The 65940-nt window shown below is 45.1% G+C and overlaps 2 protein-coding genes across 4 annotated transcripts; both read right to left on the bottom strand.

Moving 5' to 3' along the window:
• Nucleotides 1–7571: 7571 nt before the first annotated feature.
• On the bottom strand, nt 7572–22587 carry LOC118081234 (zinc finger protein 420-like). The gene is made up of 9 exons (XM_060272217.1): nt 22527–22587; nt 21101–21278; nt 20842–20968; nt 19777–19860; nt 17810–19169; nt 13717–13894; nt 13488–13614; nt 12413–12496; nt 7572–11633 (listed from the first exon to the last, which is right to left on the bottom strand). The coding sequence occupies exons 2-9, from the start codon at nt 21173–21175 to the stop codon at nt 10180–10182; spliced, it is 3489 nt and encodes a 1162-aa protein (XP_060128200.1). The 5' UTR covers nt 21176–21278; nt 22527–22587; the 3' UTR covers nt 7572–10179.
• A 7052-nt stretch (nt 22588–29639) lies between these two features.
• LOC118080162 (zinc finger protein 862) lies at nt 29640–41609 on the bottom strand. Of its 3 annotated transcripts, none has more exons than XM_060268954.1 (12): nt 39352–41609; nt 38847–38973; nt 37600–37683; nt 36052–36104; nt 33257–33728; nt 32920–33145; nt 32591–32821; nt 32358–32502; nt 32138–32284; nt 31435–31658; nt 31193–31320; nt 29640–30803 (listed from the first exon to the last, which is right to left on the bottom strand). In XM_060268954.1, exons 1-12 carry the CDS (start codon nt 39460–39462, stop codon nt 30160–30162), a joined length of 2592 nt encoding a protein of 863 aa, XP_060124937.1. In that variant the 5' UTR covers nt 39463–41609; the 3' UTR covers nt 29640–30159. The 3 variants fall into 3 exon arrangements, with proteins under 3 accessions (XP_060124937.1, XP_060124946.1, XP_060124948.1); XM_060268963.1 differs by having other exon boundaries at nt 37600–37680; XM_060268965.1 differs by lacking the exon at nt 37600–37683.
• Nucleotides 41610–65940: the final 24331 nt, after the last annotated feature.

Below are 65940 nucleotides of genomic sequence, written 5' to 3'. Positions count from 1 at the left end.
AGTGCGTACCTTTTGTAAAACAAAAAAGCTGGTGCTGATGGATAAAGTTAGGCTTTGTTATGAGGGAGGTGCAGCTCAGTTTCAAAGACCCTCTGGAGTTCCCAGACCCTCCGAATGCCGCCAAGCGTCCTTGTTTTTCAGGGACACTCCTGGGTTTACAGAAGCCATCCTGGTTTCTCATTTAATCCCAGATCATCCATGTTTTCCATAGGACGTCCCTATATCCAGGGGTGGCCAACTCCCAAGAGACTGGTTACAGGTAGGTAGCCGTGTTGGTCTGGATCGAAGTAAAATAAAAAAATTCCTTCAGTAGCACCTTAAAGACCAACTAAGTTTTTATTTTGGTATGAGCTTTCGTGTGCATGCACACTTCTTCAGATACTCAGAGTTAAAAACTGGCAGTGATCTACCCCCTTTTGGGGGGTTCAGGTCAAAGTTGTGGAGCTTTTTGGGGGAAGGAAAGCCCTGGTTTTTGGGTTCAGGGCTAAGTTATTGAGCTTTTTAGGGAGGAAGAAGGCCTGATTGGGGGGAGCCAGTGATCTGCCAGTGATCTACCACAATTGTCCAGTGATCTACCGGTAGATCATGATCTACCTGTTGGACATGCCTGCCTATATCCATTGGATAAATGTTGCAGGGAGTTATGGGACCCCTGAACCAAAGAGATAAGTAACATCTGAAAGCCAGCCCTGTATAGCGAAGCTGTTTAATGTTTTATTATTTTTTTATATATGTTGGAAGGAGAAGATGATAATTAGGTGGCCATATTTCAAAAAGTGAAAATCTGGACACAAAAGCACAGGCTTTTGGACAAAAAAGCACCTTGGGTCTGGGGCCCACGACAGGCAAAAGCTTTCCAAGGGGTCAAAGAACTTCAAATAAAAGGAAAAAAGGATATTACAAGCAAAAACCTGTGAACTACAAGATATATAAAAATGTATAATAAGAGGGACGGGAAGTATCTGTGTTTATATGTAATAACTGTGTTTATTCTGTATCTTTTTCGATGATAGGTATGGCTAAAATTAAACCTGTGTGTTTTTAGATGTTGCATTTTTTCTTTGGTATTTGTATTATGTTGTATTTTTGTATTCTTTTGTATATCTGTGTTTTTATTCTTTGTGTTTTTAAGCAATAAAATTTAAAATTATTCTCTAAGAAAGACCACACAATTGGTGATGCGACACTTCTGGTGGCCAGGGGTGTGGGAAGACGTGAGAGAGTACGTCAGGGGGTGCAACACTTGCCAAAGGGCATAGGGGGAATGGGCAGTGCCAGCAGGACTTTTGGAACCCCTGCCCACACCCAGTAGGCCTTGGGAGGTGGTGTCAGTGGATTTCATCACAGACCTGGCTCCGTCTCGCGGCAAGACCACAGTTCTAATTGTAGTGGACCTCCTGACCAAAATGCATCACTTTGTAACATGTGCACATGCGGTGTCAGCCGAGGAGACAGCGAAGCTGTTCGGGGACCACGTTTTTAGGCTGCATGGTTTGCCCTTGAGGGTGATCTCAGACCGTGGCAGGCAATTTACCTCCCGGTTCTGGCGCAAGCTCATGAGCCTCCTACATGTGGAAGTGAGTCTCTCCACTGCACCCCCAAACCAACTGCCAAGCAGAAAGGGTCAACGCGATCCTCCAGCAATATCTAAGGACATCAGAAATGAGGCGCGTGCCCACCCGTAGGGCCAGGGGGTGGCGCTTTGGGGGTGCCCAGACTTTTATGCTGGGAGAAAACCCGCAGGAAGCCATTGCGGGGTTCTGACACGGACTGAGCAGTCATGTTTGCTGATGTTCTTGCACTGTAAATAGCATGCACAATAAAACTCTGAAAGACAAGACGGAGTGGAGCGTCTTTACTCAAGAGTAGCTGCAGCCATTTCTGACAATATGTATAATTTTATAACATGCAGAAACCAATATGTACAAACCAGAGAGGGGACCTAAGGGAAGTCTTTAGAGGATGGGAGGGGGAAAGGGGGGGAATTTGTAATTGGATATGTAACTTGTATTATTTAAATATTCTTTTTCTTCAATGAAAATATTTTTTAAAAACAAAACATTGACAATGCCCACATTCCTCTGTGTTGTAGCTGAGTAAGATTAAGCAATGTATGAAAGTCTAAAGATTACTTTCTGCACGACGATGGTTTCAGCCTTCCTGTGTTTTCATTGTTCCTTTATTGCAATTAGAAAAATGGGTTTTATGCTAATGTTCTTATAACAGGAAATTGGACTAGAAGACCCTTGCCTTTCAACTTTACAGTTCTAGGACTCTAGAACCAATCCTTCTTCCTAAAATCTCTATAAATCTGAATGGGTTCCTCCCTGTGAGAGTCCGTAGGTGTTAATTAAGAACTCCATTATAACTGAAACGCTTTCCACACTCCTAATATTTAAACTGTTGCTTCTCTGTGAGATCATTGATGTTTTCTAAGAGTTACACCATTACAGAAGCACTCCCCACAATCCATACATTCATATGGTTTCTCCCCCGTGTGAGTTAGTTTATGTTCGGTAAGGTTGGCACCCTGACTGAAGCTCTTTCCACATTCCATACATTTAAATGGTTTCTCCCCCATGTGAGTTTGTTTATGTCTAGTAAGGTTTGCACTATGCCTGAAGCTCTTTCCACACTCCGTACATCTAAAGGGTTTCTCCTCTGTGTGAATTCGTAGATGTACAGTAAGTTTTCCATTTTCTCTGAAGCCCTTTCCACACACAATGCATTTAAATGGTTTCTCCTCTGTGTGAGTTCGGTGATGTCTTGTAAGTGACCCACTTTCAGTGTAGCTCTTTCCACACTCCAAACATTTATATGGTTTCTCCCCTGTATGAGTTCGTTGATGCATTGTAAGCTTTCCCCTCTCACTGAAGCTCTTTCCACACTCCATACACCTGAATGGTTTTTCGCCTGTGTGAGTTCGTTGATGTAGTCTAAGTGTTGAACTAACAGTGAAGCTCTTTCCACATTCCATACATTTAAATGGTTTCTCCCCTGTATGAGTTCGTTTATGTTCGGTAAGGTTTGCACTCTGCCTGAAGTTCTTTCCACACTCCATACATCTAAAGGGTTTCTCCCCCGTGTGAATTCGTAGATGTACAGTAAGTTTTCCATTTTCTCTGAATCCCTTTCCACACACAATGCATTTAAATGGTTTCTCCTCTGTGTGGGTTCGTTGATGTTTTATAAGTGACCCACTTTCAGTGTAGCCCTTTCCACACTCCATACATCTAAAGGGTTTCTCCCCTGTGTGAATTCGTAGATGTACAGTAAGTTTTCCATTTTCTCTGAAGCCCTTCCCACACACAATGCATTTAAATGGTTTCTCCTCTGTGTGGGTTCGTTGATGTCTTGCAAGTTTTCCACCTTCACTGAAACCCTTCCCACACTCCATACATCTATATGGTTTCTCCTCTGTGTGGGTTCGTTGATGTTTTATAAGTGACCCACTTTCAGTGTAGCTCTTTCCACAATCCAAACATTTAAATGGTTTCTCCCCTGTATGAGTTCGTTGATGTACGGTAAGATTTCCTTTGTGACGAAAGCTCTTTCCACACTCTGTACATCTAAAGCAGGCATGTCAAACCTGCGGCCCTCCAGATGTTTTGGACTACAATTCCCATCCTCCCCAACCACTGGTCCTGCTAGCTAGGGATCATGGGAGTTGTAGGCCAAAACATCTGGAGGGCCGCAAGTTTGACATGCCTGATCTAAAGGGTTTCTCCCCTGTGTGAATTCGTAGATGTATTATAAAATGTCCACTTCGATTGAAACTCTTTCCGCACTCCAAACATTCATATGGTTTCTCCCCTTTGTGATTTTGTTGATGTCTTGTAATCTTTCCCCTATGATAATTCTGATTGCCTTCTCCATCACCTGGTTGAAAGTTGGGGAAAAGAAAATATTGTTATGTGTTCAAGGAATAGAACAAGAGAACTTAACACGCAGCAAGATTAATCAACACTTTCTCTTATTTTAACACCTCCAGCATTCCTCCCTCTTCCATGTACCACATTTTTAGGAAAGGAAAGGAAATCTGAAAATAATATCAAGAACCCTTAGTATCCAGTTCTACCTTAAAATCCCATGAAACACTGAGCACCAATAGAAACCTTCTATGCTGAGGTGAGGCATCTACGGCCCTCCAGATGTGGTTGGACTCTAAGTAGCATCAACCCAAGTAAAGAGGGCCAATGATCAGGGATGGTGCAAGTTGTAGTGCAGCCAAATCTGGAGGGAACACTTTCTAGATCTTCCTTCTCCTCTGAAATTGCTATGCCTCTGCATTCAGTTTTCTCCTTCCTCCCTCATCTGTAATATCTCACTGATACATTCCACATCACCTAAACCTGCACCAGGATGCTGGAAAAGATGGGCCCTTGTTCTGATCCATAAGGGCTCTTTTAATATTCCTACACACTGAAAGGAAACATACAAAGGTACAGTCTCACAGCAAAGTGGAAGTATGTACCTCTCAATTGGTCCAGGACAACATCCCTGTATTTTTCTGTTCCACGCGAGGAGATGAGCTCAGACTTGAGTATTAGAGTCTCTGCTATGAGGAATAAGTAAAATAGAAGTGCTGTTTATGTCATATGTGACAGTAAAAATATTCAAAAATATTAATCTTGTGAAGTAAACAGCAAAGTATTTGGTGGCCCATTAAAAGCTAATAAATGACATGGACCAGGAAACCTCATGCCACCATTTTTACCTTGTGAGTCTCTCTGTATATTATACATAGGTTTGTACAATGTTGCTATAAACTACAATCTTCAACATCAACTTCGTTGGACTGGTCATGTTATTCGGATGCCTGATCATCGTATTTGAAAGCAACTACTCTATTCCCAACTTAAGAATGGAAATTGATGTAGCAGTGGACAACCAAAGAGGTTTAAAGGCCCTCTCAAGGCAAATCTGCATATAAGCACACAAAATTGGGAAACACTGGCCTGCGAGCGCTCCCTCACTTCGAGATGTGAGGTTACAGGGAACAAAACAGGGCCTACTTGGTAGCGACGCCCACCCTGTTGAACGCCCTCCCATCAGATATCAAGGAAAAAAACAACTATCTCACTTTTAGAACACATCTGAAGGCAGCCCTGTTTAGGGAATTTATTAATGTTTGATTCTATTTTTAATATTTTGCTGGGAGCCGCCCAGAGTGCCTGGGGAATCCCAGTCAGATGGGTGGGTATAAATAAATAAATAAATATCCAATTGAATAACAATCCCTTAGCAAAGGCGTCATGGACTTTGAAGAAGCACAAACTCCAGACGAAAGGGACAAACAAGCTATGAGGAAAGGACGTTTGGTAAACTCTCATTGTGATTAACTCCGACCCAGAAACCTATGTCCCCACTGTGGAAAGATGTGTGGATCCAGAATTGGACTCTACTGTCACTTATGGACACACTGTTAAGATCATGTTCATGGAAGACAATCTTACTCGGCTACGAGGATTCGCAAAAGAAGAAGACCCAACATGAATAAATGGTTCAAACAGCAGTTTCACACCTCCAACGTCTAGCAGCCAAGAGGGATAAAAATCTGCCCTTACCTAAATAGGCCACCATCTCATAATTCTCCTCCATGACTTCCTTATGCAGAGCTCTTTGGCCTGGATCCAGCAGAGCCCACTCCTCCTCCGTGAAAAACACAGCCACCTCCTCAAAGGTCAAGAGGGCCTGGAAGAAGATGAGGAAGAAGAAGAAAACAGCTTCTCTTAGATCCCCCTCATCCTCACTCAACACAGAGGGAAGCTGGATTGTCCCACCTGCCTCTCTTCTCTCCTACCCAATTCCCTGATGCTCTTTCGCTACCTGAGGAAGCTGCCTGGCTCCTCTTTCCACTCCACCTTTAAGAAGAGACGGTCCAAACGATGGTGCCTCTGAGGCCATTGCACTGCCTGTAGGTGATTTGGAGGAGGTGTAAAATGGGCCACTTCTGGGACTCTCAGCTGTTGCCACAATGCATTTCAATGCAGGGAGCAGCTCTTTAAGAAGAACAATGAAAAAATTATTATTATTATTAACTTAATTTATATACCGCCCTATACCCAGAGCCTGGGGGGAGCCATGGGGGGGGGCAGCAGTGAGAAGGGAGATGGAAACTGTTAAACAGAGAGTAGGTGGAATGGGGCTGCCACCCCTTTGAACGGACAAGGACTGGCTTCTGAGTCAACATGCACAGGGTGGGGCTGCAAATCCCTTTTTGGGGGGAGCAGCCTTTTCTGGTTCGTCTCAAGTGTCTTCGCCCCCTCCCCCCACCATGGTGATCTCTGCGCTTCAAAAAGGATCTTGCAATGCAAACCCTGTTGGGGGAGGGCAACCCCACTTTGCAACAGGGTCGGCTGCATCCAGCCTCCCCCCCCCATGATTACCACAGGGGAAAGGCGGAGCCCCTCCCTGCTTTCCTTTCCTCACCCCCCCCCCCAAAAAAAATCCTCTCGCCTCCTTTCCCAGCTGCCCTGTTTGTAGATTCCGGGAGAGGGAAAGCAAATCCTTCTCCCACCCCCATCCCCAAATATGCGGCACCTCTTTCTCCTCTTCTCCAAGTCCGCTTCTCTTCCGGGAATATTGTCTCTCCCGTCACTACGCAATAAAAACCCCTTCCTGCCTCTCTAGGAAGCGGAGCTTATTGACCCAGAGGGAGGGGGAGGGGGAAGAGATTCCCCTCCCCCTCCCCCTCCCTGCAAACAGAAATGCCCTTCCTAGCCTACAAGCTCTATATTCCCAGTTATTTAGTGAGAAATTCATGGGTTCGATTCTTGCAAGCCGCAATTATAGACGACACCCCCCCCCCCATGTCTGAAAAGCCTCCTCCTGGGAAGGGGTTCAGAGCAGTAACTTAAGACAAGCCTAAGCTGATGGAGAAAGTTAGGCTTTGTTATGGGGCGCGGGGGGGGGGGTGCAGCTCAGGGTCAGAGCAGTATAGAATAGATACTTTATTGTCATTGTACATAGTACAACGCAATTGCATGCCATCCCATTAAAAAACAACAACCCCACAATTACAGACACAGACACACACACAGACACAGACACACACCCATCACAACTCCCCGGGATCATATTATTTAGTTACAGCATTTATGGTAACTTATAGCTCTTGGATAGAAACTGTTTTTAAATCTATTTGTTCTTGATTTAATTGTTCTGCATCTCTTGCCCGAAGGCAACGGTGCAAAAAGACTATATCCTGGATGAGATGAATCCTGTAAAATATTATTTGCTTTTTTATATAAAGATATCTTATTGGTTTTATAACAAATACAAAAATATTGAAACACATAGATAAAAGAAAAAGAAAAGGGCAAAAAACAAAAAATAAGAAAAAGAAAAGAAAAAACATAGAAAAACAATTACTTATTCACATTAGAGCTGACGTATCATCAATCTTTGGTTTCCTTAACAATATAAAGCTCCAATGTACTTTCTTACTCTATTGACTTCCTCCTCCCCCCTTCCACGTTTCTATTTATAACTAATATAATATTATTTGCTTTTTTTAAGGCAACGGGAGTTGTATAGTTATTCCAGAGATGGGAGAGGATGGCTTTAATCTTTTGGGCTGTGGTTATGACCTTCTGGAGCACTTTCCTATCCATGACTGTGCAGCTGGAAAACCAAGCAGAGATACAGTATGTAAGAACGCTCTCTATGGAGCCTCGGTAGGAGGACACCAGCAGCCTCTCACTCAGCTTGTTCTTTTTAAAAAAAAGTCTAAGGAAATATATTCTCTGCTGGGCCTTCTTCACCAGAGCAGTGGTAATCGCACTCCAGGTCATACTCTGCTCGATGGTAACACCCAAAAACTTAAATACAGCCACCCTCTTCGCCAATATACAGGGGCTGAATGTCCGCTGAATGGTTATTATAACCATATTTGACCCCATATTCTACGCTTCAATCTAAAGAATAAATGTCCTTTCTGTTCACAGCAGCTAGACTACAGTCATTGCCCATGATGGAAGGCAATCTCTAAAATAACAATAGAGGCTTGGATTAATAACATCTGGACCATCAAGTCCAGCTGGGGAGGGGGCAGTTTAAGGATTAAGTTTAGGACGGTTTAAGGATTACTTTTCAGTCTTTCTGTGTTTTCATTGTTCCTTTATTGCAATTACAAAAATGGGCTTTCTGCTGTTGTTCTTATAACAGGGGGGTGGACTAGAATAATCCTTGGAGTCCCTTTCAACTCTACAGTTACAGGATTCCAGAGCCTATCCAGCTTCCTAAACACCACTGTTGTGTTCTACTTTTCACAACTCTCCATTCACAATTCTCTTTGCAAAGACCAAATATCAACGGACACTCCTTGACAGTACATGGTATCTTTCATTTAACTTACTATTATGAGACATTGCCCTTGTTGCTTTAATACATGTACAACATTCCATACAAACACCAAAACATAAAACAAACTCCATGCATTTACAATGCATTTTCCATATAAGAGTTTGTTGGTATGAGAGACAAGTGAATTCTATTGGGGAAACCTGGCACTCTCTATAAAACTGATTGGGTTCTTCACTGTGGGAGTCCATAGGTGTTAATTAAGAACTCCATTATAACTGAAATGCTTTCCACACTCTTAATATTTTTTAAAAAATAATATCTTTATTGATTAAAAATTTAAGACAAGAACAAAAACACACAACATACAATTACATACACACATATAAGCCTTACATATGACCAACAAACATATAAAACATAAACACTGCCAGATTCTCCAATCTGCTAACAATTCCTATTAAACAATAACCAATAACCTTATTTCATTTTAAGCTTCTAATCTATGATTCAAACTTTCAGCTGACCTCCAATTAAACTCGCTGTAATTTATCTGCTGTCTAAGTATTTTCACACGTTTCGTAAGTTTATTACCCTTTATTTTTCCCTTTATCTCTAAATCTTTATCTCTAAATCTGATATTCATTTGTAATAAAAATTGATGTTATACCAGGTTCAGTATAGTTCTGCCAGAGGAGTTTCTTTTATATTATTATTATTTAAATATTCTTTAAATACTCCCCATTCCTAATTGACTTCTTGTTTCATCTGCCCTCTCACTCTGCCTGTTGTTTTTGCAAGCTGCATATATTCTACCATTAATACTTGCCAGTCCATTATCGTGGGTACTATTTTGTTTTTCCAGTTTCTTGCTATTATGATTCTCCCTGCCACTACTCCATACATGAACAATGTTTTCTTTGATCTTCCTATTTCCTTTGGCAAGAGACTGAGCAAGAATACCTCTGGGGTTTTTTTTTTTTTTTTGAAGTTGTATTTCAGTAGTTTCTTTAGTTCTTCATATATATATCATTCCAGAGTTTACTGCACAACGATGGTTTCAGCCTTCATGTGTTTTCATTGTTCCATTATTGCAATTAGAAAAATGGGTTTTATGCTAACGTTCTTATAACAGGTAATTGGACTAGAAGACCCTTGCCTTTCAACTTTACAGTTCAAGGACTCTAGAACCAATCCTTCGTCCTAAAATCTCTATAAAACCGATTGGGTTCTTCCCTGTGGGAGTCCGTAGGTGTTAAGAACTCAATTATAACTGAAACGCTTTCCACACTCCTGATATTTAAACTGTTGCTTCTCTGTGAGATCGTTGGTGTTTTCTAAAAGTTACACCTTAGAAACATCACCTTGCCGACAAAGGTCCGTATAGTTAAAGCTATGGTTTTCCCAGTAGTGATGTATGGAAGTGAGAGCTGGACCATAAAGGCTGATCGCCGAAGAATTGATGCTTTTGAATTGTGGTGCTGGAGGAGACTCTTGAGAGTCCCATGGACTGCAAGAAGATCAAACCTATCCATTCTTAAGGAAATCAGCCCTGAGTGCTCCCTGGAAGGACAGATCGTGAAGCTGAGGCTCCAATACTTTGGCCACCTCATGAGAAGAGAAGAATCCTTGGAAAAGACCCTGATGTTGGGAAAGATTGAGGGCACTAGGAGAAGGGGACGACAGAGGACAAGATGGTTGGACAGTGTTCTCGAAGCTACGAACATGAGTTTGACCAAACTGCAGGAGGCAGTGCAAGACAGGAGTGCCTGGCGTGCTATGGTCCATGGGGTCACGAAGAGTCGGACATGACTAAACAACTAAACAACAACAAGAGTTACACCATTACAGAAGTACTTCCCACAATCCAAACATTTAAATGGTTTCCCCCCCTGTATGGGTTCGTTGATGTACGATAAGATTTCCTTTGTGACTAAAGCTCTTTCCACACTCTGTACATCTAAAGGGTTTCTCCCCTGTGTGAATTCGTAGATGTACAGTAAGTTTCCCATTTCCTCTGAAACCCTTCCCACACTCCATACATCTATATGGTTTCTCCTCTGTGTGGGTTCGTTGATGTACAGTAAGGCTTGCACTCTGACTGAATCCCTTTCCACACTCCAAACATTTATATGGTTTCTCCCCTGTATGAGTTCGTTGATGCATTGTAAGCTTTCCCCTATCACTGAAGTTCTTTCCGCACTCCATACATCTGAATGGTTTTTCCCCTGTGTGAGTTCGTTGATGTAGTCTAAGTGCTGAACGAGCAGCGAAGCTCTTTCCACATTCCATACATTTAAATGGTTTCTCCCCTGTATGAGTTCGTTTATGTTGGGTAAGGTTTGCACTCTGCCTGAAGCTCTTTCCACACTCCATACATCTAAAGGGTTTCTCCCCTGTGTGGGTTCGCAGATGTTCAGTAAGCTTCCTATTTTCTCTGAAACCCTTCCCACACTCCATACATCTATATGGTTTCTCCTCTGTGTGGGTTCGCAGATGTACAGTAAGTTTTCCATTTTCTCTGAAGCACTTCCCACAATTCATACATCTAACGGGTTTTTCCCCTGTGTGAGTTCGTTGATGTCTTCTAAGTGCTGAAACTTCACTGAAACCTTTCCCACACTCTGTACATCTATATGGTTTCTCTCCTGTGTGAATTCGTTGATGACCTCTAAGAACTCTACTCTCAAAGAAGCTCTTTCCACAATCCTTACATGTAAATGGTTTCTCCCCTGTGTGAATCAGTTGATGCCTAGTAAGTTTTCTACCTTCATTGAAACCCATCCCACAATCCATACATTTAAATGGTTTCTCCCCTGTGTGAATCCGTCGATGTCTAGTAAGGGTTCCACTGTGACTGAAGCCCTTCCCACAATCCATACACCAAAATGGTTTCTCCCCTGTGTGAGTCCGTTGATGTCGAGTAAGGGTTCCACTGTCACTGAAGCCCTTCCCACAATCCATACACCAAAATGGTTTCTCCCCTGTGTGAATCAGTTGATGCCTAGTAAGTTTTGTACCTTCATTGAAACCCATCCCACAATCCATACATTTAAATGGTTTCTCCCCTGTGTGAATCCGTCGATGTCTAGTAAGGGTTCCACTGTCACTGAAGCCCTTCCCACAATCCATACACCAAAATGGTTTCTCCCCTGTGTGAGTCCGTTGATGTCGAGTATAATTTCCACTCTGACTGAAACTCTTTCCACACTCCATACATTTAAAGGGTTTCTCTCCTGTGTTAGTTTGTAGATGTGTGCTAAGGTGTTCACTCGCATGGAAGTACTTCACAGATGGCCCCTCAAAATTCTGATAATCTTCTCCATCATCTGGTTGAAAGTTGGGGAAAAGAAAATATTGTTACTGTATATTCCTGCGTATAAGACTACCGTACTTTTTAACCCAGGAAAATCTTCTCAAAAGTCGGGGGTCATCTTATACACCGGGTCTTATTTCTTATACGGCGAGTATATCCCAAACTCTATATTTTAACTGGAAAAGTTGGGGGTCGTCTTATACGCCAGTCGTCTTATACGCCGTAATATACGGTACTTGTTAAGGAAGAAAACAAGAGAAATTAAGACGCAGCAAGACCAATCAGCCCTTTCTATCCTTTTAACACATCCAGCATTCCTCCCTCTCCCATGTACCACATTTTTAGGAAAGGAAAGGAAATCTGAAAATAATATCAAGAACTCTTAGTATCCAGTTCTACCATAAAAGCCCATGAAACATGAGCACCAATAGAAACCTTCTATGCTGAGGTGAGGCATCTACAGCCCTCCAGATGTGGTTGGACTCTAAGTAGCATCAACCCAAGTAAAGATGGCCAACGATCAGGGATGGTGCGAGTTGCAGTGCAGCAACATCTGGAGGGAACACTTTCTCCATCTTCCTCCTCCTCTGAAATTGCTACGCCTCTGCATTCAGTTTTCTCCGTCCTCCCTCATCTGTAATATCTCACTGATACATTCCACATCACCTAAACCTGCACAGGATGCTGGAAAAGATGGGCCCTTGTTCTGATCCAAAAGGGCTCTCTTTATATTCCTTCACACTGAAAGGAAACACACAAGGTACAGCCTCACAGCAAAGTGGAAGTATGTACCTCTCAATTGGTCCAGGACAACATCCCTGTATTTTTCTGTTCCATGCGAGGAGATGAGCTCAGACTTGAGTATCAGAGTCTCTGCTATGAGGAATAAGTAAAACAGAAGTGTTGTTTATGTCATATGTGACTGTAAAACTACTCAAAAATATTAATCTTGTGAAGTAAACAGCAAAGTATCTGGTGGCCCATTAAAAGCTAATAAATGACGTGGACCAGGAAACCTCATGCCACCATTTTTACCTTGTGAGTCTCTCTGTATATTATACATAGGTTTGTACAATGTTGCTATAAACTACAATCCTCAACATCAACTTCGTTGGACTTGTCATGTTGTTCGGATGCCTGATCATCATATTTGAAAGCAACTACTCTATTCCCAACTTAAGAATGGAAATTGATGTACCGGTGGATGTACCTCTCAAGGCAAATCTAAAAAATGCATAGAAGCGCATAAAATTGGGAAATATTGGCCTGCGAGCGCTCCCTCACTGTGAGATGAGGTTACAGGGAACCAGGAAGAGGAACTTCTCAGTAGCGGCACCCACCTTGTTGAACGCCCTCTCATCAGATGTCAAGGAAATAAACAACTATCTGACATTTAGAAGACATCTGAAGGCAGCCCTGTTTAGGGAAGTTATTAATGCTTGATTCTATTTTTAATATTTTGCTGGAAGCCACCCAGAGTGGCTGGGGAAATAAATAAATAAATAAACAAATAAATAAATATCCAATTGAAGAACAATCCTTTAGCAAAGGCATCATGGACTTTGAAGAAGCACAAACTCCAGACGAAAGGGAGAAACAAGCTATGAGGAAAGCACATTTGGTAAACTCTCATTGTGATTAACTCCGACCCAGAAACCTATGTCCCCACTGCGGAAAGATGTGTGGATCCAGAAATGGACTCTACTGTAACTTACGGACACACTGTTAAGACCATGTTCATGGAAGACAATCTTACTCGGCTATGAGGATTCGCCAAAGAAGAAGACACAGCATGAATAAATGGCTCAAACAGCAGATTCACTCTTTCAATGTTTAGCAGCCAAGAGGGATAACATTCTTCTCTTACCTAAAGAGGCCACCATCTCATAATTCTCCTCCATGACTTCCTTGTGCAAAGCTCTTTGGCCTGGATCCAGCAGAGCCCACTCCTTCTCCGTGAAAAATACAGCCACCTCCTCAAAGGTCAAGAGGGCCTGGAAGAAGAGGAAGAAAACAGAGCTTCTCTTAGATCCCCCTCATCCCCACTCAACACAGAGGGAAGCTGGGTTGTCCCATCTGTGCCTCTTCCCTCCTACCTGCTCCCGTTGCTCTTTCGCTACCTGAGGAAGCTGTCTGGCTCCTCTTTCTCCTCCATCTTTAAGAAGAGACCGTTCAGAGGGTGTCTCAGAGGCCATTGCGTTGCCAGTGGAAAGGACAGAGGAGGAAGTGTAACTGGGCCACTTCTGGGACTCCCTTAGCTGTTGCCACGATGCACTTCAATGCAGGGAGCACCTCTTTAAGAAGAACAATGAAAAAATTATTATTATTATTATTATTATTAACTGAATTTATATACCTATAAATTCCTATACCCGGAGGTCTCGGGGGGGTTCACAGAAAGATGGATTTCATTAGGGTGGGAGACATTTACACAGATAGCATGCCTGTTACAAATTAAAGATACCAATACTAATACTAATACTCATAAATTCTAATTACAAAGGCAGAGAAGTGGAAGGATGTACAGTGGTACTTCAGGTTAAGAACTGAATTCGTTCTGGAGGTCTGTTCTTAACCTGAAACTCTTCTTAACCTGAGGTACCACTTTACCTAATGGGGGGCTCCCACTCCAGCTGCGCCGCCGCCACACGATTTCTGTTCTCATCCTGAAGCAAAGTTCTTAACCTGAGGTACAATTTCTGGGGTAGCGGAGTCTGTAACCTGAAGCGTCTGTAACCTGAGGTACATCTGTAATCCTTTCTATAGGAACGTTATAATAGTATAAGCTGTCTGTCTTTAGAAGACATTCAGCTTCAAATCCCAAACTCTTAATGAGGCTTCCCAAACTCTTAACGAGGGGCTTTTTCATGCTTCAGGGAATGGAAAATGTGCCTCTTCCCTCCAGTTTTGGAGCACAAAAGCAGCACAGCAAACCCTCCCCAACTGCACCCCCCAACATGGGAAACCCAACAAGGTTCTTTCCTTTGTGCCAAAGCAACCTCAGCCTGCCAGACTAGGATTTCTTAAAAGGGAGCTGAGGGGCTTCCCCATTCCCAAGAAGCAAATTATTGTTTCCTTTTGCTTCCTTCTCACATCAGCCTCTTTCTTACTAAGGAAGCTCCGGAGGCCGATGTCCCTTGACACCCCCCATCTCTCCCCCCCTAATTCGAAATCTCCTCCCTCTCTCCCAATCCAGAGGCGACTCTGTTCTCCAGCTGCTTCCACTTCCTCTCCCCCTGCTTGACCTCCCAATCTCCGCCCCACTGTGGAAGGGGCTTCAGCAGCAGATTTCGGAGGGGGGTAGATCAGGGTCCTGAAAGAGCTCACCCCCTCCCCTGCCGCAGGAGGCAGACCCTGGGGGGAGCGGTGGGCGGCAGGAGGGGGAAGCGGTGAGAAGGGAGATGGAAGCTATTAAAGAGAGAGGAGCATCACTAGGTGGAATGGGGCTGCCACCCCTTTGAACGAGCTAGGACCTACTTCTGAGTTAACATGCACAGGGTGGGGCTGCAAATCCCTGTTGGGTGGCACCCTTTTGTGGTTCGTGTCAAGTTTCGCCCCCTCCCATCCCCCTCCCCCCACCATGGGAGGCTGGCTTGATCTCTGAGTTTCAAAAAGTTGGGAGGGCAAGGACCCCACTTTGCAACAGGGTGGGCTGCATCCAGTCTTCCCCCACCCCCATGATTCCCACAGGGACAATGCGGAGCCCCTCCCTACTTTCCTTTCTCTCTCCCCCCCCCGCCTCCAATCCTCCCGCCTCCTTTCCCAGCTGCCCTGTTTGTAGATTCAGGGAGAGGGAAAGCGAATCCTTCTCTCACCCCCACCCCAAATAACCCCAAATATGCGGCACCTCTTTCTCCTCTTCTCCAAGTCCGCTTCTCTTCCGGGAATGAGGATGGAGACCCCGCCCCTCCAGATTCCCTCCCCTCCCAATAAAAACTTCCTGCCTCTCTAGGAAGCGGAGCTCATTGACCCAGAGTAAGGGGGAGGGGTAGGAGACCCGCCTCCCGCTCCCTGCAAACAGGAATTCCCTTCCAGGCCTGGAAGCTCTGTATCCCCGTTGATTTAGGGAGAAATTCATGGGTTCGATTTTTGCAAACGGCAATGAAAGACGAACCCCCCCCCCCATGTCTGAAAAGCCTCCTCCTGGGAAGGGGTTCAGAGCAGTAACTTAAGACAAGCCTAAGCTGATGGAGAAAGTTAGGCTTTGTTATGGGGCGGGGGTGTGTGCAGCTCAGGGTCAGAGCAGTTGCTTTGCATGCAGAAGGTCTCATTCTTACTTTCACGTTTGGTGGGAGTGTAGCACTGTAGCATGGTCCATATCTTCTGGGGAAGAGCTTTTTATCTGACCTCCAAAATCTCTAAACAATCGATCCGTCCTTATTTAGTATGCCTTATAGAATAGAATAGAAACAAAACTTTATTGTCATTGTACATAGTACAACGAAATTGCATGCCGTCCCATAAAAAAACAAAATAAAAACAATTACAGACACACACACACCCGTCACAACTCCCCAGGATCATACGGTATTATTTAGTTACAGCATTTAAGATGGTTATAGCTCTTGGATAGAAACTTTTTAAATCTATTCGTTCTTGATTAAATTGTTCTGCATCTCTTGCCCGAAGGTAACGGTGCAAAAAGACTATATCCTGGATGAGATGAATCCTGTAAAATATTATTTGCTTTTTTAAGGCAACGGGAGTTGTATAGTTATTCCAGAGATGGGAGAGGATGGCTTTTAATCTTTTGGGCTGTGGTTATGACCTTCTGGAGCACTTTCCTATCCATGACTGTGCAGCTGGAAAACCAAGGAGAGATACAGTATGTAAGAACGCTCTCTATGGAGCCTCGGTAGGAGGACACCAGCAGCCTCTCACTCAGCTTGTTCTTTTTTTAAAAAAAAGTCTGAGGAAATATATTCTCTGCTGGGCCTTCTTCACCAGAGCAGTGGTAATCGCGCTCCAGGTCATACTCTGCTCGATGGTAACACCCAAGTACGTAAATACAGTCACCCTCTCCACCAATATACAGGGGCTGAATGTCCACTGAATGGTTATAATAAGCATATTTGACCCTATATTCTACGCTTCGATCTAAATAATAAATGTCCTTTCGGTTTACAGCAGCTAAACTACAGTCATTGACCATGATGGAAGACATCCTCTAAAACAGGAGTCCCCAAACTAAGGCCCGGGGGCCGGATGCGGCCGAATCGCCTTCTCAATCCGGCCCACGGACGGTCCAGGAACCAGCATGTTTTTACATGAGTAGAATGTGTTCTTTTATTTAAAATGCCTCTCTGTGGGGCATAGGAATTCATTCATTTTTCTCTCTTTTTTCCAAAATATAGTCCGGCCCCCCATGAGGTCTGAGGGACGGTGGACCGCCCCCCTGCTGAAAAAGTTTGCTGACCCCTGCTCTAAAATAACAATAGAGGCTTGGATTAATAACATCTGGACCATCAAGTCCAGCTGGGTAGGGGGCAGTTTAAGGATTAAGTTTAGGACGGTTTAAGGATTACTTTTCAGTCTTTCTGTGTTTTCATTGTTCCTTTATTGCAATTACAAAAATGGGCTTTCTGCTGCTGTTCTTATAACAGGGAGGTGGACTAGAATAATCATTGGAGTCCCTTTCAACTCTACAGTTACAGGATTCCAGAGCCTATCCTGCTTCCTAAACACCACTGTTGTGTTCTGCTTTTCACAACTCTCCATTCCTAACTCTGTCTGGCAAAGATCAAATATCAACGGACTCTCAGTACATGTTCACTGACAATGAGAACTCCAGGGTCACATTCTGCACATCCCTAACAGTGCATTGTATCTTTCATTTAACTTACTACCGTATTATGAGACATTGCCCTCGTTGCTTTAATACATGTATGTACAACATTCCATACAAACACCAAAACATAAAACACACTCCATGCATTTACAATGCGTTTTCCATATAAGAGTTTGTTGGTATGAGAGACAAGTGAACTCTATTGGGGAAACCTGGCACTCTCTATAAAACTGAATGGGTTCTTCCCTGTGAGTCCGTAGGTGTTAATCAAGAACTCCATTGTAACTGAAATGCTTTCCACACTCCTAATATTTAAACTGTTGCTTCTCTGTGAGATCGTTGATGTTTTCTAAGAGTTACACCATTACAGAAGCACTCCCCACAATCCGTACATTCATATGTTTTCTCCCCTGTGAGTTTGTTGATGTACAGTAAGATTTCCTTTGTGACGAAAGCTCTTTCCACACTCTGTACATCTAAAGGGTTTCTCCCCTGTGTGAATTCGTAGATGTATTCTAAAATGTCCACTACGACTGAAACTCTTTCCACACTCCATACATTTAAATGGTTTCTCCCCTGTGTGAATTCGTAGATGTACAGTAAGTTTCCCATTTTCTCTGAAACCCTTCCCACACTCCACACATCTATATGGTTTCTCCTCTGTGTGGGTTCGTAGATGTACAGCAAGTTGTCTATTTTCTCTGAAGCCCTTTCCACACACAATGCATTTAAATGGTTTCTCCCCTGTGTGGATTCGTTGATGTATAGTAAGGCTTGCACTCTGATTGAATATCTTTCCACACTCCAAACATTTATATGGTTTCTCCCCGGTATGAGTTCGTTGATGCATTGTAAGCTTTCCCCTATCACTGAAGCTCTTTCCACACTCCATACATCTGAATGGTTTTTCCCCTGTGTGAGTTCGTTGATGTAGTCTAAGTGCTGAACTAACAGCGAAGCTCTTTCCACATTCCATACATTTAAATGGTTTCTCCCCCGTATGAGTTCGTTTATGTTCAGTAAGGTTTGCACTCTGCCTGAAGCTCTTTCCACACTCCATACATCTAAAGGGTTTCTCCCCTGTGTGAATTCGTAGATGTACATTAAGCTTCCCATTTTCTCTGAAACCCTTCCCACACTCCATACATCTATATGGTTTCTCCTCTGTGTGGGTTCGTAGATGTACAGTAAGTTTCCCATTTTCTCTGAAGCACTTCCCACAATTCATACATCTAAATGGTTTCTCCCCTGTGTGAGTTCTTTGATGTCTTCTAAATGCTGCAACTTCACTGAAACCCTTCCAACATTCCATACATCTATATGGTTTCTCCCCTGTGTGAATTCGTTGATGTGCTCTAAGAACTCTACTCTCAAAGAAGCTCTTTCCACAATCCTTACATGTAAATGGTTTTTCCCCTGTGTGAATCAGTTGATGCCTAGTAAGTTTTCTACCTTCATTGAAACCCATCCCACAATCCATACATTTAAATGGTTTCTCCCCTGTGTGAATCCGTCGATGTCTAGTAAGGGTTCCACTGTCACTGAAGCCCTTCCCACAATCCATACACCAAAATGGTTTCTCCCCTGTGTGAGTCCGTTGATGTCGAGTAAGGGTTCCACCCTGACTGAAACTCTTTCCACACTCCATACATTTAAAGGGTTTCTCTCCTGTGTTAGTTTGTAGATGTTGGCTAAGGTCTTCACTCACACTGAAGTACTTCACAGATGGCCCCTCATAATTCTGATTGTCTTCTTCATCACCTGGTTGAAAGTTGGGGAAAAGAAAATATTGTTATCTATTCAAGGAATAGAACAAGAGAAATTAACACGCAGCAAGACCAATCAGCCCTTTCTATTCTTTTAACACCTCCAGCATTCCTCCCTCTTCCATGTACCACATTTTTAGGAAAGGAAAGGAAATCTGAAAATAATATCAAGAACCCTTAGTATCCAGTTCTACCTTAAAATCCCATGTAACACTGAGCACCAAGAGAAACCTTATATGCTGAGGTGAGGCATCCACGGCCCTCCAGATGTGGTTGGACTCTAAGTAGCATCAACCCAAGTAAAGATAGCCAATGATCAGGGATAGTGAGAGTTGTAGTGCAGCAACATCTGGAGGGAACACTTTCTCAATCTTCTTCCTCCTCTGAAATTGCTACGCCTCTGTATTCAGTTTTCTCCATCCTCCCTCATCTGTAATATCTCACTGATACATTTCAACCAGCTGTACACATCACCTAAACCTGCACCAGGATGCTAGAAAAGATGGGCCCTTGTTCTGATCCAAAAGGGCTCTTTTTATATTCCTACACACTGAAAGGAGACATAAAAAGGTACAGTCTCACAGCAAAGTGGAAGTATGTACCTCTCAATTGGTCCAGGACAACATCCCTGTATTTTTCTGTTCCAAGTGAGGAGATAAGCTCAGACTTGAGTATTAGAGTCTCTGCTATGAGGAATAAGTAAAACAGAAATGGTTTATGTCATATGTGACTGTAAAAATATTCAAAAATATTAATCTTGTGAAACAAACAGCAAAGTATCTGGTGGCCCATTAAAAGCTAATAAATGACGTGGACCAGGAAATTTCATGCCACCATTATTACCCTGTGAGTCTCTTTATAGATTATACACAGGTTATTTTTGGGATTTCCTACCCCAATATCAGCTTATGAAGAGTTACCTATTGACAAAAGTACATTATTGCTATAAACTACAATCCTCAACATCAACTTCGTTGGGCTGGTCATGTTGTTCGGATGCCTGATTATCATATTCGGAAGCAGCTACTCTATTCCCAACTTAAGAATGGAAATTGATGTACCAGTGGATGTACCTCTTAAGGCAAATCTAAAAAAATGCATATAAGCACACAAAATCGGCAAACACTGGCCTGCAAGCACTCCCTCACTGCAAGATGTGAGGTTACAGGGAAACAGGAAGAGGGCCTTCTCAGTAGCGGCACCCACCCTGTTGAACGCCCTCTCATCAGATGTCAAGGAAATAAACAACTATCTGACTTTTCTAAGACATCTGAAGGCAGCCCTGTTTAGGGAATTTATTAATGTTTGATTCTATGTTTAATATTTTCCTGGAAGCTGCCCATAGTGGCTGGGGAAACCCACCCAGATGGGCGGGGTATAAATTAATTAATTAATAAATATTATTATTATTATTTATATTTGGCAAACTCTCATTGTGATTAACCCCCGCCCGGAAACCTATGTCCCCACTGCGGAAAAATGTGTGGATCCAGAATTGGACTCTACAGTCACTTACGGACACACCATTAAGACCATGTTCATGGAAGACAATCTTACTCAGCTACAAGGATTCGCAAAAGAAGAAGACACAGCATGAATAAATGGCTCAAACAGCAGATTCACACCTCCAATGTCTAACAGCCAGGAGGAAAAGAATGTGCCCTTACCTAGAGAGGCCACCAACTCATAATTCTCCCCCATGACTTCCTTGTGCAGAGCTCTTTGGCCTGGATCCAGCAGAGCCCACTCTTCCTCTGTGAAAAACACAGCCACCTCCTCAAAGGTCAAGAGGGCCTGGAAGAAGACGAGGAAGAAGAAAACAGAGCTTCTCTTAGATCTCCATCATCCCCGCTCAACACAGAGGGAAGCTGGGTTGTCCCATCTGTGCCTCTTCCCTCCTCCCTGCTCCCATTGCTCTTTCGCTACCTGAGGAAGCTGCCTGGCTCCTCTTTCCACTCCATCTTTAAGAAGAGACGGTTCAGAGGGTTTACCAGAGGCCATTGCGTTGCCAGTGAAAAGGACGGAGGAGGAGGAGGCGTAAACTGGGCCACTTCTGGGACTCTCTCAGCTGTTGCCACAATGCATTTCGGTGCAGGGAACACCTCTTTAAGAAGAACAATGAAGAAATAATAATAATAATAATAATAATAATAATAATAATAATAATGATTTATATACCGCCCTATACCCAGAGGTCTAAGGGCGGTTCACAGAAGGATGGATTTAATTAAGGTGGGAGACATTTACACAGATAGCATAACTGTAACAAATTACAAATATCATTACTAATAAACCCCAAACTTGTAATGAAGTGCCACATAAAGCATTACGGTTGTCGTAGTATGTTTGTTTGTGGGTCGTAAATTCCTTGACCCAGAGTCTGCTGCCCGGCACTGATTAGCCCGATTTACGATAATAATAATAATAATAATAATAATAATAATAATAATTTATTATTTATACCCCGCCCATCTGGCCGAGTTCCCCCAGCCACTCTGGGCAGCTTATAACAAAATATTAAAATACAGAAATCCATCAAACATTAAAAGCTTCCCTAAACAGGGCTGTCTTGAGATGCCTTCTAAAGGTCTGGTAATTGTTGTTCTATTTGACCTCTAGTGGGAGGGCATTCCACAGGGTGGGTGCCACTACCGAGAAGGCCCTCTGCCTGGTTCCCTGTAACTTGGCTTCTCGTAGCGAGGGAACCGCCAGAAGGCCCTCGCGCTGGACCTCGATCCTGACTGATTTTATGGCTGCCCAACATGTTTCCTCAGCGGCTCTGCTGGTCCTGTAGGAGCTCACCCCTCCCCTGCCATCCAGACTGCCTCCCTGACATAGGAGGCAGAGCCTGGGGGGAGCCATGGGGGGACAGGAGGGGGGCAGCAGTGAGAAGGGAGATGGAGGCTGTTAAACAGAGAGTAGCATCACTAGGTGGAATGGGGCTGCCACCCCCTTTGAATGGAGGACTGACTTCTGAGTCTACATGCACAGAGTGGGGCTGCAAATCCTTTTTGGGGGGGCACCCTTTTCTGGTTAAGCTCAAGTGTCTTCGCTCCCCTCCCCTCCCCCCACCATGGGAGGCTGGCTTGATCTCTGCGCTTCAAAAAGGATCTTGCAATGCAAACCCCGTTGGGAGAGGGGGACCCCACTTTGCAACAGGGTGGGCTCCATGCAGCCTCCCCCCCCCCACTGATTCCCACAGGGGAAAGGCGGAGCCCCTCCCTGCTTTCCTTTCTTCTCTCCCCCCCCCCCAATCCTCCCGCCTCCTTTCCCAGCTGCCCTGTTTGTAGATTCAGGGAGAGGGAAAGCAAATCCTCCCCCCCCAAAAAAATAACCCCCAAATATGCGGCACCTCTTTCTCCTCTTCCTCAAGTCCGCCTCTCTTCTGGGAATGAGGATGGAGACCCCGCCCCTCCAGATTCCCCCCCCCCCAAACGCAATAAAATCCCCTTCCTGCCTCTCTAGGAAGCGGAGCTCATTGACCCTGAGGGAGGGGGAGTGGCAGGTGATCCGCCTCCCCCTCCCTGCAAACAGGAATTCCCTTCAAAGCCTGTAATTCCCGTTTATGTAGGGAGAAATTCATGGGTTCAATTTCTGCAAGCGGCAGCGAAAACACACAGACACACCAATTTCTAAATAGCCTCCTCCAGGGAAGGGGTTTAGAGCAGTAACTTAAGACAACCATAAAAGCTGGTCCAGTGTCATTACGTGTACCTTTAAAAAAAAAATCTGGTGCTGATGGCGAAAGTTAGGCTTTGTTATTGGGGGGGGGGGGTGCAGCTCAGTGGTAGAGCAGTTGCTTGGCATGCAGAAGGTCTCGGGTTCCTATTTTCACATTTGGTGGGAGTGTACCGTGGTCCACACTTTCTGGGGAGAAGTTTTTTTAATGTGACCTCCAAAATCACGGGACAATCTATCCGTCCTAATTCCGGGGAAGACCTGTATTCCTGGGGTGGCAGAGCAGCTCTATATTGCCATTTATTTGGTGAGACGGTTGTGAGTTCCCAGACCCTCCGAATGCCGCCAAGCGTCCTTGTTTTCCAGGGACACTCCTGGGTTTACAGAAGCCACCCTGGTTTCTCATTCAATCCCAGAACGTCCATGTTTTCCATAGGACGTCCCTATTTGTTGTTGTTTAGTCGTTTAGTTGTGTCCGACTCTTCGTGACCCCATGGACCATAGCACGCCAGGCACTCCTGTCTTGCACTGCCTCCCGCAGTTTGGTCAAACTCATGTTCGTAGCTTCGAGAACACTGTCCAACCATCTCGTCCTCTGTCGTCCCCTTCTCCTAGTGCCCTCAATCTTTCCCAACATCAGGGTCTTTTCCAAGGATTCTTCTCTTCTCATGAGGTGGCCAAAGTATTGGAGCCTCAGCTTCACGATCTGTCCTTCCAGGGAGCACTCAGGGCTGATTTCCTTAAGAACGGATAGGTTTGATCTTCTTGCAGTCCATGGGACTCTCAAGCAAGGGCGTAGCCAGGATCAAAACTAGGGGGGGGCAAGCCATGATCATTCAGGGGCGGGGCCACAAAGTGGGAACGTGGGCAGGGCTACAGGGCCAGCTGGCCTGACGACATCGTGGTGGCGGCAGCGGCAGCAGCGGCCACCTTGTGCTTCTGGGGCTGGCAACGGCGGCGGCTACCCTGCTTGGCTGGAGAGGACGGGAGGGTCGGGCAGGCAAGAGGGGGTGACAGGGTGGGCGAGGGCAAGGCAAGGCACGGCCGCAGTCACGACGGCTCCGAGGCGTTGCTGCATATCAGCATAATATTTCAACCATGTTGTGGGTTCAAGCCCCACCTTAGGAAAAAATTCCTGCATTGCAGGGGGTTGGACTAGATGACCCTTGTGGTCCCTTCCGACTACAATTCTATGATTCTATTGATATATTGCCATAGCATATGCATCATTCTGCTTTCTTGAATTGTCCTACTTCTAGGCATAGCAGCCAACTCCTAGAGGCCTAGGTGCCTCCCCCCCCCCCAATTACTAGTAAATACCATATGTGAAAGAGTCATCCCCCCCATGTTGATGGGCTTTCTATGTGGGGCTTATCTGCCCCCCCCCATATTTTATTAATAATGGAAGAGGGAGGGAAGGAAGGAAGAAATAGAGAGAGGGATAACTCACATTTGTGGGTGCCTCTGGGTGACGCTGTGATGCTAGAACTCTGCAGCAAGAGGAAGATACCGGTACACCTGTACAGGAGCCTTGTAAGCAGCTTTCTCTCTGCTTGATTTACAGCAGGCACGTCCAACAGGTAGATTGTGATCTACCAGTAGATCACTGGATGTCTGTGGTAGATCACTGCTAGATCACTGGCACCCCTAAAAAAAGCTCACCCAAATTTTTCCTCCTCCCTAAAGAAAGCTGAACTATGACCTGAAGCCCTAAACAAAAATGGGCCTCCCTCCCTCCTAAAAGAAGCTCAACAAGTTTGACCTAAACCCCCCAAAACAGGGCTTCCCTTCCTTAAAAAAACTCAACAGCTTTGACCTGAACCCCCCCAAAAGGGGGTAGATCACTCCCAGTTTTTAACTCTGTGAGTAGATCAGAGTCTCTTGGGAGGTGGCCACCCCTGATTTACAGTATACAGATGCAGGAGGAGGGGCAGACTGGAACACCAATGCTTTTTATAAACATCACTGTGTCTATCAAAGCTACAGCCCCCCCCTTCTTATTCACTTCCTTTTAGCCTTGCAGGGCCACCTTAGTCAAATTGAATCCTCTGCACCCTCATTAAATCGCCAATAGAACTGTTAATGCGATCCCTGAATGCCCATTAACAACTCCCACTGAATAACAATAGGGTGAATAGGGTGGACCTTGCCTGAAGGGATATTCTGCTCCATTGTCTTAACTGCTTAAGTACTGGTAGCCACTTTGCTTTATTTATTTGATGTGTTTTTGTTACAGCTGTGTTCCCGCCCCCAGCAAGTGGAGAGCTGCTCTTGCTAAAGCAAAGCCCTTTCCACTTCAGTTTTTGGAGGGGCAAAGTATTGGTTATGGTCTGTAAAATACAATAATTGTTTGCTTCTGGGGGGGGCAGCTGCCCCCTCCTGCCCCCCCTGTCTACACCCATGCTCTCAAGAGTCTCCTCCAGCACCATAATTCAAAAGCATCAATTCTTCGGCGATCAGCCTTCTTTATGGTCCAGCTCTCACTTCCATACATCACTACTGGGAAAACCATAGCTTTAACTATACGGACCTTTGTCGGCAAGGTGATGTCTCTGCTTTTTAAGATGCTGTCTAGGTTTGTCATTGCTTTTCTTCCAAGAAGCAGGCGTCTTTTAATTTCGTGACTGCTGTCACCATCTGCAGTGATCAAGGAGCTCAAGAAAGTAAAATCTCTCACTGCCTCCATTTCTTCCCCTTCTATTTGCCAGGAGGTGATGGGACCAGTGGCCATGATCTTGGTTTTTTTGATGTTGAGCTTCAGACCATATTTTGCGCTCTCCTCTTTCACCCTCATTAAAAGGTTCTTTAATTCCTCCTCGCTTTCTGCCATCAAGGTTGTGTCATCTGCATATCTGAGGTTGTTGATATTTCTTCCAGCAACTTAATTCCGGCTTGGGATTCATCTAGTCCAGTCCCTATATCCATTGGATAAATGTTGCAGGGTGTTATGGGACCATAGCTGCCAAGCTATCCCTTTTTTTAAGGGATTTTCTCTTATGCTGAATAGGCTTCCTCGTGAGAAAAGGGAAAACTTGGCAGCTATGTATGGGACCCCTGAACCAAAGATGTAAGTAACTTCTGAAAGCCAGCCCTGTATAGCGAAGCTGTTTAATGTTTTATTATGTTTTTATATATGTTGGAAGGAGGAGAAGAAGATGATGATTAGGTGGCCATATTTCAAAAAGTGAAAACCCGGACACAAAAGCAGTTCAGCTTTTGCTTTAGTTTTGCCCAAAGTTTTAAAAATTATTTTGCAAAAAAATAATAATGAAGTTTTTGAACTATCTTTTAACAAAATCAGCAAAAATGGCAGTGCCGACATGGGACATTTTGCCAATTTTCACCCAGACACTGCTTCCAACTACAGTATTCTGGGCATGTCTGAGAAATTCCAAACCTATGGAAACCCTACTGTTGAATAGGACATCCCTATTCAGAGAAATGCCGGTGGGTATGGGGTGGTCTGGTGTCATTACAATGCGTACCTTTTTTCAAAAACTGGGGGCCAATGGATAAAGTTAGGCTTTGTTATGGGGGGGGGCAGCTCAGTGGCAGAGCAGTTGCTTCACATGCAGAAGGCCTCAGATGCAAAGCTTTGCGTGCAGAAGGAAGACCCAGGTGCAGTCTTAATGTCTTTTTTCTTCTTCAAATAATATTTATTCATTTTATAAGAATGAAAAAATACAAAAACCAAAAAGGAAAAAAAGAGTAACAATAACAACAAAATTTCTTGTTATCTAACTTACTTAACACTATTATATGGACTTCCTCGATTCCCCCCTCACTGGGTCCATTTTTAATCCATCTTTAGCAAATTGCATATTATTTTCCAAATTATTTCATATTATTTTCCAAATTATTTCATATTATTTTCATCTTCCTCTGTTTCATTAACATTTTCCTCTTCATTGTCCCTCAGCATTTCATCAATTATTCCTAACCTACAATTAATTTCCCAACCATCTATCTTCTATTTCACTCCTTACCCTAAAACTAATTCCCAAAAATATCCAATAAATTCAAACATTACTTCTTCTATCCTACCGGTAATAACATTCAAGCACTTACATCTAATTCTAAACACACCCACTCCTGGACTCGGAATCTCCCAGTCGGTTCAGCAAGTTCCATAAAGCAATCCAGTTTCGGTCCATCTTTACCAATCAGAAAACAATATCCATTATTTATTTATTATTTATTATCTATTATCTACCACAGCTTAAGAGGCTTCTGAGAGGCCTCCGGGACACTGCTGCTGCTGCTGCTTCGGTGAGTGCTGGGAAGACCGCTCCCTCCTCCAGCCAACTCCATCAGGCCTAGGGCAGGGTGGGGCCTGCACTCACACATACTCTGAGCAGCTCTCTGCAGCAAGCGGCGAAAAAGATTTTAAATGCTTAGGGGTTGTGACGAAAGTCCTCTACTTTCCGTCTTTATTGTACAACCTACTTCTCAAGTTGTGCAAGGCTTTAATGGGGATATCCTGAGGTAAAGTTCACCTCCCACTATCCCAGTTATTCTCCTTATAAACCCCCTCACAACGCTTGGAGTTTAAAGGTAAAATGTAAGTGCTTCGTGGGGTCACGAAGAGTCGGACACGACTAAACGACTAAACAAACAAACAAACAAGTGCTCTTCCAGCCCAAAACGTGGCACGGTTTCTTTTAAGCTCTGAGGGGAAATATGAGACTATTTTTAATGTACACACCAGTAAGGGGTTCTCCTCACTCGAGCTTTTCCCCCATTTGAAGCTTTCCTCCCACCTGAGGAAACTTTGTGTCACCCTCGAACCAGTCTCCCTCTTCCTCCTCCTCTCGGTGCACTCAAGGGACAACAACCTATCCTTTCTGCCTTAGATAGGGGTTTTGTCCTTTTAATAAGTATCCCCACCAGATGAGCCATAGATACCTCTGCTGGAAAGATCACACAGACGATAGTACGGATGGAACTTTAATTTAACATTTAATGTCTTATGAACTTAACGGTTGCATTCAAGGTTCATGTGTACAAGCATGTGGTTTCAATGGAACTGTTCTTGTTAAACATATCACTTCAAACCTCCCTAATTCCTCACCTAACACTACTCTATAAACCTATTCTACCATCACCCACGCTCACACTCTCCTGCTTCATCTGCCTCTCTCTCCCAACTCTCAACTGTCACTGTCGCGGTCACTCTGACCTGCACATCACCCCCGGACGTTTGACGGTCTATTGGTGATGTGCCTACGACAAACAAATACGTTCAGTCACTCACACACCTCAGACCAGGATATCGTAAAAATAAAACAAGATAGTTTATTTGAATGTTCTTATGCGTATTGGTTACTGTACAAAGCTTAAACGGTTTCAAATAACAGATGGTTCCTATACCGGCCTAATACCTCTAAATCTGAATTACCGGCCTATTACCTCTAAATATAACTACTAATATTTATCACTAATCTCATCTCACTGTATCCTGTCTGTCTATCTCCCTGTTTAACATCCACCTCAATATTAACCAGCTCTTATCTTCACACCAACTCTAACCTGACTGACTTCAACCAACAACTCCCTTCAACAACCCCTACTGACTCCAGGGTTGGGGTTTTTATACTCCCCCAGAGCCCTCCCCCCTGGGTTCTTAGGGTTCTAACAGGGTTAACCCTCTACAGCCTGGCTAATTTTTAAACTGATCGCTACAGTCACTAACTGCCATTTTCTCCTCATAGAATGTTCGTAACCCCGCCCCCCACAAGCATGTGATGTAACTCAGGGTAGGAGATGCATTAACCCTTATACATCCAGGCTGTGACCAAATATATCATCCTAGGGTTATCCTAGGGTGTTCTTAATTTGCTGCACCTTGAATGGTTTTTTAATGATATTGTTTTGTTTTGTTTTGTTTGGGGTGGGGTGGGGTAGTTTAATTTTAGTATAATTGTTTCTTGCTTTGTTTCTATTTTTATTATTTTGGTAAGTTGTTGTATAGTTTGTATTTGCTTTTTAAGGGAAAAGGGTCAGGGCTGCCTGGGAGGGGGGCCTCAGCCAACAGAATGGCTGGGGCAGGTTCCACGGGGGGGGGGATGTACACCCGATCTCACAGGCAGGTCTCCTCACAGGCAGGAGGAGTTCCACTAAGACCAGACCATGTCATTACCGAGGAGGCAGGCTTAGTCGTTGTCTGAGGACTATCCCTGCCTCCGGGTCTGGTCCTGGCCGAAAGGATACTGGAATCACCTAGGGATACCTGCATGACCTGAAAGTGTTGCTGTGTAATGCCAGGTCAATGATGAATAAAACCACTGCCATCCACGACCTGATGGTGGATGGTGGATTTGACCTGGCATGTGCGAGAGACACCTGGTTGGATGAAGCAGATGGGCCTGTCCTTGCCTCTGCTTGTCTACCAGGTTTCTCTTACGCACAGCAACCCAGGCCATCTGGGCGGGAAGGGGGGGTTGCAGTGGTTTTTAGGAAGTCATTAGTTTGCACAAGGCGTCCTATTGGGAAGACCCAGTAAAAAAAAACAGAAGCATTTTTGTTTGGGATTTTAGGACAAGACATGCCAAAGAAATAAAGAACTTATTCATGTATGCTACAACAGCAGCAAGAGTCTTGTTAGCACAAAGATGGAAGACAGAGGAAATCCCAACGAAAGAACAGTGGCAAGAATAACTGATGAGCTATGCAGAGTTGGCAAAGTTGACATATAAACTACGTGAGAAGGGCAACAGTGACTCTAAAGAAGAACGGGAATTTTTCACAAATTACTTAAAAAGACAACAAAAGGATTAGGACTCCTTGGTAGGTTTTGAATAAACACCCACAATTTATTACTAGAACATATGATAGATAAAGTAATGATATGAATAGTTTTATAACATGCAGAAAACAATATGTAAAAACAAATCAGAGAGGGGAGCTGTGGGAAGTCTTTAGAGGGTGGGAGAGGGAGTGGGAAAGGGGGGGAAATTGTAATCGGATATGTAACTTGTATTGTTTACAAATTCTTTTTCTTCAATAAAAATATTTTAAAAAACAACAACATTGACAATGCCCACATTCCCCTGTGTTGTAGCTGAGTAAGATTAAGCAATGTATGAAGGTTTAAAGATTACTTTCTGCATGACGATGGTTTCAGCCTTCCTGTGTTTTCATTGTTCCTTTATTGCAATTACAAAAATGGGTTTTATGCTGCTGTTCTTATAACCATAGCTGTCAACTTTCAGATTTGAAAATAAGGGATCAGCAGCTTCACCTGTCCTGGGGACAGTCTACGGTTCTCGGGGACAGCCCACACTGCGGTAATCCCCCCAGGCTACAAATTAATTTATACCAAGGCTACACACCATCATCTTTCCCCAATTCAGGGTCTCTTTTCCAGGGAGTCTTCTCTTCTCATGCGATGCTTCAGGATCTGTCCTTCCGGTGAGCAGCCAGGGCCGATGTCCTTCAGAATGGATTGGTTTGATCTTCTTGCAGTCCATGGGACTCTCTCCTCCAGCACCATAATTCAAAAGCATCAGTTCTTCATGGGTAGATTGGTCAGGTTCACTCTTTTGGCTCTCTGGCATCCACTTATTATACAAACGTGTTGCAGACTTTGCATCCTTTAACACTCTTTTGGAAGGAGTGTATTTGTGGGCTGGGCCAGAGTGGTTGATTTTACATGAAAGCAAAGCACAAACAGTGCTGTTGTCTAATGACATCCTATTCTCTGTAACTATCTTTCTCACCATACTAAACACCCTTTCAGAACTGGCATTGCTGTGGGGAATACAGAGTAAAGCCTTCATTAATCTTGGCAGCTCCCTGAACCTCACATCCTTCCCTAGCAGGCCCCAGAATCTGTCAATTTTTTCTTCTTGGGGGAGTTGCTTGCTGTCTGTCAGCTGGTAGTCAATGAGTTCCTCTCTCAGCCTATCTTCATTCAAGTTCAACTGAGGGAGCAGGGCCACTAGCCTTTCCACTGTAAAACAAAACAAGTGTTTGACTGAACATTGCTGATCTAAACTATGCACTAACTCAGTCATTCAATCATCAAACTCAGTCATCAATGGGGAAACTGTCCCAAACATCTACCTTTCCCACCCCAACCTGGCCACAGTGATCCATGCAACGGCCACCTCCAGGCTGGACTACTGTAATTCGCTCTACGCGGGGCTGCCCTTGAAGCTGTCCCAGAAACTCCAGCGGGTGCAGAATGCTGCAGCGAGGCTCCTCACAGGGTCCCTACCACGGGAGCATATTCACTCAGTGCTTTTCCAGCTGCACTGGCTCCCGGTGGAGTACAACCTTTAAAGCCCTTTACGACCTAGGACCCTCGTACTTACGGGACCGTCTCTCCCAGTATATTACCTGCCTCTGGAGTAACATCAAGGCGAGCAGCTGGGTCCAGCACTTTCAAGTCCCTCAGGAGGGGATTGTCGAGGGGAAAGGAGGAGAACATCTGCTGAAGCACTGCTTCGTAGAATCTTCTCACAGTTCTGCAACAGCATAAGAGTGAAAAAACTGATTAGTGGCAACATTTTAGGCACACAGCCTATACTCTCATACTGAGATGATATCATGATTACATAACTGCTGGGTAATATACTCACTGAAAGATTTTATTCTCGGCAGACACAGGAAGCTCTGTGCTTCTCATGAACGCCCTTGTGTCTTCTCCGATAAAGAGGTCTTCATCAGCCAACTGATGTCCTCCATACTTCACCTCCCTGAGAGGTACACCCACCATGGTCCTGGCTGGTACGAGGAAGCCCAGGATCTTCTTGATCAGCTTGCACATCTCCTCTTCAAGCCTGTGAATCTGCACTTCCTCTGACTGCAGAAAATGTCAAAAAAACAGAGAATTAGGAATGCTACAATCAGCACAATCCTATTTATTTTTAGTAGGGACCCAGGTGGTGCTGTGGGTTAAACCACTGAGCCTAGGGCTTGCTGATCAGAAGGTCAGCGGTTCGAATCCCTGTGACGGGGTGAGCTCCCGTTGCTCGGTCCCAGCTCCTGCCAACCTAGCAGTTCGAAAGCATGTCAAAATGCAAGTAGATAAATAGGAACCGCTACAGTGGGAAGGTAAACGGCGTTTCCGTGTGCTGCTCTGGTTCGCCAGAAGTGGCTTTGTCATGCTGGCCACATGACCTGGAAGCTATACGCCGGCTCCCTCGGCCAATAATGCGAGATGAGCGCGCAACCCCAGAGTCGGTCACGACTGGACCTAATGGTCAGGGGTCCCTTTACCTTTACCTATTTATTTATTTATAACTATTATTCACACATACATACAATGTCACTGGTACCCACCTGGAAGGCAATATTAAATTCAGATAAAGGCTTAAGGGCAGCAGCCAGGAACAAGAAGTAGATCTTCACGACCGGATCACCCAGATGGCTGGCTAGATCACGTAGATTGGCGCTCTTCTCCACCTCCTCAAGGCTATTAAAGTAGGCCTGCAGAACATAATTCAGATGAAAACAAAGCATAGTAAAGCGTGTATATATCTGCTGCACTTAACATCCTTACCGTTAGTGCGGCCCATTGGTTCAACACTCTCTGGATGCAGGTTAACAGACTCAGCCATCGGGTGTTGCAGTAGTACCTGAGCAGTTTCAGGTGGTCTGAATCAGTAAAATCTACAAACTCCTTGTCGACTTCACATCTTTTTGCACTGTAATATAGAAAATAATTTTGTTAGTGGCTGGATAGGTATGTGTATGTTTGCAAGGCCTATCTAATAATAATGTCCATGAATTCACCTTTTATCAAAGTGGGTGTATATTCTGACCAGGATGTCTTCAACAGGTACCTGCGCTTCTCTGATGGCACAGCCAGTGGCCAGCTGTACTAGGTGGCAGATGCAGCCAAGATCCTGAATGTGGGGCTGTGTGGTCCTCAGTCTGCTGATAACAGAGTCGTGTTTGTCTTTCATGACACTCGCATTATCAGAGTTAAAGGCTATCAGGTTCTCCCACGGAATTCCTCTTTTTCTATAGGAAAAATGGGAAAAAATGCAACAAAATGTCAGACAAAATATAGTTAAGAGCAAACTACTGCAAACATCAACAACACAGTGTGGCGTCCCTACCTTAATGCTTCACTCAGCTTTTCGTAAAGATTTTCTGCATTTCCAACCTTGCATATGGGCATCTCAAAAAATCTGGTAACAACCTGCAGATTGGCCTCATCGTAGAGTCTAGCCATGATGACAAATTCTTTGACTGCTTTTCTGTTCAATTCGTCACACATCAATGAAAAGGGCTGAGATCGGCATGTTTTGGCCAACTCGTCATCTAGCTCTGCTGCTATGGCACCTGTTGAGTAAGAGCACAGTAACGTTAGCTAACAATAAGCCGACAATATTACAGTGGTACCTCCGTTCTTAACCCGAGGCACCATTGCTTTCTTAATTTGAATAAACTTACCTTTTATTATTTGCGTAGTTTTGGTTTTCCCCGCAGAATATTTTCGTGCAATGGCAGAGTCCGGGAATATGTCAGCTACACACTTGTTGAAGTCGTCGCAGAAGGTGAAAGAAATGTTGTTTTTGGCACACAACATGGCCATTTTAACCTCTGCCTTTATGACCTGGTCAGCCTCTGTGGTATTACTAGTCGCAAATCTGGACATCGTCGGGGCATGACGGGGCATCATCGGGGCATGTTTCTGTGCCTCTACCCCGCGCTTGTGCTTGGCCGATTTTTCATGCTGAGTGATATCAGTCCTTCCCCCGTGGGCGACACTAAAATCGCAACTGCAAATTGCGCAGAATGCGTAACTGTGGCCCACTCTGCTCTTATTCACGAAGCTAAATTCGCTTTCCCATTTCTCAAGATACTTGCACAACTTCTTTGCTTTCTTCGAAGGAATGTCTTCTCCACCTCCATCCATCTCTTTCTTTGTTTGAAAAAGATGAAAAGCAACGCATCAGAGTAGCTACACATGCAATTTGCAAAGAGAATGCTCCCCTGTAGCAAGCCTACCTTCCTCCACATTCATACGTGGGATTTGACTGGAGTAACACATGACTGGAAAGGTTTGCAGTTCCACAAACATAAGTGTGCACTGCCTCTAAATAAAAAGAAGGCTCACTGGTGGGGCATTGCTGAAAAAATGTGAACTTTGTAACCAGAGGTTCAACTGAATAGAATCTGAATCACATGAACCACAACATACCTACCAAGTTCCTGTGGGAGAAATAAGGGACTGGACCGTAAGTAGCGGACCAGAAGTAGCGCTGTCGCCATTTTGGAACTGGGCGGAGCATGCTCAGAAGCGACTTTTGATGCTGCTTTGCCCAGTTCCAAAATGGCTGCCACGCCAGAATAAACCGGGGGGAAAACAAAAAAATCCGTTTTTTCAGCTCAGAACAGCTAGAAAAACGGGGGTTTCCTGGGGAATACGGGAGACTTGGCAGCTATGGAACCACAAGGCCTATGCAGCCTCAACGTAAGGTGGCTCTCCGGCCTGGCTTTGCAGCAGCACGTGCAACAAAGCAGCATCCAGCATTCAAAAAAAACCCTCAGCTTGCATTAACTAGCCACACACACACACACACACACACACACACACACACACACACACACACGAGGCAGTGACAACCCCTTATCCCCAGCAAGGGTGAGTGGGCCGTCGATGTTAGTATCCATCCGATTCCGAGCACAGGTACGTTCCGAGCCCCTCCAAGCCAAAGGCCCAAAGGCAGAAAGCGCAGCCAGCAGCCAAACGAAGCCTCAAGTGGCGGTTCCCACAGCGCAGCGACCTGGAAAAGGGGCACAGCAGCAAGGAAACCACACCGCTGGGAAACGCTGAAGGAAAGGCGAGTCCCCAGGCAACGCGGCTGATTTTATCGGCACAACCCATGCAAGCTCCGCCCCCCAGTCATTCTCAGAGTCCTTATTGGTGAGTAACGTAGCTGAGCAACGCAGCTGAGGAGCCTCCCTGGCTGGCAGGGAGGGAGAGGAGCTGCTTCCTTTGAAATCCAAGAAAATGATGAGTTAGCTAACAATCCAGGATAGCAGCGGGAAATGGCGTGGAATAAGGGAATTTCCCGCAAAAAAAGGAAAGGTTGACAGCTCTGCTTATAAAAGGAATTAGACTAGAAGACCCTTGGAGTCCCTTTCAACTCTACAGTTCTAGGACTCCAGAACCAATCCTTCTTCCTTAACACCACTGTTATGTTCTACTTTTCACAACTCTGCATTCCCAATTCTCTCTGCCGGAGACCAGATATCAATGGACTCTCAGCCCATGTTCACTCACAATGAGCCCTCGAGAGTCACATTCTGCACATCCCTAACAGTACATTGTATCTTTCATTATACTTACTGTTATGAGACATTACCTTCGTTGCTTTAATACATATATGTACAACACTCCATACAAACACCAGAACATCAAATATTCTCCATGCATTTACAATTGATATTTCCCTATATGAGTTTGTTGATATGAGGGACAAAGTGAATTCTGTGGGGTAAACTTGAAATCTCCATCTACATGGCTTCTTCCCTATGTGAGCCTGTAAGTGCTTATTAAGAATGCCATTATAATTGAAATGCTTTCCACACTCCAAACATTTAAACCGTTGCTTCTCTGTGAGATCGTTGATGTTTTTTAAGATTTACACTCTTACTGAAGCACTTCTCACAATCCATATATTCATATGGTTTCTCCCCTGTGAGTTTGTTGATGTTTGGTAAGGTTTGCACTCTGCCTGAAGCTCTTTCCACACTCCATACATTTAAATGGTTTCTCGTGTGAGTTCGTTGATGTACGGTAAAATTTCTGCTTTCACTGAAGCACTTCCCACAATTCATACATCTACGGTATATGGTTTCTCCCCTGTGTGAGTTCATTGATGTGTTGTAAGCTTTCCATCTTCACTGAAACCCTTCCCACACTCTGTACATCTATATGGTTTCTCTCCTGTGTGAATTTGTTGATATACAGTAAGCCTTCCTTTCTGACTAGAACTCTTTCCACACTCCATATTTATAAATCACTTCTCCCTTGTGTGAATTCATTGATGTGTTCTAAGAACTCTCCTCTCAAAGAAGCTCTTTCTACAATCCTTACATGTAAATGGTTTCTCCCCTGTGTGAATCAGTTGATGCCTAGTAAGGGTTCCACTGTCACTGAAGCCCTTCCCACAATCCATACATTTAAAATGTTTATCCCCTGTGTTAGTTTGTAGATGTGTGCTAAGGTCTTCACTCACACTGAAGTACTTGACAGGTGGCCCCTCATAATTCTGATTGCCTTCTCCATCACCTGGTTGGAAGTTGGGGAAAAGAAAATATTGTTATGTATTCAAGGAAGAAAACAAGAGAAATTAACACGCAGCAAGACCAAGCAGCCCTTTCTCTTATTTTAACACCTCTAGCATTCCTCCCTCTCCCATGTTCCACATTTTTAGGAAAGGAAAGGAAAGGAAATCTGAAAATAAGAACCCTTAGTATCCAGTTCTACCTTTAAATCCCATTTAACACTGGGCACCAAGAGAAACCTTCTATGCTGAGATGAGGCATCTATGGCCCTCCAGATGTGGTTGGACTCTAAGTAGCATCAACCCAAGTAAAGATGGCCAACAATCAGGGATGGTGCGAGTTGTAGTGCAGCAACATCTGGAGGGACACGCTTTCATTTCATTTAAAATAATTTTTATTCAAATTTTTAAAAAGCCAAGAAAATTGCACAACTTACATACCATGGGGGAAATGGAAAAAAGGATCAGAAAAAAGAGAAGAAAAGACAGAAAAAGAATGAAATAGGGGGAAAAAACCATACATAAAAGAAATTCATTTTAAAAATTCACTTCCAATCATTTATATATCACTTCCATTTTTTTAAAGCCTCTTTAACTTGCTGTTCCTCTTTTAACGTTATCTATACTCACACAAATCTCTATATACATTTATTTCACCTCCTGTATAACTTAATCTAAACATATCACTAAATCTGTTTTAATATTCTGTTTCAAAAAATTCTTCCACAAATCTCCACTCAGCCTTTACTTTTTCCATCGGTATATTTCTGATTGCTGCCGTTAATTTTGCCAAATTCATAAATTCTACCAATTTAACTTGCCATTCCTGGATTGTCGGGAGCTGTACCCCTTTCCACTTTTGTGCCAACAGTGTCCTAGCTGCCGCACATGCATTAAAAAAAAAAAAATTCTCTCTATCCTTCGCAATATTTTCTGGGGTCATACTTAGCAGGAAAGCTTCTGGTTTTTTTCTCAAAAGTGATCTTCCAACATTTTTTTCATTTTTTCATAAATTTTGTTCCAAAATTCAGCCACTTTAGTACATTTCCACCAACAATGGTAAAAATTCCCAATTTTGTCTTGACATTTCCAACACTTATACAAATTGGTCTTATAAATTTTTGCAATTTTTTCTGGCATCAGATGCCATCTATATACCATTTTAAAAAAATATTTTCTCTTATTCCCGTACATGCTGTGAACCTCATATTTGTTTTCCATAACTTTCCCCATTGAACCATTCATATTGGCCTGCCAATGTCTTGGGCCCACTTTATCATCTTCCTCCTCCTTCGAAATTGCTACGCCTCTGTAGTCATTCTTCTCCTTCCTCCCTGATTTGTGATACATTCCAACCAGCTGTGCACATCACCTAAACCTCCACCAGGATGCTGGAAAAGATGGGCCCTCATTCTGACCCAAAAGGGCTCTTTTTATATTCCTACACACTGAAAGGAGACATAAAAAGGTACAGTCTCACAGCAAAGTGGAAGTATGTACCTCTCAATTGGTCCAGGACAGCATCCCTGTATTTTTCTGTTCCAAGCGAGGAGATGAGCTCAGAACTGAGTACCAGAGTCTCTGCTATGAGGAATAAGTAAAACAGAAGTGTGTTTATGTCATATGTGGCTTTAAATATATTCAAAGATATTAATCTTGATCAGCAGACAGCACAGTATCAGGTGGCCCATTAAAAGCTAATAAATGACGTGGACCAGGAAACTTCATGCCATCATTATTACCCTGTGAGTCTCTTTATAGATTATACACAGGTTATTTTTCTGAATTCATACCACAATATCAGCTTATGAAGAGTTGCCTACTGACAAAAGTACATTATTGCTATAAAGTACAATCTTCAACATCAACTTCATTGGACTGGTCATGTTGTTCGGATGCCTGATTATTGTACTTGAAAGCAACTACTCTATTCCCAACTTAAGAATGGAAATTGATGGACCAGTGGACAGCAAAAGAGCTTTAAAGACACTCTCAAGGCAAATCTAAAAAATGCATATCAGCACAGAAAATTGGGCTGCGAGCGCTCCCTCACTGCGAGTAGAGGTTGCAGGGAACCAGGAAGAGGGCCTTCTCAGTAGAGGCACCCACGCTGTTGAACGCCCTCTCATCAGATGTCAAGGAAATAAACAACTATCTGACTTTTAGAAGACATCTGAAGGCAGCCCTGTTTAGGGAATTTATTGATGTTTGATTCTATTTTTAATAATTTGCTGGAAGCCGCCCAGAGTGGCTGGGGAAACCCAGCCAGGTGGGTTGTTGTTGTTTAGTCGTTTAGTCGTGTCCGACTCTTCATGACCCCATGGACCATAGCACGCCAGGCACTCCTGTCTTCCACTGCCTCCCGCAGTTGGGTCAAACTCATGTTCGTAGCTTCGAGAACATTGCCAGATGAGTGGGGTATGTATGTATGTATGTATGTATGTATGAATGAATAAATAAATAAATAAATAATTACCCTATTATTATTATCCAATTGGAGAATAGCTTTTAGCAAAGACGTCATGGACTTTGAAGAAGCACAAACTCCAGACGAAAGGGAGAAACAAGCTATGAGGACAGCACATTTGGCAAACCCTCACTGTGATCAACTCCCACCCGGATGGAAGACAATCTAACTCGGCTACGAGGGATCGGCAAAGAAGAAGACACGGCATGAATAAATGCCTCAAACAGCAGATTCACACCTCCAACGTCTAACAGCCAGGAGGAAAAGAATGTGCCCTTACCTAGAGAGGCCACCATCTCATAATTCTCCTCCATGACTTCCTTGTGCGGAGCTCTTTGGCCTGGATCCAGCAGAGCCCACTCCTCCTCCGTGAAAAACACAGCCACCTGCACAAAGGTCAAGAGGGCCTGGAAGAAGAAGAAGAAAACAGAGCTTCTCTTAGATCCCCTCATCCTCACTCAACACAGAGGGAAGCTGGGTTGTCCCATCTGTGCCTCTTCCCTCCTCCCTGCTCCCGTTACTCTTTCCCTACCTGAGGAAGCTGCCTGGCTCTTCTTTCCACTCTACCTTTAATAAGAGACTGAACTTATATACCGCCCTATACCCGGAGGTCTCAGGGCGGTTCACAGAAAGATGGATTTAATTAGGGTGGGAGAAATTTGCAGAGATAGCATACCTGTTACAAATTACAAATATTAACACTAAAAAACTAATACTCATAAATTCTAAGTACAAAAGCAGGGAAGTGGAAGGATGTACAGTGGTACTTCAGCTTAAGCACTTACCGGTAACTCGTTCTGGAGGTCCATTCTTATCCTGAAACTGTTCTTAACCTGAGGTATCACTTCACCTAATGGGGCCTCTTGCTGCTGCCAGCGTACAATTTCTGTTCTCATGCTGAAGCAAAGTTCTTAACCCAAGGTACTATTTCTGGGTTAGCGGAGTTTGTAACCTGAAGCGTCTGTAACCCGAGGTATATCTGTAATCCTTTCTACAGGAACTTTGTAATACTATAAGCTGCCTGTCTTTAGAGGACATTCAGCTTCAAATCCCAAACTTTTAATGTTTTGCAGAAAGCATTACGGTCGATACCTCTAGAGACCTCACTTTTACTTTCCTCCAAACAGACATCCAGGAAACCAGTTTCCAACGTTTTGATACATTTAGAATTGGGAAAATAAGGCAAACTCTAAATTATGGGCAGAATTTGCAATTGGAAGACAACCAACATCTGGAGGGCACCAGGTTGCAGAAGCTCCATCCAAGCGGAGAAGATGGAAATATTTAGAGCACTCTATGTGCTAACATTGATTGTAGTTTAGGGGACAGAGATATGAAGTTCAGTGGCTCATGGCCCCCTATTCCTTCGTCTTCGAAACCTGTATGTGTGTTTGTGTGTGTACCCTTTTATCTTCCCTACACTGTGAGGAAGGACGGGGAGAAATAATCAGGGGGTCCAAACTGGCTACATGGCATCCCTCCTGAGCATGGGGATGTGAGACTGGGTCTCCCTGCACCCAGCACCCAAACTGCAGAATGGGGAACCGCAGATCCAGGGGCTAAATTGGCTCTCAAGTCCTCTTTCTCTCTGTCTCTCTCTCTGGCCCTCAGGAATTTCCCCAGCGCCACATCCTCTTTCCAACGCTTCCCAGCTGCTTCCTGGGTGACTTTTGTGTGGCTGGAAAAAAACCCCGGAAGGCAGGCAGCTCCTGGACAAAGCTCAGAGTCAGCTCCATAGCTGCACCAACTCTGTCCTCTGGCCCTGCCCATCAAACTGGCTGTCATCCGGGCGCACCTTGCAGGGTTCTTGTGTGAGCATTGCCCAGGTGGTGGGCTTTAGATCACCTATAGTGTTATAAGACTCTCCTGGCTACCTGGATGGGGACAAGGCCAGGCAGGAGTGAGGCTGCCAGAACCAGCAGATAAAGTCCCTCAGCACCTCTGCGCTGGGCCAATCCTGCAAGGCAGGCCAGATCTCCCACCCCTGGGTCCTTTAATTCTCCTTTTTTACAAAGTCCCAAGAGGATACCTGGAGAAGCCTCTTTTTGGAAGGAAACAGCATCAAAAATCCACCCACCCCTCTTTCCCCCAAGTCCAGCTGGGGAGGGGGCATTTCTTTAATTCCTCCAGTCTTTGCTTTGAAGCTTTTTAAAGTTTCAAATCCTGCTATCCATGGGCCCATTTCCCTTACCAAGCAGGAGGGAAATTGATGAGGTGCTTTTTCAAGCTTCAGAAAATGGAAAATGTGCCTCTTCCCTCCAGTTTTGGGGCACAAAAGCAGTACAAAAACCCTTCCCAACTGCACCCCCCAACATGGGAAACCCACAAAAGGCTCTTTCCTTTGTTCCAAATCAAACTGAGCCTGCCAGACTAGGATTTCTGAAAGGGTAGCTGAGGGGGCCTCCCCTATTCCGAGAAGCAAATTATTGTTTCTTTTTGCTTCCTTCTCTCACATCAGCCTCTTTCTTACTAAGGACGTGCCTGAGGCCGATTTCCCTTGACATTGTCCATCTCTCACCCCCCCACCCAACTCAAAATCTCCTCCCTCTCTCCCAATCCAGAGGTGACTCTGTCCTCCTTGCCCTCCCGATCTCTGCCCCACTGAGGCAGGGGCTTCAGCAGCCGATTTCGGAGGGGGGCAGATCAGGGTCCTGGAGGAGCTCACCCCTCCCCTGCCGAAGGAGGCAGAGCCTGGGGGGGGTGCGGTGGGGGGCAGGAGGGGGCAGCAGTGAGAAGGGAGATAGAAGCTGTTAAAGAGAGAGGAGCATCACTAGGTGAAATGGGGCTGCCACCCCTTTGAAGGGAGAAGGACTGACTTCTGAGTCAACATGCACAGGGTGGGGCTGAAAATCCCTTTGTACAGTACTTAGGGTGCACTGGGGGGAGGACCCTTTTCTGGTTCATCTCAAGTGTCTTCGCCCCCCTCCCCTCCCCCCCACCATGGGAGGCTGGCTTGATCTCTGCGCTTCAAAAAGGATCTTGCAATGCAAACCCTGTTGGGGGGGAGGACCCCACTTTGCAAAAGGATGGGCTGCATCCAGCAACCCCCCCCACGAAGCCCCTCCCTGCTTTCCTTTCTCTCCCCCCCCCATCCTCCCGCCTCCTTTCCCAGCTGCCCTGTTTGTAGATTCAGGGAGAGGGAAAGCAAATCCTTCTCCCACCCACCCCATCCCCAAATAACCCCAAAATATGCGGCACCTCTTTCTCCTCTTCTCCAAGTCCGCTTCTCTTCCGGGAATGAGGATGGAGACCCCGCCCCTCCAGATTCCCTCCCCCCCACGCAATAAAAACCCCTTCCTGCCTCTCTAGGAAGCGGAGCTCATTGACCCTGAGGGAGGGGGAGTGGCAGGAGATTCGCTTCCACCTACCTGCAAACAGAAATTCCCTTCACAACCGGCTAGCTCTATATTCCCGTTTATTTAGTCAGAAATTCATGCGTTCAATTCCTGCCAGCGGCAGCGAAAGGCGACCCCCCCCCCCCCATTTCTGAAAAGCCTCCTCCTGGGAAGGGGTTTAGAGCAGTAACTTCAGACAACCCTAAAGGCTGGTCCAGTGTCATTTCAGTGCGTACCTTTTTTTAAAAAAAGCTGGAGCTGATGGACAATGTTGTTGTTGTTGTTTAGTCGTGTCCGACTCTTCGTGACCCCCTGGACCAGAGCATGCCAGGCACTCCTGTCTTCCACTGCCTCCTGCAGTTTGGTCAGACTCATGTTCGTAGCTTCAAGAACACTGTCCAACCATCTCGTCCTCTGTCGTCCCCTTCTCCTTGTGCCCTCCATCTTTCCCAACATCAGGGTCTTTTCCAGGGAGTCTTCTCTTCTCATGAGGTGGCCAAAGTATTGGAGCCTCAGCTTCAGGATCTGTCCTTCCAGTGAGCACTCAGGGCTGATTTCCTTAAGAATGGATAGGTTTGATCTTCTTGCAGTCCTTTCCTCCCCCCCCCCCCAATCCTCCTGCCTCCTATGGGGCTTTGCTATTGGGAGCATGCAGTTCAGTGGTAGAGCAGTTGCTTTGCATGCAGAAGGTCTCGGATTCCTATTTTCACATTTGGTGGGTGTTGAACTGTCTCCAGCATATTATGTCAAGAGAGCTGAAATCACGAACCCCACGTCCAGGGCCGGCGCATCCATATAGGTGAGCTAGGCAGCTGCCTAGGGCGCCGTCATGGAGGGGCGTTGCCAGCCTGCCCCCTGCCTGCCCACCCACCGCCCGCCGCTTTCCCTCCTGCTGCTGTTGGCTGCTGGCTGCAGAGGCTCTTCCCTGCAATGCCCTGCATGGGGCGCAGGGCCGCGCAGGCGGGGAGGCAGTGGAACCTGAGCGCGCGCGCCCAGCTCCTTCCCCTTCCTCACACACTTTCTCCGGCCGCGCTCGCTTCCTCCAAGTCCAAGGCAACGAGCAGCAGCAGCAGCAACGGCACCACCCAGCCAGCCGAGCGCCATGAGCCCAGGTGGGTTAGGTGTCCGGCTCCCCGACGCACGAGCCAGACATCACCACCACGAGACGGAGCGCCAAGCGTGGGCCTCGCTTGCGCCCGGGATGGGCCTCGCTTGCGCCTCCACCCCTCCGCCTGTGCCACCCCTGCTGCTCGTGCCGCCGCCGGGGACCTCAGGGCCGCTGCCCGCCACGCAGCCCCGCATCGCGTGCCTCTTCCCTTGGCCGCGGCGACTGGGATGGCAGGGAGCGGCACTGCCCTCGCCCCTCGCTGGCTGCCTGGCATGCCCAGGCACGGCGCGCGCTCCCGAGGGAAGCGGAGGCTGTAGGTTCCTCACATGCTTTCATGGTAATAAGTCCTATGAAACTTAATGACTATGCATGTATAGGATTAAACTGTTAACCCCTTGATTAGATCTCTCAGAATTGAAATCATTGGGACTTCAAAATGCTGGATGTTGATTGGATTGTCCCTTAGTATGAATTGTTCCATTCACACCTTCTGGAAGAAGCTCTTGCTGCTTCCAGATGACCTGTATATTGAGCATTCATCTTACTCAGGGGTCCCCAGACTTACCGGCATTTGGGCCGGTTCCCACCGCGCCGATCGCGCGGCGGGCCGGCGGGTGGGAGAGTGCGCACCCATGCGTAGCGCACGGGCGCTTACTGGCGCGGCGGCGCGCTTCCAGGGTGGAAAAAGCGCCGAAAATCCGTTGTGTGCATGCGTATGGGCCTCCCCCGACCCGGAAGTGCACCAGAAATGACCTCTTCCGGGTCGGGAGAGGCCCATACGCATGCGCACAAAGGATTTTCGGCGCTTTTTTCCCGACCCGGAAGAGCGCTGCCGTAGTCTAGGGACCCCTGATCTTACTTATTGTACAAAGTTTGTGCATAGGCTGGATAATGTTGCATCAAGCAAATATTATCCTAGACTTTCCACTACATTTTCCCACCGCTTTCCTTGTTGCAAAAAGTTTGATGGGGGCGGGGCGGGTGAGGAGAGTGGCTTTGTTGTGCAAGTGCTCCACATCAACTTGAATTTCCTGATCTTGAATATATGATTGGACTACTCATGTTTAACTTATGCCACAAAATGATGATGCTTCTAATTTAGATTGCATTATTGAAAGATTTGGCAGATTCCAGAGGCAGTTTCAGTGGCTTTTTGCCATGACAGCAGTGGGTGCTTCCAGACTGGGGTGTGTGGTGTGTCTTAATATAGACACTCCAGTTACGGTACTTTGGATATTGCAAATAGGGCAGTAGCAACAGGATTTTATTTTACTGTATAGGAATTCCCATGGAAAAAGTAAATCTAGATTAAAAGTGGGGGGGAGGAGAGATACAGGTTAGTATTTTTAGGCCAACAGTGTTTTGAGGATGCTGTGAAAAATGTGCGTGCATAAGGAACACTGATCCCATAATATGTACAATAAAATGCAGCATTCATGGTAGTATACCACTGATTATTATATGGTAAGAACACTATTTTGCATGCAGAAGGTCTCTGGTTCAATCCCTAGGAGATATTCCTGGTCTGAAATCTCAAAGAGTTGCTGCCAGTCAGTGTAGACAATACTGAACTAAATTGTCCTGTGGTTGAACTCAGAATACGGTACCTTTTTATGTTGTTCTCAGTGAGAGAGCATCTGCTTTGCATGCAGAAAGTCCCAGGATCAAACCCTGGCATCTGGTATGGCTGGGAATAACCCCCTACCTAAAGCCCTGGAGAGCTGCTACCAGTCAGTGCAGGCAGTGCTAAGCTAGATGGTCAGACATCCTGACTTCTCCCAGCAGTTCTGCGAGACAGAGAGGTTGCAGTGAGTGATTTGCCTACTCTTGGGCCCTTTATGATTTTGATTTGCTTGAAATTGAAGCATTAAAGAGACTTAAATTTCAGCATCACATTTAACATTTTTCAAAGTGATTTCTGTGCTAAAACTGTGTTCTGTTTGAGAAAATAAATCAGAAATTGTTTTATGACTTATTTTCACAATTTTAAAAAAATAAATTAACAATTTCAAATTCTGTGCTTTTCATTCTTCCTATAATACATCTGTGTTTTAAATATGATTGACTGGGGTGTGGGCTGGGGCGCCAGAAGGTGATCTCACCTAGGGCGCATAAAACCCTAGCACCAGCCCTACCCACGTCACAACAACTCCCGACGAAGGTGGGATCCGGAATGCTGAGGAACGGTTAAACGCAGCCCTGCCTCAGAGTCTGGATTGCAGCTGAAAACAAGACTCACTGGCCAGCTGAGAAGACAACCCTGCCCGCTAGGAGAATGGAGAGTCCAAGGGTATTGGAGCCCTCCCAGCGCAAGGCAATGTGATGTAACGAGATGTCAATCTTCATAATGATTGCCGGAAGTCTAAAAGCCCAGCAGGCTTCCTTCCTGCGTAGTTGAGTCTGCCCCCCCCCCTTTTCGGGGCTCCTCTTGGCATAAATTGCAGAGTTTCCCCCTTGCACAGCGGCTGCTGTGTTGGCCACAGAGGGCAACACACAAATAAATCACAGAGGACAGCTTCTTTCTTCTAAGCTAAGTCCTTTATTTACATAGCAATAAAACAGCGGCTCCCGGTGAACAGCACTCCATGTTGCCGGTGGAAAACCAAACCAAACACAATACAGAGAACAAAGACAGATCCCCGTATGTACTCCTCCCAGCTCCTCCCCCAGCGTCCAGATGTCACAACAGCTCTGATGCTCCTCACAGGCAAGGCACATGTCAAGGTGAATATTTGAGGGTCGGCAGTGCAACATGGAGGTGGACTCCTAATCTGGATTCACTATCGTGTCAGACCAGACCGCGAGGACATTCTTCCTTCTTTGCCTCAGTCTTCTCCAAAAAAAGAAAACAATGCCCAACCTGAAGAATATGGAGCAGATGATTCAGCATGGGAAACACAGCCCAGAATAAGTAAGGAGGTAGTACAAGAATACTTGGCTAGTTTAGATGTATTTGAATCTCCAGGGCCAGATGAACTACATCCAAGAGTATTAAAAGAACTGGCAGAGGTGATTTCAGAACCACTGGCAAAAATCTTTGAAAATTCCTGGAGAACGGTAGGTGCAAAAGAGTTTAAATTGAAGGCCTTTGCGTATGACTTAGTTTTAACTTTGGAAAATCCCAATGAAAGTGTTGCAGAAGCTATAGAAGAAATTGAGAAATTTGGACAGTTGGCAGGATTCAAGTTAAATAAACAAAAAACAAAAATGGTGGTTAAGAACATGAAGATGGAGGAAAAGGAGGAACTACAAAAGAAACATGGAATCGTAGTGGCGAAAAAATACAAAATTTGGAAATATGGATGACAGCAAAAAACATCAACCTATTTAACGATAATTATGAATTAGTTTGGAAGGAGATAAAGACGGATTTAGAAATCTGGAATAGAATGAAGTTGTCGTTCCTTGGAAGAATAGCAGCAATTAAGATGAATGTATTACCCAAAATGTTATTCCTATTTCAAACGATACCTATAATAAAGGGAACAGGACAATTCAGAGAATGGCAAAAAGTTTTGCAGAGATTTGTCTGGCAGGGGAAGAAACCAAGAATAAAATATAAAATTTTGGTGGATAGAAAAGAAAGAGGTGGATTCTCCATGCCAGACCTGAGGATATACTATGAGGCATCCTGTCTCTGTTGGTTAAGAGAATGGATAACACTGGGAAATACAGATTTATTAGATCTGAAGGATACGACAACAGATTTGGATGGCACGCATATCTTTGGTACGATAAAAAAAGAGTTCATAAAGGTTTTACAAATCATGTGATAAGGAGGTCTTTATATGAGGTGTGGGAAAGAAACAAGTTGCTGTTAGAAACAAAGACCCCATGGTGGATTTCACCAGTGGAGGTATTGACGGTTAAAAAAATAAATATGGAAGGGAGGAGGGCCACTTACGAGGAGATACTGATGAAATCAGAAAAGGGATGGAAGTTGAAACCTTATGACGAAATTAAAGAACTTCTGACTGGATGGTTGCAATATCACCAAGTAAATGATGTGTTCACAAATGATAAAAAAAATAGGTTTTGAAGATAAAAGGTCCAAATTTCAAATAGAATTGTTGGAAGGCAGAACAAAATTGTTGCCAAAAATGTATGATTTGTTGTTAGAATGGTATACGAAAGATGAATTGACAAAAGATGTGATGATAAAATGGGCAAATGATTTTGGGTATAATATTGAATATGATGCGTGGTTGAAACTGTGGAATCAAACATTGAAGTTTACTCCATGTACTGCCCTGAAAGAGAATGTCTTGAAGATGATGTATAGATGGTATTTAACACCAGTAAAATTGGCTAAGATGTATAGGATGAGTAGTAAAACATGCTGGAAATGTAAAGAGAAGGATGGTGAATTTTATCATATGTGGTGGACATGCAAAAAAATTAAAAGATTTTGGGAAATGATATATAATGAACTGAAAAAGATTTTAAAATACACCTTTCCCAAAAAACTGGAGGCTTTTTTATTAGGACTTATAGGACAGGAGATTGTAAAAGGAGACCAAGTACTATTTATGTATGCGACAACCGCGGCTAGGACTTTGTTAGCCGAAAAATGGAAAACTCAGGAGTTACAGACGATTGAAGAGTGGCAGACGAAAATGATGGACTATGCGGAACTAGCAAGGCTGACTTAGCAGGATCCGAAACCAGGGAGAGGCAAGGTTCCAAAAAGACTGGAGTAAATTTGTGGACTATATGGAAAGGAACTGTAGAAGTTTAAAGACACTTGCAGGAGTGAAATAAATCCTACGAAATGACTTCGTAGGGAGTAAAGGAACTGTGAGACAGGAGTGGATAAGAAAACCGAATCAGGGGAGGGAGGGAAGTCAAAGCTTGGCAAAGCATAGGGAATTTGAGATAGTTGAAGAGATGTTAAAAGGAGAAAATTGTGTGTTTATTGTGTGTTGTTGTTGTTGAATGTTTTGTTATTGTTTAATGTGCTTATTTGAAAATTTAATAAATTGCTTTTTTTAAAAAAAGAAAGAAAAGAAAGAAAATTCCTGGAGAACAGGCGAAGTTCCAGCAGACTGGAGGAGGGCAAATGTTGTCCCTATTTTCAAAAAGGGGAAAAGAGAGGACCCAAACAATTACCGCCCAGTCAGCCTGACATCAATACCAGGAAATATTCTTGAATCCCAAGCCGGAATTAAGATTGCCGGAAGAAATATCAACAACCTCAGATATGCAGATGACACAACCTTGATGGCAGAAAGCGAGGAGGAATTAAAGAACCTTTTAATGAGGGTGAAAGAGGAGAGCGCAAAATATGGTCTGAAGCTCAACATCAAAAAAACCAAGATCATGGCCACTGGTCCCATCACCTCCTGGCAAATAGAAGGGGAAGAAATGGAGGCAGTGAGAGATTTTACTTTCTTGGGCTCCTTGATCACTGCAGATGGTGACAGCAGTCACGAAATTAAAAGACGCCTGCTTCTTGGGAGAAAAGCAATGACAAACCTAGACAGCATCTTAAAAAGCAGAGACATCACCTTGCCAACAAAGGTCCGTATAGTTAAAGCTATGGTTTTCCCAGTAGTGATGTATGGAAGTGAGAGCTGGACCATAAAGAAGGCTGATCGCCGAAGAATTGATGCTTTTGAATTATGGTGCTGGAGGAGACTCTTGAGAGTCCCATGGACTGCAAGAAGATCAAACCTATCCATTCTTAAGGAAATCAGCCCTGAGTGCTCACTGGAAGGACAGATCGTGAAGCTGAGGCTCCAATACTTTGGCCACCTCATGAGAAGAGAAGAATCCTTGGAAAAGACCCTGATGTTGGGAAAGATTGAGGGCACTAGGAGAAGGGGACGACAGAGGACAAGATGGTTGGACAGTGTTCTCAAAGCTACGAACATGAGTTTGACCAAACTGCGGGAGGCAGTGCAAGACAGGAGTGCCTGGCGTGCTATGGTCCATGGGGTCACGAAGAGTCGGACACGACTAAACGACTAAACAACAACAACAATTCTAGAGCAGATAATTAAACAAACGGTCTGTGAGCACCAAGAAAGAAACACTGTGATCACTAAAAGTCAGCATGGGTTTCTGAAAAATAAGTCATGTCAGACTAATCTGATCTCATTTTTTTACAGAATTACAAGCCTGGTAGATGAAGGGAATGCTGTGGATATAGCCTATCTTGATTTCAGCAAGGCCTTTGACAAGGTGCCCCATGATATTCTTGTAAAGAAGCTGGTAAAATGCGAGCTAGACAATGCTACCATTCAGTAGATTTGTAACTGGCTGACTGACCAAACCCAAAGGGTGCTCATCAATGGCTCCTCCTCATCCTGGATAGTAGTGACTAGTGGGGTGCCACAGGGTTCTGTCTTGGACCCAGTCTTATTCAACATCTTTATCAATGACTTGGATGATGGGTTTGAGGGCATCCTGATCAAGTTTGCAGATGACACCAAATTGGGAGGGGTGGCTACCGGTAATACCCCAGAGGACAGGATCACACTTCAAAATGACCTTAACAGATTAGACAACTGGGCCAAAGCAAACAAGATGAATTTTAACAAGGAGAAATGTAAAGTACTACACTTGGGCAAAAAAAATGAAAGGCACAAATATAGGATGGGAGACACCTGGCTTGAGAGCAGTACATGTGAAAAGGATCTAGGAGTCTTGGTAGACCACAAACTTGACATGAGTCAACAGTGAGATGTTGTTGTTGTTGTTTAGTCGTTTAGTCGTGTCCGACTCTTCGTGACCCCATGGACCATAGCACGCCAGGCACTCCTGTCTTGCACTGCCTCCCGCAATTTGGTCAAACTCATGTTCGTAGCTTCGAGAACACTGTCCAACCATCTTGTCCTCTGTCGTCCCCTTCTCCTAGTGCCCTCAATCTTTCCCAACATCAGGGTCTTTTCCAAGGATTCTTCTCTTCTCATGAGGTGGCCAAAGTATTGGAGCCTCAGCTTCATGATCTGTCCTTCCAGGGAGCACTCAGGGCGGATTTCCTTAAGAATGGATAGGTTTGATCTTCTTGCAGTCCATGGGACTCTCAAGAGTCTCCTCCAGCACCATAATTCAAAAGCATCAATTCTTCGGCGATCAGCCTTCTTTATGGTCCAGCTCTCACTTCCATACATCACTACTGGGAAAACCATAGCTTTAACTATACGGACCTTTGTCGGCAAGGTGATGTCTCTGCTTTTTAAGATGCTGTCTAGGTTTGTCATTGCTTTTCTCCCAAGAAGCAGGCGTCTTTTAATTTCGTGACTGCTGTCACCATCTGCAGTGATCAAGGAGCCCAAGAAAGTAAAATCTCTCACTGCCTCCATTTCTTCCCCTTCTATTTGCCAGGAGGTGATGGGACCAGTGGCCATGATCTTGGTTTTTTTGATGTTGAGCTTCAGACCATATTTTGCGCTCTCCTCTTTCACCCTCATTAAAAGGTTCTTTAATTCCTCCTCGCTTTCTGCCATCAAGGTTGTGTCATCTGCATATCTGAGGTTGTTGATATTTCTTCCGGCAATCTTAATTCCGGCTTGGGATTCATCTAGTCCAGCCTTTCGCATGATGAATTCTGCATATAAGTTAAATAAGCAGGGAGACAATATACAACCTTGTCGTACTCCTTTCCCAATTTTGAACCACTCAGTTGTTCCATATCCAGTTCTAACTGTAGCTTCTTGTCCCACATAGAGATTTCTCAGGAGACAGATGAGGTGATCAGGCACTCCCATTTCTTTAAGAACTTGCCATAGTTTGCTGTGGTCGACACAGTCAAAGGCTTTTGCATAGTCAATGAAGCAGAAGTAGACGTTTTTCTGGAACTCTCTAGCTTTCTCCATAATCCAGCGCATGTTTGCTATTTGGTCTCTGGTTCCTCTGCCCTTTCGAAATCCAGCTTGCACTTCTGGGAGTTCTCGGTCCACATACTGCCTAAGCCTGCCTTGTAGAATTTTAAGCATAACCTTGCTAGCGTGTGAAATGAGCGCAATTGTGTGGTAGTTGGAGCATTCTTTGGCACTGCCCTTCTTTGGAATTGGGATGTAGACTGATCTTCTCCAATCCTCTGGCCATTGCTGAGTTTTCCAAACTTGCTGGCATATTGGGTGTACACCTTAACAGCATCATCTTTTAAAATTTTAAACAGTTCAGCTGGAATATCATCACTTCCACTGGCCTTGTTATTAGCAGTGCTTTCTAAGGCCCATTTGACTTCACTCTCCAAGATGGCTGGCTCAAGGTCAGCAACCACACTACCTGGGGTGTACGAGACCTCCATATCTTTCTGGTATAATTCCTCTGTGTATTCTTGCCACCTCTTCTTGATGTCTTCTGCTTCTGTTAGGTCCATTCCACTTTTGTCCTTGATTATGGTAATCTTTGTACGAAATGTTCCTTTCATATCTCCAATTTTCTTGAACAGATCTCTGGTTTTCCCCATTCTATTGTTTTCCTCTATTTCTTTGCATTGCTCATTTAAGAAGACCCTCTTGTCTCTCCTTGCTGTTTTTTGGAAATCTGCATTCAGTTTCCTGTATCTTTCCCTATCTCCCTTGCATTTTGCTTGCCTCCTCTCCTCCGCTATTTGTAAGGCCTCGTTGGACAGCCATTTTGCTTTCTTGCATTTCCTTTTCCTTGGGATGGTTTTCGTTGCTGCCTCCTGTATAATGTTACGAGCCTCCATCCATAGTTCTTCAGGCACTCTGTCCACCAAATCTAAATCCTTAAACCTGTTCCTCACTTCCACTGTGTATTCATAAGGGATTTGATTCAGATTGTATCTTACTGGCCCAGTGGTTTTTCCTACTTTCTTCAGTTTAAGCTGGAATTTTGCTATAAGAAGCTGATGATCTGAGTTACAGTCAGCTCCAGGTCTTGTTTTTGCTGACTGTATAGAGCTTCTCCATCTTTGGCTGCAGAGAATATAATCAATCTGATTTCGATGCTGCCCATTTGGTGATATCCATGTGTAGAGTCGTCTCTTGTGTTGTTGGAAGAGAGTGTTTGTGATAACCAGCTTGTTCTCTTGACAGAACTCTATTAGCCTTTGCCCTGCTTCATTTTGAACTCCCAGGCCAAACTTGCCAGTTGTTCCTTTTATCTCTTGATTCCCTACTTTAGCATTCCAATCCCCTGTAATGAGAAGAACATCCTTCTTTGGTGTCATTTCTAGAAGGTGTTGTAGGTCTTCATAGAATTGGTCAATTTCACTTTCTTCAGCACCGGTAGTTGGTGCATAAACTTGGATTACTGTGATGTTAAAAGGTCTGCCTTGGATTCGTATCGAGATCATTCTGTCATTTTTGAGATTGCATCCCATTACAGCTTTTGCCACTCTTTTGTTGACTATGAGGGCCACTCCATTTCTACTACGGGATTCTTGCCCACAGTAGTAGATATGATAGTCACCCGAACTGAATTCGCCCATTCCCTTCCATTTTAGTTCACTGATGCCCAGGATGTCGATATTTATTCTTGTCATCTCATTTTTGACCACATCCAGCTTACCTCCACTCATGGTTCTTACATTCCAGGTTCCTATGCAATATTTTTCTTTACAGCATCGGACTTTCCTTTCGCTTCCAGGCATATCCGCAACTGAGCGTCCTTTCGGCTTTGGCCCAGCCGCTTCATCAGCTCTGAATCTACTTGTACTTGTCCTCCGCTCTTCCTCAGTAGCATGTTGGACGCCTTCCGACCTGAGGGGCTCATCTTCCAGCGTCATAACTTTTATATGCCTGTTGTCTTTGTCCATGGAGTTTTCTTGGCAGGGATACTGGAGTGGCTTGCCAGTTCCTTCTCCAGGTGGATCACGTTTAGTCAAAACTCTCCACTATGACCTGTCCATCTTGGGTGGCCCTGCATGGCATAGCTCATAGCTTCTCTGAGTTATTCAAGCCCCTTCGCCACGACAAGGCATTGATCCATGAAGGGGGTCTAAATGTATATTTATATGTAAATCACTTTCTTCACTTTGAATCCCCTCCCACTTTCATGAGGAGACAAGCTCTGTATTGTTTAATCGGTAACAGAAGAGGGAAAATGACTATTACTCACACTTAATCTAAGCACAACAGCCACAAGAGCTTCTGACTAGGAATTCAGCTATGCAATGTTGAATGTTCTCTGTTCTCTGCTGTTTACACTTTTTTGGTTTCAATTAATACCAATTCATGAACCCAGAACACTGACCACCAATGATGAACCATATGTTATAGATATTCCTGCAAATTTATTCTGCTGTTTATGAGATATACAAATGACATGAGAAGTCTGAGTCTATATATTTGTATCGCTTATTAGTCCTATGATCCTTGTTTTTAAAAGCAATAAACAGTTCCTCCAAAAAGAAAAGAAAAATGCAACACACAGAGGCCTCATCTGCGTTCAATCTGCAATGCAGGATCAGGTTACTTTCAAGAGTCGTGGCTTCTAGAGCTGCGCAATAGGTCGGTGTCTGACATTGGTAAGGCATCCAGATCACGGTACTGGTTTTAGACATTTTGAGCTGCCAATTCATTGCGGGGCTGTGCTGTATTCCTAGCTCAAATTCCCTGTAGATGACAACGGCGCAGGCAGACAAGTGGAGGAACCCCAAAAGGTGCTCCCCTTCTTTTCTCCATCCGCCTGTCTGCCTCCTCCCATCCCCAAGCTGAGCAAGCCCCAATACCTCTCCAGCTCCATCCCTCCATGTCCCCATCTCTACTCCCCTGGAACTTACCAGATCTCTTGGAGGTCCTGGGGAGGGAACGCTCAGAGGCTGTGAGGAGGGATGCAGGAGACAACCTGACCAGGTCAACTGTCCATCTTCCCCCTTCCATCCTCACTAGCTTTGCAGGATCCGTCTCTTCCATCCTTCCTGAGGAGTCGAGAAGCCAAACAAGCTGCCGGGTACTGGGAGAGAGGAAGAAGCAAAGGGAGCCTCAGAGGTCCTGCAGGGATTCTCCTGCCCAAAACATTCTGCTGCCCCTGGAGGAGCACAAATGGGGCAGCTGCTCCCCAACAGAAGCCCCATTTCTAAACATTTCCAGTGGTTCAAATTTCCTCTGTTTGCTCCTCACCCCACTTTGTAAGGCTGGTATGGGCTGCACAGTAGTGACCTGAGAGTAGATCCCATTGAACTCATTGGGGATATCGGTAATTGACAGAACTTGGTGCCAAAACCAGTCACCGTCCTGTCCCCAAGCCTGAAAACTGCAACCCCAGAGCACGGGCAGAAAATAGCCGAGTAGCTATTACATAGTTCTGGTTACAGGTAGGTAGCCGTGTTGGTCTGGGTCGAAGTAAAATAAAAAAATTCCTTCAGTAGCACCTTAAAGACCAACTAAGTTTTTATTTTGGTATGAGCTTTTGTGTGCATGCACACTTCTTCAGAAGAAGTTCTGAAGAAGTGTGCATGCACACGAAAGCTCATACCAAAATAAAAACTTAGTTGGTCTTTAAGGTGCTACTGAAGGAATTTAGCTATTACATGTAGGTGCCCGCATGCTAGGTGCTTTGTACGGAGAGCCCTGTTGACGCTCTTTGAGCTCTCTCATGGCAAGCCAGGCAGATGTTGTTGCCATATTTGCCTCTGTCTGGGGTTGCATGGGGACCAAATCTGTATGTGGAAGCAGAGGAGCTGGTGATGCCACATTTTTGAATAATCTTGAGACTAATACACCCCTCCTCCTTCAATATTCCTGGTGTTTATACACCATCTTTGCAAGTCTCCAGTCTCCAAATGTGGCTCCCACCATGGCATGGAAGCCATCAAAGTATAGATCCTGCACAAGTCCTAAATCTGTTGTGCTCTTTTGTGCTGCTAGGTGCTCTATAGACCCTTTAAAAGCTCCAGAGGAGAGCTTATAAAATTTGCTAATTTGCTGAGATGGCAAAATTACTGGCAACAATTAGAGGCTGTTCTAACCAAAAAATATACAAAGTGCAAAGGAACTGTGTAAAGGAATATATGGAAAGAGTTGGGATTAGAGTTCAACATGCGCAAGAATATAAGATGATATTATAACATATATGGAGTAAGAGATACAAACGGTAGTTAACACAACGAGAAATAACATTATGTAGAGAAGATCGCACATAGGTGAAGGGAAGTAATGGGTCGAGGGGAGGGAGGTAAAGGGCAACATCTGGAAATCTGTTAAATATATAAATGTGATTTAAGAGGTGAAGAACAAGGAGTTAAAAGAAGGATACTAATATTAAGGAATAGAAAATGAGATTTCAGAATAATTTGGTACAAAGGAAAATATGTGAGTCATGTTCTTGCTTATATTCTGGTTTATTTTGGTTGTAAATCTTCTGTTGAAAAGATTGTATATAAAAATAAAAAATCACGTGTGGAGAAGGCAAAATAATAATAATGAATTCAGCTGATTAAAACCCACCCAAAGGAAAAACAAAACATAAAAACAAAACATAAAAACTCCAGAGGTGAGCTTTACGCTCCTCTTGTGACAAGATGCCCAATGGCTTAGGGTAGCTTGTGTCAGGAGATTCAGTTCCACCTTAAGACTTAGGCATGTTGCTGCTGATATATGTCACATGTCTAGGTATATCCTTTTATGGACTTCTACTTTCAGTTCTGTACTGGTTCTGTACTGAGTTCTGTTCTGATCTGTTTGATCTGATGGAAGAGAGAAAGCATCATTCGCTCTCTCTTCATGCTGTAATATAGCTGTAAATAAACCACTTTAAAATGCCTCTCTGCTGCTGCCTTATCATCTCCGCTGCAACCGCTGAAACTGCGTGGGCATCTCTGCTGATTGCGTGCTCAGGTTGCTGAGACCCTGAGTCGTGTTCGTGTTCCATGGGAATCACCGGGACTGAGACGAAGAGGGAGCTGCCGGCTGGACCTCCCAATGGTGAAATCCCATCAAAAGGGTTCCGGGCCCAGAAGTACAAGGGTCGTCAAGCCCAGAGGAGATGGTTGGTGGTCTCTGGACCAGCCAGGAGCAGGCAGTGTGTTCCGAATGCGGCTTTGATCAGTGCTGAAAACATCGGAGCAATTGAGAGGTATGTGTGGAGAGCGATAGGCAGCAAAATGTTTATTCAGCAAGCTGCTGGCTGCTGCCGGAGAAAGCTTTGAAACAGACAGTCGTAAACCTGTCTCAGTGATTAATTGACTGTGAGATAGAGCTGGAGCGGAGGCATTTTTCCAAAGTGATTGCCTGTAACGGGTGGCTGGAAAAATGGAGAATATGCTTGGAAGCTCTAACCAGATAATTCTTCTGGATGGGACTAATTATCATACATGGAAAATATATGTAGAAGGCAAGTTAAGACTTGCAAAGCTCTGGCATGTGATTGAAGAGAACCCCCCCGCGCCTGTAACGAATGCTTGGACTCAATGTGACTCACAAGCTTGCGGTTTGATTATTGGATGTGTCTCAGCTACAGAATTAATTACCCTTGCTAACAGAGCGTCTGCGAGACAAATGTGGGAGGGACTACGTGAAGCCCATGAACGCAAACAGGCAGGGTCAGTTCTATTGTTTTTTCGGACTCTGCACAACATGAAACTCCAGCCGGGAGGTGATTTACGTGCCCACATTCTTGAAATGCAGCGGCTGAGGGAGGAACTGGTGAATCGTGAATTTGTTTTGCCAGAAGCTGTGTTTGCAGTGTTGATTCTGGACTCTTTAGACCACAGCTTTGATGCCATTGCTAGCCAGTTAGCAGCCCTCCCCACAAGAGATTTAACAGCAGCTAGAGTAATTGCTGTATTGCAAAATGAGTGGGATCGGAGGAGAGCTGAGGGCGCCAGTTGCAAATCACAGGAGCCAGCTGCTACGTGCCAATCTCAAGCTGATAACGCTAGAGCCTTCACGATCAGATGCTATGGTTGCGGAGGTCAGGGTCACGTAAAGCGAAACTGCAGAAAGAAGCAAGATAAGCAAAGACAGACAGCTGCTGCAAATTTCAAAGGCAAACAAGGAAAGGGGGGTGGCAGCGGTGTAAAGCAGCCAAGTGGACAGCGTAAAGCTATGCTGGCTAAGATAACAGCAACTTCAAAGGCTAATAACTTCTTTGTTGTTGATTCTGGTGCGACTCATCACATCTGCCGAGACCGACATCTTTTTGTTTCATTTCAAGCCTATAAGGGGAAGATTTTACAGGCAGGTGGATCATCTTTGGACATTCAAGGAACTGGGACAATTGTGTTAGAATCTCTAAACCTAGAGATTGCTGATGTGCTTTATGTGCCAAAAGCAAAGGATAATTTACTTTCAGTTCCACAGCTGGACAGAAAGGGTTTTCACATCTCTTTCAGGAATGGCATTGCCATTATCACTAAGAACAATGAAGAATACGTACGTGCTGAAAAGGTTGATGAACTGTTTTTGATGACTTTTGAAGATGTAAAAGTGTCTGAGGGTGAACCTGATGAAAATGTTGCTTATGTTGCTAACACAACTAATAGGCCTCTTCATGCAGGTTGTATTCACGAATACCATCGCATTTTTGGACACTTAGGCTGGCAAGCAGTGTCCAAGATGCCCAAGGTTGTGCAGGGCCTGAAGCTTAAACCCTGCAAGTATCATATGAAGTGTGTTTCCTGTGCACAACATAAGGTGAAAGTTGCACCCAAAGGGAAAGTGTCTGGGAGGAAGGCAACCCAGCCTTATCAGGTGGTCCATGCAGACCTAGTAGGTCCACTATCACCATCTGTGAGTGGATCTAGGTATTTTATGATCCTAATAGACTCCTACACCAGATATGTTCACGTGTTTGTGCTAAAACAGAAATCAGAAGCCTTTTTAAAGTTCAAAGGTTTCTGTGCATGGCTTGAAAATGCCAGGGGCCAAAAGATAAAGTGCCTATTCAGTGACAATGGAGGGGAGTTCACTTCTCACGAATTTGAAGCTTTTCTGTCTGAGAAGGGAATTCAACACGATCTGGCATGCCCCAGAAGTCCTTGGGAAAATGGTTTGTGTGAAAGGGCAGGACAAACTTTACAGCAGGGACTTAAAACCTTGCTTCATGATGCCAATTTGCCAGAACAGTATTGGGCCGAAGCACTATCTAATTTTGTATACACTCTTAATCGCAGGTGGCATTCAGCGATTGAGTGTACCCCTTATGAGAAGATGTTTGGCAAACAGCCTTACATCAAACACATGAGGATCTTTGGATCTGACATGTGGGTAAACACCCCACAAAGTGGTAAGCTGGGGACACGAGGTGAACCTGGTATATTCTTGGGATACGAAAATGGAGCGTACAGAGTGTTAATGAAAAACACTCAAACTGTAAGAATCACCAAGAGTGTCCAGTGCAATCCCAAATGGGGGGAAAATGTGGGGATTTTTCAAACTCAAAAGATTACTGATGTGCTGAACAAATTGAATTTAATTGACGCAAATCCTGTTGACACACCTATGGTACAAGGTTATAAAGTTGATGATGATGCAGAACTGTATAGATGTGTGTTAGGTAAATTAAACTTCATCGCAAGAGTTTCAAGACCTGACATTGCTGTTAGCTGTAATTTGCTGAGCAGACGTGCCAACAATCCTACTGTTCAGATTGCGTTTCACAAGTCAAAAGACTGGAGGTCTGGAAATCTTCGCAGATGCAAGTTTTGGTAGTGATGTCACAGATAGCAAAAGCACTTCAGGTGTTTGTTATGTATACAACCATTGTCTTTTTGATTGGATGTGCAGGAAACAGACAACCGTTTGTCAGAGTTCCTGTGAAGCAGAGCTCAACGCTCTCTCACTCTCCTTAATGGATTGTGAATGGTTGTTGCAACTGTTCAAGGATATTGGAGTTAATGTGTCTTGTCCTATTCAGGTATATCAAGACAATCAGTCCTGTTTAGCTTTGCTAGCATCCGAGAGTTGCAAGCAGAGGACCAAATATTTGCAGATAAAATTACATCGTGCAAGGGAATGCATAAAGAAAGGACTGGTCCAAATATCATACATGCCAGGTAATGAAATTCCGGCTGATATGTTGTCCAAGGTTGTAAATAAAGAACAGTTGCACAGTTATATGCAAAAGCTACAGTTTGGAACTGCTGAGCTTAAGGTTTCACAGAATGGGGGAGTGATGTCAGGAGATTCAGTTCCACCTTAAGACTTAGGCATGTTGCTGCTGATATATGTCACATGTCTAGGTATATCCTTTTATGGACTTCTACTTTCAGTTCTGTACTGGTTCTGTACTGAGTTCTGTTCTGATCTGTTTGATCTGATGGAAGAGAGAAAGCATCATTCGCTCTCTCTTCATGCTGTAATATAGCTGTAAATAAACCACTTTAAAATGCCTCTCTGCTGCTGCCTTATCATCTCCGCTGCAACCGCTGAAACTGCGTGGGCATCTCTGCTGATTGCGTGCTCAGGTTGCTGAGACCCTGAGTCATGTTCGTGTTCCATGGGAATCACCGGGACTGAGACGAAGAGGGAGCTGCCGGCTGGACCTCCCAATGGTGAAATCCCATCAGCTTGATAGAACTAGCCTCTTTCGAGATGGCACCAATTTCCATTTCTTGTTTATCAAAACCCACAGACTCTCTGCTATATTTTTTCCAGAAGCTTTTACAAGTACCTATCAGTATGGTATGAATTGTATTACAGTCAGCCAAAAGGATCTTATGTTAGTAGTACAAGCCACTCAATGACTGATAATCCCTCCATGATGTTGGGAAAAGGAGTCTTTTATCCTTGCTTTAGCATTTCATAAGGATAGATCTGAAATTTGCTTTCACATTAGTTCCTCTACTTTTTTAGCCTGAATAGGGGAGAGACATGTGTTGTTGCATCTGAGACAGAGGACATGGTCCGGTTTTGCTGCTGTAGATGCAGAAGGGCTTTTCTTCTCCCTGTGCTCTTCCCATGTGCAAATGTTCCCATCTGGCTACAGCCTCTGTTAAGAAATGTGACTTAACCCTAGATCTGAAGGGGGGGTTATTTGCATGCCCAATTTTACTTGACCCAAAGCCCCCTCCCCAAAAAGGAAGGCAGCATTTGGATCCCAAGGAAGAACAGAGCTGCAGACCTCCTGCGAACTCGTCCCCTCCCTGGCTTGGACCCTCTGCTCCACAGGCGCCTTTTCCATTTGGTTTAGTGGCGCCCTGCGCCACGGCGCACACCCAGCAAAGGCGCCCAGCAGCGGGGTCCAGGAACATCAAGTGAGCGCTGCCTCTGAGGCAGCCGGCTCCAGGACCCTGGCACGTCATGCCACCCCGCCAGCCAATCTGGCTGGCAGGAACGTGGTTTACTGTGTTTATGGCAGTGGGCCGGCTGTGCAGACAATTCGCCTCCTCTCTGCCATCCACAGTGAAGGGTGGGCGTAAACTTGGAGCACGGGGGGAATGGGAGGCAGTCTTCTGGGCCAAGCCAGGTGCGTGTGCCTGGCTGGCTCATCTGGGGGGTGGGCGCTTGGCTGGCTGGTTGGCAGGCTTGCGTGCCGCCCCCTCCCCTCTCCTCCCTGCCTCCTTTGGCTGCGCCATGTGGGCTCTATGACCCTGAGGTTCCAAGCACCGATGGAAGCAGCAGCAAGAGGAGGCGGAGAAGCAGGCGCTCCTGCAGCCACCGCTGTCGCCAGCACAGCCACCGGGCAAGAGAGGAGAGCACTGCGTGCGCAGCCCCAACTCTGCTTCCCAGCTCTGGCTGCCGGAGTTCAGCAGCACAGGAGGAGCCGTCACAATATGAACCACTGCCTTGAAGCAGCAAGTGCAGCCAGTTGCTTTCCCTTGCTCTTGCTTTGAGAAGTCAGGCAAAGACACAGCAAGAGTAAGGGTTCTGGGGCTCAGCAGGGACCTTTGGCATGTGCCTCATGATGCAAACCCTTCTTTGGCCGGGGGGGGGGGTATTGAGTTCTGTAAGGACAGGTAACAGGAAAAGACCCTGATGTTGGGAAAGATTGAGGGCACTAGGAGAAGGGGACGACAGAGGACGAGATGGTTGGACAGTGTTCTCGAAGCTACGAACATGAGTTTGAGCAAACTGCGGGAGGCAGTGGAAGACAGGAGTGCCTGGCGTGCTATGGTCCATGGGGTCACGAAGAGTCGGACACGACTAAGCGACTAAACAACAACAAGGACAGGTAACAGAAGGCACCCCACCTATCAGGGCTTTGCTGGAGAGAAACTGTGTCTGCATAAATATAACCTTCTCCATCTGCCCCCCCCTTTTCTTCTTTTTCTTCTTCCCAGGAGGGGTGAGGGGTTAAAATGAGAAGGAGCTGGATTTCTTTTGATGGCTGGCAGTTTTTCAAATCCTACCTAAGATAAAATGGATCAGCCCTTTGGATAGATATTAAAAGTGAGGGGGGGGGATATCAGACAAGAGCAGCTTTTGGGCTGAGTGGCAAGGCTTGGCTTACTGGTATTGGCAAGTTGTATGGGAAGTTTGCAGCAAGATCATATACATAGCATCCCATTGTAAAGCAACTTGGGGGGAAAAGAATATGGGAACACAGTACAGTTAAAAAAATAAACCTTTAGAACAAATGTGGTGGTGATGTATACTTAATAATAAGTGCAATATTAATAAACGAGCAACTAAACAAAGTTTATGTTTCCTGTTTTCTTTTCCCAAGCAGAGATAATGTGTACGCATGGTGTCAGCTCCCTTAAAAAAAGTCAACTACTCCGGGAAACCTTTCCTTAAAAATTTCAACAACTTTGGGGTTCCCCGCCCCTTAAATAAGGTCGACAACTCTGGGAAACGGGGGGTGGGGCGCCGGAGGGATCTTTGTACCACGCGCTGGATATGCTTAAGACGGCCCTGCTCTGCTCCCTAACTTGGGGGGGGGGTCTCCCCCCATCAGGCATGATCTGAACAGCGACCCCCATGCACCCTCCCTGCACCCCTGGGACCCCCTTCTCCCCATTGCACCCTCAGGGGAAGAGAGAAAGGAGACTCACCCGATTCCAGGAGGGGCACCGAGGAAGGAGACTCACCCGATTCCAGGAGGGGCACCGAGGAAGCTTTTTGCAAAGGCGAGAGCAGAAAGCAGCCTCCTCTCTGACGGCAGGAAGGGATGTGGGAGCGAGGGAATTTAGCCCTTCACTCCCCCTTAACTTCCTGTCCTCTCTGTTCTTGCAGCCAGGAAGTGGTGACGCGTTAACTTCCTGAGCAGTTGTGGTTTGGAGTGTAAAAAGCAGCTCAAAGAGCAAAGAGCTCTGAATTTAGCTTTCCAGCTCTTTAGAGATGCTCAGTTTAATTTGTACGTAGTCTCTATGTCAGGCATCCCCAAACTTCGGCCCTCCAGATGTTTTGGCCTACAACTCCCATGATCCCTAGCTAACAGGACCAGTGGTCGGGGAAGATGGGAATTGTAGTCCAAAACATCTGGAGGGCCGAAGTTTGGGGATGCCTGCTCTATGTGCTTCAGCATTGCGCATTTGTTCGTAGCTGCCATTTATTATTTAAGTGATGAATCTATGGCGCTTGCTCCTCTTTTTGCACACACTTGCCCTACCCAGTGCAATGCCTGATGTTTAGTTATATGTGGCACATCTACCCTACTTGGCCTCAGCAACAGGAAGCTAAATCAGATGCTCTTGCGTGGGTTGACTTTCGATTCTGCCCGACATCAAAGTGCAAAAATGGAACAAGGGGCTTCACCTGCACCTGACTGTCAGCTCTAAAAGCTGGTCAGAGCCGACCCACGGTGCTTCCAGAGCCTGGCTGAGTCTCCTGTGCTTTTAATCCTGGAGGCATGAAATCCTGCCAGTCAAGTCTGAGGACTGCTTGCATCACTGTTCTGGTCATTCCCTAAGCTTAAATACAGATATACCACCCCTTCATATTGCTCCAAGTTGTGCCACCAGTTCGGCCAGCAAGAGAATGTTTCCCTAACACATGGAATTCCTATAACTCCAATGGCCACGTAATGATGGAGTTTTGCCCATCATGCGCTGAGAACCTTTTGGTCAATCAGTTAAGACAGGGGGAAAGCTTCCGGACCCTGGCAAAGTTCAGTGTAAATTGAATACATTGCTGTTTTCCCTAAGCTATCTTGCTTTTAATTCTGAGCAGCAAGCACCAGAAGAAGGTTGCTTTTGCAGGTTCCAGGCCATTGACCCCCACAGACGTCTTATCACCAGCTACGGTACCTGACCTGCGCCCCTGACCACTTGGGGGGCAAGGCTCTGCTGTTCTTTCGATGGGTCCATCGATGGGTCCCAGCTCAGTGTGAGGCCGGCAGTCCAACCAGCTCTCCAGCGCCAGGGCAAGCACCAGCACCTGTCCATTCCATTCCAGGACTTCATGCTGACCCTACAAGAGATGGCAGGACTGGGCCATCCAAGAGAGACCAAGCATTGCAGGATTGTCGCTGGTGCTGTGGTTTAGTCGTCCAGTTGTGTCCGGCTCTTTGTGACCCCGTAGGCCAGAGCATGCCAGGCACTCCTGTTTTCCACTGCGTCCTGCAGTTTGATCAGACTCATGTTGGTTGCTTCGAGAACACTGTTCTGTCAAGCTCGGACCAAGAAAGAACTGTGTCCAGCCACTTGAGGTTTCATCAAAGCTCTCCTCGCAGCCGAACAAGGCCAGCTTGCTGAACTTGATAACCAGAGACACTAGACTCACTGTTTGCTGCCAACTTATTGTACATCTCATTATTTCTTGCCAATTTATTGCAAAGCTCATTACTTGCTGTCAACATTGTAAATCACATTAATTGCTGCCACACTGGCCCCACTTTTTGCACATTTCGTGCTGACCGTTTCTCATACTATGTTTGTTATTGTTTTATGCGTCATTTATACAATGTGTTCCCTCATTTCCCAACATTGCAAAGGTCAACCTGGCCCTCATGTCATGGTCCCCTCCGCTTCGGGGAGTGCCCTGTCACGCACAGCGCATGGATGCTGCGAGCCTTGTGCTCATATAGGAAGGAAAGGGGGAGATGTAGGGATCGGCCATGGGGGCACGCAGACAAGCCAAGGCTCGGCCTCTGGGCGAGGCAAACCACTGCCTATGCACGGGCTGCAGCTGTCTGCACACCGTGCCCTTAGTTTCACCTTTGGCTTTCTCACCAGTCTGCCATGTCCTGTCCATGACCTTTGCCTCCCTTTGGAAAGGCATGGCTCACTTTCCACTTGGTGGGAACACGAGGTGATTGCAGAATCTCACATTGAAATCGCCGGTGGCAATGGTGTTGAAGCTAAAGATGCTTGTTCTGTGAATTTAAAATTTAATGTGAACAACGAAGCTCTGGATACTACTGTGGGGAAAGTTTTGCATGTTCCACAACTCTGTTGCAACATGCTTAGTGTGTCCAGTTTGCACAGCAAAGGTTTTCCAGATAACATTTGGGAATGGGAAATGTAATTTGACTAAGAATGGTGAGGTGTATGTTCAAGCCAATCTCATAAATGGCATAAACGGAGGATGCTATCACTACCACACTCCATGCCGCTCTGTCCCATCTGGAGAAGCCGGGGAGTTATGCGAGGCTGTTTGTGGATTTTAGCTCTGCTTTTAACACTATCCTCCACCATAGATTGATGTCCAAACTAGAGGCGCTTGGAATTTCCAACTCAATTTGTCTCTGGGTTTTGAATTTTCTGTCAGACTGCTCCCAAAGGGTTAGAATAGGGTCATATATATCCATAACCCTTAGCCTTAACACCGGCTCCCCACAGGGTTGTGTGTTGAGTCCCCTGCTCTATACCTTCTACATGTATGATTGCACAGCTATCCACTCCAGCAACAAAACCATAAAGTTTGCTGATGACACCACTGCGGTGGGGCTCATTTCTGGGGGGGATGCGTCCGCCTATCGGGACGAGGTGGAGCAGCTCTATGGTTTATGTGGAGATAATAATCTGGTCCTTAATACTGCCAAGACCAAGGAACTGGTGGTGGACTACAGAAAGAAAAAGGCGGACATTCAGCCCCTGTATATTGGTGGGGACCAGGTGGAGAGGGTGGCTGTATTTAAGTTTTTGGGTGTTACCATCGAGCAGCGTATGACCTTCAGCGTGATTACCACTGCTCTGGTGAAGAAGGCCCAGCAGAGAATATATTTCCTCAGACGTTTAAAAAAGAACAAGCTGAGTGAGAGACTGCTGGTGTCCTTCTACCGAGGCTCCATAGAGAGCATTCTTACATACTGTATCTCTGCTTGGTTTTCCAGCTGCACAGTCATAGATAGGAAAGGTACCAGGTACACAACGGCACCTCCATTTTCTCTCTGTGCTCAGAAAGGTCCCTCAAATACCTTCATGCACAAAAGGTTCTTTTCATTCCCAAGGCCAGGAGGATGCAAGGGGGTTAATGGCTGGCTTTACAAGGCGGTTTGTTCCAAACAGATTTCTCTGGGAAATACTTCACAGGCGAAAGGCATGCGTTTCTACCAGAAAAGGGGGGGGGGACAAGGAAATCACAGATAATATAATATGTTGTTGTTGTTGTTGTTTAGTCGTTTAGTCGTGTCCGACTCTTCGTGACCCCATGGACCATAGCACGCCAGGCACTCCTGTCTTCCACTGCCTCCCGCAGTTTGGTCAAACTCATGTTCGTAGCTTCGAGAACACTGTCCAACCATCTTGTCCTCTGTCGTCCCCTTCTCCTAGTGCCCTCCATCTTTCCCAACATCAGGGTCTTTTCCAAGGATTCTTCTCTTCTCATGAGGTGGCCAAAGTATTGGAGCCTCAGCTTCACGATCTGTCCTTCCAGGGAGCACTCAGGGCTGATTTCCTTAAGAATGGATAGGTTTGATCTTCTAGCAGTCCATGGGACTCTCAAGAGTCTCCTCCAGCACCATAATTCAAAAGCATCAATTCTTCGGCGATCAGCCTTCTTTATGGTCCAGCTCTCACTTCCATACATCACTACTGGGAAAACCATAGCTTTAACTATACGGACCTTTGTCGGCAAGGTGATGTCTCTGCTTTTTAAGATGCTGTCTAGGTTTGTCATTGCTTTTCTCCCAAGAAGCAGGCTTGCCAGTTCCTTCTCCAGGTGGATCACGTTTAGTCAAAACTCTCCACT

The sequence above is a fragment of the Zootoca vivipara genome, chromosome 2 (assembly GCF_963506605.1).
Source record: "Zootoca vivipara chromosome 2, rZooViv1.1, whole genome shotgun sequence".
Lineage (NCBI taxonomy): Eukaryota > Metazoa > Chordata > Lepidosauria > Squamata > Lacertidae > Zootoca > Zootoca vivipara.
This window is presented reverse-complemented; position numbering and strand designations above follow the sequence as displayed.

Bases quoted from the DNA above. Each gene is read 5' to 3' on its own strand.
- LOC118081234 (XM_060272217.1), bottom strand. From the start codon at position 21,175: ATGGCCTCTGGTAAACCCTCTGAACCGTCTCTTCTTAAAGATGGAGTG. The intron at 13,895-17,809 runs CATATGAATGTA...CCTGCATTGAAG, and splicing joins CAAACTCACAGGGGAGAAAA to TGCATCGTGGCAACAGCTAA. The intron at 12,497-13,487 runs GTAAGAGAAGAA...TATTCCTCATAG, and splicing joins TGAGATGGTGGCCTCTTTAG to CAGAGACTCTGATACTCAAG.
- LOC118080162 (XM_060268954.1), bottom strand. From the start codon at position 39,462: ATGAGAACAGAAATTGTACGCTGGCAGCAGCAAGAGGCCCCATTAGGT. The intron at 33,729-36,051 runs GTGAGTGAAGAC...TTTCAAACAAAG, and splicing joins CACCTGTCAAGTACTTCAGT to AAAGAGATGGATGGAGGTGG. The intron at 31,321-31,434 runs GTGAGTATATTA...ATGCTGTTGCAG, and splicing joins GCCGAGAATAAAATCTTTCA to AACTGTGAGAAGATTCTACG.